The 71681-nt window shown below is 37.3% G+C and overlaps 6 protein-coding genes and 1 long non-coding RNA gene across 9 annotated transcripts in view; 2 read left to right on the forward strand and 5 right to left on the reverse strand.

Moving 5' to 3' along the window:
• Positions 1 to 10035: 10035 nt before the first annotated feature.
• On the forward strand, positions 10036 to 12907 carry LOC124387827. Its single transcript, XR_006926232.1, has 4 exons — positions 10036 to 10115; positions 10197 to 10279; positions 11747 to 11844; positions 12774 to 12907. It is a non-coding gene; the product is annotated as an uncharacterized LOC124387827 (long non-coding RNA).
• Positions 12908 to 26617: 13710 nt separating this feature from the next.
• Positions 26618 to 29118, forward strand: LOC124387822 (lactose-binding lectin l-2-like). The gene is made up of 5 exons (XM_046852425.1): positions 26618 to 26663; positions 26745 to 26827; positions 28279 to 28376; positions 28617 to 28751; positions 28856 to 29118. The coding sequence occupies exons 2-5, from the start codon at positions 26764 to 26766 to the stop codon at positions 29033 to 29035; spliced, it is 477 nt and encodes a 158-aa protein (XP_046708381.1). The 5' UTR covers positions 26618 to 26663; positions 26745 to 26763; the 3' UTR covers positions 29036 to 29118.
• Positions 29119 to 32201: 3083 nt separating this feature from the next.
• On the reverse strand, positions 32202 to 41454 carry sharpin (SHANK-associated RH domain interacting protein). The gene is given in 9 exon segments (XM_046852416.1): positions 32202 to 34135; positions 34732 to 34832; positions 36130 to 36399; positions 36402 to 36420; positions 36513 to 36603; positions 37958 to 38099; positions 38351 to 38437; positions 39307 to 39481; positions 40998 to 41454. Coding segments are annotated over 9 exon segments (1287 nt in total). The 5' UTR covers positions 41271 to 41454; the 3' UTR covers positions 32202 to 34006.
• A 4286-nt stretch (positions 41455 to 45740) lies between these two features.
• On the reverse strand, positions 45741 to 54657 carry gpaa1 (glycosylphosphatidylinositol anchor attachment 1). Of its 3 annotated transcripts, XM_046852406.1 has the most exons (14): positions 54497 to 54657; positions 54184 to 54405; positions 53906 to 54010; positions 53573 to 53752; positions 53345 to 53456; positions 52798 to 52945; positions 51909 to 52010; positions 50203 to 50399; positions 48774 to 48970; positions 48290 to 48443; positions 47691 to 47762; positions 47339 to 47535; positions 47052 to 47222; positions 45741 to 46610 (listed from the first exon to the last, which is right to left on the reverse strand). In XM_046852406.1, the coding sequence occupies exons 3-14, from the start codon at positions 53977 to 53979 to the stop codon at positions 46367 to 46369; spliced, it is 1848 nt and encodes a 615-aa protein (XP_046708362.1). In that variant the 5' UTR covers positions 53980 to 54010; positions 54184 to 54405; positions 54497 to 54657; the 3' UTR covers positions 45741 to 46366. The 3 variants fall into 3 exon arrangements, with proteins under 3 accessions (XP_046708362.1, XP_046708359.1, XP_046708361.1); XM_046852403.1 differs by lacking the exon at positions 54184 to 54405 and having other exon boundaries at positions 54497 to 54656; XM_046852405.1 differs by lacking the exon at positions 54497 to 54657 and having other exon boundaries at positions 54184 to 54490.
• Positions 54658 to 56049: 1392 nt separating this feature from the next.
• LOC124387819 (lactose-binding lectin l-2-like) lies at positions 56050 to 60063 on the reverse strand. Its single transcript, XM_046852422.1, has 8 exons — positions 60022 to 60063; positions 59871 to 59955; positions 59542 to 59559; positions 59437 to 59463; positions 58124 to 58242; positions 57701 to 57835; positions 57485 to 57593; positions 56050 to 56232 (listed from the first exon to the last, which is right to left on the reverse strand). The coding sequence occupies exons 2-8, from the start codon at positions 59950 to 59952 to the stop codon at positions 56162 to 56164; spliced, it is 561 nt and encodes a 186-aa protein (XP_046708378.1). The 5' UTR covers positions 59953 to 59955; positions 60022 to 60063; the 3' UTR covers positions 56050 to 56161.
• A 3775-nt stretch (positions 60064 to 63838) lies between these two features.
• On the reverse strand, positions 63839 to 67019 carry LOC124387820 (lactose-binding lectin l-2-like). Its single transcript, XM_046852423.1, has 8 exons — positions 66876 to 67019; positions 66710 to 66789; positions 66458 to 66481; positions 66337 to 66363; positions 66092 to 66210; positions 65454 to 65588; positions 64102 to 64210; positions 63839 to 64015 (listed from the first exon to the last, which is right to left on the reverse strand). Exons 2-8 carry the CDS (start codon positions 66768 to 66770, stop codon positions 63945 to 63947), a joined length of 546 nt encoding a protein of 181 aa, XP_046708379.1. The 5' UTR covers positions 66771 to 66789; positions 66876 to 67019; the 3' UTR covers positions 63839 to 63944.
• Positions 67020 to 69438: 2419 nt separating this feature from the next.
• Positions 69439 to 71681, reverse strand: part of LOC124387539 (lactose-binding lectin l-2-like) — a 4824-nt gene continuing 2581 nt past the window's right edge. The window contains exons 3-6 of the mRNA XM_046851951.1: positions 70635 to 70646; positions 69881 to 70015; positions 69634 to 69742; positions 69439 to 69522 (exon numbers count right to left, since the gene is read on the reverse strand). Of these exons, the coding sequence (XP_046707907.1) occupies positions 69452 to 69522; positions 69634 to 69742; positions 69881 to 70015; positions 70635 to 70646 (327 nt within the window). The 3' untranslated portion in view covers positions 69439 to 69451. The remainder of the gene's footprint in view (positions 69523 to 69633; positions 69743 to 69880; positions 70016 to 70634; positions 70647 to 71681) is intronic.

Here is a 71681-nt window from a genome sequence, read left to right on the forward strand (position 1 = left end):
AAAATGAATTGAATTGAATTGAATTGAAAGAGAGGCCTTGAACAAGAATGACAAAGAAAATAACAATCCAGTGGTCCTCAGCTAAAGATAAACTCTAGAATGCAGAGGTGAAAACAGTTTTTATTTTGTGTGTGTTTCCACATTATTAAACTGAATATTTTCTGTGTATTGCAGCTGCAATGGCCACATTTACTAACAAAGTGTTTATCAACTCTACCTTGCACAAACACATCAAACTGAAAGCAATAATATATACAGTGCCCTCCACAATTATTGGCACCCCTGATGTTAATACTTTGTACAACCTCCTTTTGCCAACAAGACAGCACTTAATCTCCTCCTATAACATTTCACAAGATTGGAGAACACAGAGAGAGGGATTTTTGACCATTCTTCTTTGCACAATCTTTCTAGATCATCCAGTGTCCTGGGTCCTCTCTTATGCACTCTTCTCTTTAGCTCGCCCCACAGGTTTTCGATTGGGTTGAGGTCTGGGGACTGAGATGGCCATGGGAGGACCTTGAGTTTGTGACTGCTGAACCACTTTTGTGTAGATTTTGCCACATGTTTTGGATCATTATCCTGCTGAAAGACCCAATGACGACCCATCTTCAGCTTTCTGGCAGAGGCCATCAGGTTTTTATTTAAAATATCCTGGTACTTCAAAGCGTTCATAATGCCATGCACCCTAACAAGGTTCCCAGGGCCTTTGAAGAGAAACAGGCCCACAGCATCACAGATCCTCCACCATACTTCACGGTGGGCATGAGGTGCTTTTCAGCATACTCATCTTTTGTTTTACGCCAGACCCACTTAGAGTGTTTGTTGCCAAAAAGCTCAATCTTAGTCTCATCTGACCAAAGCACACGATCCCAGTTGAAGTCCCAGTACCGCTTAGCAAACTCCAGACGTTTACATTTGTGAGTGTTAGTGAGAAAAGGCTTTTTCCTTGCATGCCTCCCAAACAGCTTGTTGGCATGTAGAGAGCGTCTGATGGTTGTTTTGGAGACTCTGTGACCCCAAGATGCCACTCTTTGATGCAATTCTGTGACGGTGAGCTTGGGAAATTTTTTTACTTCTCTTACCATCCTCCTCACTGTGCGTTGTGGCAAGATAAACTTGGGACCTCTTCCAGCCCTGTTTGTCACTGTTCCAGTTGTTTTAAACTTCTTAATGATTCCTCTGACTGTAGATACCGGCAAGTTAAGGCGAGTGGCTATTTTCTTGTAGCCATTGCCTGACTTATGAAGGTCGACACACATCTGCCTTACTTGAATGGTGTGTTCTCTTGTCTTTGCCATGTTGACAAATGGGTAAGAGAATTAGGCCTCTGTGTCACGTCATATTTATACCCCAGGGAAACAGAAAATCATGAATTACTAATTAAAAGTCCCTAGATACCCTGACCAACCTTAGCAACTACAGCAAAATATATAAAAAAAAAATAAAAAATTAAATTTTTCAGAGGAATTGTTAGGGGTGCCAATAATTGTGGGACACATGATTTCAAGTTTGTTTTTTTTTCTAAATGTATGATTTTTTTTTTACCACCAAAGTTATGTACTTAAATGAAAGGTTGGATTTTCTCTTTTTTTGCATTTGGGTTCTATGTTGTTTTAAAAAAAAGGAGGATTTTTAGAAGTCCACGACCACATCTTAAACAGGGGTGCCAATAATTGTGGAGGGCACTGTATAACATTGTACAATATATCTTACATCTATTATTTATACCATAGCCATTAAAAGTCACATCCAACGTAATTAAGAAAATGCAAATATTCTTTTTTTTTTTTTACTTCCTCTCCTATGTGGAGAGCAGCAAAGCTGAGACTAGAAACAAAAGTAACAATAAAGTGGTGAGAGAGAGAGTCATACAGATACAATAAAAGATGAAGTGAGAAGGTTGGAACTATATACATAACATAAATGGAATTATATACATAACAAAAAAGTGTGAAACAACTGAAAAATGTCATATTCTAGGTTCTTCAATGTAGCCACCTTTCGCTTTGATTACTGCTTTGCACACTCTTGGCATTCTCTTGATGAGCTTCAAGAGGTAGTCACCTGAAATGGTCTTCCAACAGTCTTGAAGGAGTTCCCCGAGAGATGCTTGGCACTTGTTGGCCCTTTTGCCTTCACTCTGCGGTCCAGCTCACCCCTAAACCATCTCGATTGGGTTCAGGTCCGGTGAGTGTGGAGGCCAGGTCATCTGGCGCAGCACCCCATCGCTCTCCTTCTTGGTCAAATAGCCCTTGATGCCTTTAGTGTGACTCTACAATTTTCATAATCATGAAAATAAAGAAAACTCTGAATGAGAAGGTGTATCCAAACTTTTGGTCTGTACTATATATATATATATATATATATATATATATATATATATATATATATATATATTTAATAATATATAATAATCTTCTGTTTTATTTTGTAGCACCTCATTCCTGGGGTAAGGTATATTGTTGAAATGACAAAAACCTACTACTATTAATAATGATAACAAAAATGTAACACAATGAATGCGAGAATAATTTCATCTTATCAGTTCACAACCCTATTCTTGTCATCATGCATAAGGTGATATGGAAATAACTCACAGGTGTCTGAACATAGTCTGGATAGATTTTTTACATTGCTTAAGGATTAAATGTTAAGAATTTTGTGCAGTGCAAAAGTTATTCCTCTAAGGCAATAAACAATGTGAAATTCGTATTAAAATGATAAAAAGAACCTCAAAGCTATAAAAACAAGTAGAGGGGACTGCAGAAGAGCAGAACCTGGCTGACAAATTAAATGTAAAAGTGCCCCCATTTTGATTTAATGATTTTTTTTTTTACATATTACCTTCTAATGCCAGAGCCACCAGAGGATCCAGAAGAACTTAGGAACATTGGGCATTGACCCAAAACATTTGGACAGAAACACATACAAGAACATCTTACAAAATGCTAATTTTATTATTAGGGTCCAACAGAATAATCAGGTAAATTATTATTTATAATAATATAATTATAACAATTATATTTATAATAATTATTATGAAAGCTTTTATTTGTGTGTGTGAAGGCTTCACAACCTTACATTATCTGTTATATGTACGATGTTCAAAAATACCATAATGTACTTAAAATGACCAGAAATTGTTTGCAACAAAAAAAAAAAGATGTGGATTGTTGACTGGTAAATGTTTTAAAAAATATATCAGAAACAGTTATAATGTTGGTTCTGGGTCTGTTCTCTACAATACAAATACTATTGTATACAAAAGTGTGTAATCAGGTGTGCAGGTATTCCTAATGAAGTGGAAGATTAAGTTTGTGGATGAGCACTGAACATACAAAGAATGTTCCAGAGAAACAGAGTTTTCAGATGAATGTCCATCGAATGCATTGACCCAAATAATTTTTACAGAAACACATACAAGAACAGTAAGCAAAGCAGTACACAAAATGTTTACAGAGTTAATGACAAAGAAATTTCTTTCTTCAGCTGTGTAAACAATCACATTGTGTTTCCCTACAATATTTTTTATGTATTTTCCTTCTAGGTTCCTAAGGAATAGAGTCACTTTATACAGTTTGCACATTCTCTTGGATCCAAATACTGAATATTAGCATAAGTAACAGCATGAACATGAGCCTTGTAAATTCTTCCTGTAACCTGTCTCTGATGAATAGCAGGTATTTGATACAGTTTACAATACTCCTGTATCAGTACAAATTAATTAGAACCACATGTCCTTTTCGGTACAGGTTTCTATCAAAGAATATATTTGCACCAGGTATATGTGTGGCCCTTAGACTGCACTGCATCACATACAGGAATGCTACTGTAATTGTATCTGCAGTCATAAACATTCTGTTTTTACTATGTCATGTACATAAGGTGGCGTCTTCACAATTAAATGTTTATTTATTTCTGTTATTTTTTGTTAGTTTAACTTGTTTATTTTTATAATTCAACATTTTTTTTATAATATGTATATTTGACTGATAGACTAAATCTTCTTCTTTTTTCGGCTGCTCCCATTAGGGGTCGCCACAGCGGATCATCCGTCTCCATACCACCCTGTCCTCTACATCTGCCTCTTTCACACCAACTACCTGCATGTCTTCCCTCACCACATCCATAAACCTCCTCCTTGGTCTTCCTCTTTTCCTCCTTCCTGGTGGCTCCATCCTCAGCATTCTTCTACCAATATAATTCATGTCCCTCCTCTGCACATGTCCAAACCATCTCAATCTCGCCTCCCTCAATTTGTCACTAAAACATCCTACATGCGCTGTCCCTCTAATAAACTCATTTCTAATCCTGTCCATCCTCGTCACTCCCAACGAAAACCTTAACATCTTCAGTTCTGCTACCTCCAGCTCCACCTCCTGTCTTTTACTCAATGCCACTGTCTTTAATCCATACAACATCGCAGGTCTCACCACAGTCCTATAAACTTTCCCTTTCATTCTTGCAGATACCCTACTATCACAAATCACTCCTGTCACTCTTCTCCACCCACTCCACCCTGCCTTCACTCTTTTCTTTACTTCTCTAACACACTTTGCACTGTTGACCTAGGTACCTGAACTCCTCCACCTTCTCCAGCTCTTCTCCCTGCAACCGCACCACTCCACTGCCCTCCCTCTCATTCACACACATGTACTCTGTCTTACTCCTACTGACTTTCATTCCCCTTCTCTCCAGCGCATACCTTCACCTCTCCAGGCTCTTCTCAACCTGCTCCCTACTCTCACCACAAATCACAATATCATCCGCAAACATCATAGTCCAGGGAGACTCCTGTCTGACCTCGTCCGTCAACCTGTCCATCACCACTGCAAACAGGAAAGGGCTCAGGGCCGATCCTTGATGCAGTCCAACCTTCACCCTGAACCAGTCTGTCGTACCTACTGCACACTTCACTGCTGTCACACTGTCCTCATACATGTCTTGCACCACCCTTACATACTTCTCTGACACACCTGACTTCCTCATACAATACCACAACTCCTCTCTTGGCACTTTCTTGGTACGCTTTCTCTAAATCCACAAATACACAATGCAATTCCTTCTGTCCTTCTCTATACTTCTCCATCAACATCCTCAAAGCAAATAAGGCATCTGTGGTGCTCTTCCTCGGCATGAAACCATACTGTTGCTCACAGATGGTCACCTCTTCTCTCAGCCTGGCTTCCACTACTGTTTCCCAAAACTTCATGGTGTGACTGATCAATTTAATTCCCCTGTTCAGGTCTGCACATCTCCCTTATGCTTAAAGATCGGTACCAGCACACTCCTTCTCCATTCCTCAGGCATCTTCTCAACTTCCAAAATCCTGTTAAACAGTCTGGTTAAAAACTCCACTGCCATCTCTCCTAAACATCTCCACGCTTCTACCGGTATGTCATCTGGTCCAACCGACTTTCCACTCTTCATCCTCTTAACCGCTGCTGTCACTTCCTCCTTACTAATCCTATCTACATCCTGCTTTACCAACTCCACATCATCCAACATTCATCAGCTGCTCAAAATACTCCCTCCACCTTCTTAACACACTCTCCTCACTAGTCAACACATTTCCACTTCCATCCTTTACTGCTCTAACTTGCAGCACATCCTTCCCTGCTCAGTCCCTCTGCCTGGCCAATCGGTATAAATCCTTTTCTCTTTCCTTAGTGTCCAACCTCTCATACAGCTCCTCAGATGCCTTTTTCTTGGCTTTCGCCACATCCCTCTTTACCTGCTGCTGCATCTCCTTGTACTCCTGCCTACTTTTCTCATCATTCTGTCTATCCCACTTCTGTTTTGCCAACCTCTTTCTCCTTATGCTCTCCTGCAATTCCTCATTCTACCACCATGTCTCCTTGTCTTCCTTTCTATTTCTAGATGTCACACCAAGTACTTTTTTAGCTGTCTCCCTCAACACTCCTGCAGTAGTTGCCCAATCATCCAACACCTCTTCAACACCACCGAGCCTCTGTCTGACCTCTTCCCTGAACCTCTCACTACACTGTTCCTCCTTCAGTTTCCACCATCTTATTCTTCTTTCAGTCCTCACTCTCCTCCTCTTCTTCTTCGCCTCCACAACCATTCTACAGACCACTATCCGATGCTGTCTAGCTACACTGTCCCCTGTGAACACCTTACAGTCTCCAATCTCCTTCAGGTTGCATCTCCTGCATAGCACATAGTCCACCTGTGTGCACCTTCCCCCACTCTTATACATCGCCCTATGATCCTCCTTCTTCTTAATGACTGGTAGACTTATTGTAAAGTGAGATGTGTTAAATTAAAATATGTTTGTGCAAGAAGTTACCACTCTTAGTCCACAAGCAGGCAAAGTGTTCTATGGTGTTGATGTCGGTGTTAATGTCAAGTGTAATAAACATCAGTAAAAGAACCTCGGCCTACTGATTGTGACTAAGGGTGGCATAGTAATGGAAATCACAACATGGGCTCAGGAATACTTCCAGAAAACATTGTCGGTGAACACAATCCACTGTGCCATTCGCCGTTGCCGGTTAAAACTCTTTAGGTCAAAAAAGAAGCCATGTCTAAACATGATCCAGAAGCCCAGGCGTTTTCTCTGGACCAAGGCTCATTTAAAATGGACTGTGGCAAAATGGAAAACTGTTCTGTGGTCAGATGAATCAAAATTTTAAGTTCATTTTGGAAAACTGGGACGCCATATCATCCGGACTGAAGAGAATGAGAACAACCCAAGTTATTATCAGCTCTCAGTTCAGAAGCCTGCATCTCTGCTGGTATGGGGTTGCATGAGTGCATGTGGCATGGGCAGCTTACACATCTGGAAAGGCACCATCAATGCTGAAAGGTATATCCAAGTTCTAGAACAACATGTGCTCCCATCCAGACGTCGTCTCTATCAGGAAGGACCTTGCATTTTCCAACATGACAATGACAGACCACATGCTGCATCAATTACAACATCATGGCTGCGTAGAAGAAGAAGGATCCGGGTACTGAAATGGCCAGCCTGCAGTCCAGATCTTTCACCCATACAAAACATTTGGCGCATCATAAAGAGGAAGATGCGACAAAGAAGACGTAAGACAGTTGAGCAAATAGAAGCCTGTATTAGACAAGAATGGGAAACATTCCTATTCCTAAACTTGAGCAACTTGTCTCCTCAGTCCCCAGACGTTTGCAGACTGTTATAAAAAAAAAAGAGGGGATGCCACACAGTGGTAAACATGGCCTTGTCCCAACTTTTTTGAGATGTGTTGATGCCATGAAATTCAAAATCAACTTATTTTTCAGGGAAGAATGAGGATATGTTGAATAAAGTCAACACAAATAAACTGATTAATGTGGAATATGTTTAAGGAGAGTTAATGCAGAGTGTATGTATAAATATTGCTTTACTGTCAAAGAGTCCTGTGATTTTGGCAATTTCATATATTTTTATTATACTTTTATTATGTTGTAGAACTACAACTACATGGCCTTTTGAACCTGAATGCTTTAAATCTTTTTAACTTTCACATAACTTTTCCCATCAAACACACTAAAATAGTACGTTTTTTTAAGTTTTACATTGTCTTCAATTTTGTACTCAAATGTACAACTTATTTAGCTTTTTGTTTACCAAACAATTGTTTACTAACACAGAACAATAAATATACTATAATATTTAATAAATGGAATACATAGAATTCATTCAGCAGAAGAAAACCCAGTAAGATTTAACACAAACTAATATGTGTAGCAACAATAGTGAATACTAAAAATACTAAAACATTTATAAAAAAAGAAGAAAACACTGTTAGAAAATGTACATTAATTTTAAATCTTAGAAGGATTTAAGTATTTGTTATAGTTAAATCATTCTAAGATTTAAAATTAATGTACATAAACAATTTCTAAATGGTTATCTGCTGTTATCTGATAACCATTTAGGAATTGTTTATTTGTTTGTTTTAAAGTAATTTAATCAATTGTGTGTTTAGAATTTTTAGTCTTTCGAAAAGAAATACGTTATTGAAAATTGTAAAAAAAAAAAAAAAAGAAACCTGAAATGAGCTCTTATAGAGGCCCATTGGTGATATTGATACCAAATAAATTAATTTAAGATCAATAAGGAACAAGACATAGAATCCTGGAGGTGTTTTCTATTGTTTAAATGTTTCATAGTTACACAATATCTCTATCACTAAGTCACACAGACTGCACCTAATAAATATGAACTGATGCAAAGAAATTTAAACTGAAAAATACAGTTGATTTCAAAATAAAATATTTATTCATATCACACCCAAAGAAAATAACTCACTCTAAAGTTTTACATACAATTAAATAGTTTGTTATGCAGTTAGTTACAGGGAGGCAAAGAACTTAAAGCTTATTGGATAAATGTAGATAAACATGATTCACATTAATCATCAGAAATGATTGTATAATTAACAAAAATGTAACACAATGAATACAAGAATAATTTAATCTTATCAGTTAATAACCCTATTTTTGTCTTTATGCATAAGGTGATATGGAAATAACTCACATGTGTTTGAACATAGTCCGGATGGATTTTGTACATTGCTTAAGCATTAAGATGCATGCATTAATTACGCATTACATTTTATAAGGTAAATTATTATTTATAATAATATAATTATAACAAGTATATTTATAATTATTATTATGAAAGCTTTTATTTGTGTGTGAAGGGTTCACAACCTTACATTATCTGTTATATGTACAATGTTAAATACCATAATGTACTTAAAATTAGCACTGTCTCAAATGACCAGAAATTGTTTGCAACAAAAAATTAAAGATGTGGATTGTTGACTGGTAATTGTTTAAAAAAAAATTATTATAAAATATTAGAAACAGTTGTAATGTTGGTTCTGGGTCTGTTCTCTACAGTACACATACTATTGTATACAAAAGTGTGTAATCAGGTGTGCAGGCATTCCTAATAATGTAGAAGATTAACTTTAAGTAATTGAGCACTGAACATACAAAAGATGTTCCAGAGAAACAGAGTTTTCAGATGAATGTCCATCCAATGTAAGCAAAGCAAAGCAAAAATGTTAATGCCAAAGAAATTTCTTTCTTCAGCTGTGTAAACAAAGAATCACATTTTGTATTTTCCTTCTAGGTTCCTAAGTAATAAAGTAAATAAAGCTAATGTACCCCACACTTTATACAGTTTGCACATTATTTTAAATCAAAATACTGAATATCAGCAAAAGTAACAGCATGAACATGAGCACTGTAAATGCTTCCTGTAACCTGTCTCTGATGAATAGCAGGTATTTGATACAGTTTACTTTTTGAAAACAATACTCCTGTATCAGTACAACTCAATTAGAACCACAATTCCTTTTTTGGTACAGGTTTCTATTAAAGATTAAATTTGCACCAGGTATATGTGTGATTGTACCGTGTCAACAAATATAGTCATATGAATTTAATATACATTTAAATAGAGTAGAATTAATCATTTTGTTTGTTATACCCAGGACAAGGTTTTTGGGTAGGTTCCCTTTGCACCAGGTAAATTTGTGCTGTAATTCCAGGACTATTTTTTGTAAATTATTTTGTAAACTATATAGATTTTTTGTAGTCAGTCCACTAGAAATTTCCCCACTGTGGGACGAATAAAGGTTTATCTTATCGTATCTTATCTTATCTTATTATACAGTATGTTTTTAATGTTAATTAAGAAAAACACGATTTTTTTATTCCATGTTTTAACAGCATTGTCAGTAAAAGAAAAGTTATTTAAAAAAAAGCATAACTAAGATAGTAAAGGTTGGTAAACATTAAAAGGTGGTTGATGGTTCAAAAAAATTTAACTTGAAAGTTCTTCCACGCAGTGCATCAGCTGACCTGGTTTTCTAATATAATGGAATACAGCTCACATATAGATAGATAGCTGTGATTTAACTGTATCAAGCAAAATGGTCATAATACAATTTACAATGACTTTAATTTAAAATTTTAATTAAAATTGTATTTAATAAGTATGAATAACTTTGTTTGCTTTTTTTTTTCTTGGGAAAAGGGGAGGTTTCTTTCTCCATCACAATATAAGCATTACCACTTACCTCAGTGTTTTACATCAAGCAAGAAGAGACTCCTGATTACATGTAAGTGCTTATGGGTGGTTTAACACATTTAATAACCTGTATTTAAACTGTACATTCATTTAACTTGTATTTTCCTTGCAGTGCCTGCAAAGCCAGAACTATGGTTTTTCATACTAAAGTGGTGGTTTTTCTTGTTCTTCTTGCCTGGGCAACAACAGAATTTGGTAAGAGTCTTTAAAAGTCAGTAGTGAAACTATGGTTTGTTTATGGGATTTTAATTGAATAGAAGAATTGCTCTGCTCTCCATTATTGTTGATCAGGGAAAACTGCTAACTATATGTATAAGAAATATAAATGTAAACAAGGTAAACATACTTTACACATTGGGTTATCTTTAGTTTTCTTTTATTACTTGCTGACAAAAAATAAATTAATATTTAACACAATGAGGATCAATAGCCATTATAAACTTACATTTCCCTATGTTCTGTTACTAAATTTAACCAACATCAGAGCCACTGATGTGACAGGATGGTTATGTGTGTATATATGTTAAATATACCCACTGGAGTAAACCACATCAAGGTCCTTAACTGCTGCACAAGATTAAATAAAAAGACAGTTCAGAGATACGATGTAATCAGAAAACTTACTTCTAGCTGCATGGGATCCTAGTAAAAGTTCTTCCATCCATCTTCATTCCAAAAGCTGCATTAAGGTCAAGCAAAAAAAAAAAAAAGAGAAGCAGCTTTGCTCAGAGGCTGACAGAGGTTGGAAGGAGTGATAAAATATTCTGCTCAAGTAAAAGTACTGTTACTTCAATGAAATTTTACATAAGTACAAGTAAAGTTACCAGCCTGAAAATCTACTGAAGTGAAAGTAAAAAGTAGCTCATTTTAAATTTACCCAAAATAAAAATTTACAGAGTAACTTGTTACAGCGGGGGTGGGGTGGGGGTTTCTAGTGTAGTTAAAAAAAAAATGATGAGGTGATGGAAATCTCAAACTAGTTGTGTTTGATTAAAGGAACACATTTTCAATATAAAGTGCAATAGCTGGCAGGGGTCAATTTTAAGTTTTTTTATTAGGGTTTAATAAATGCTATTCTAGATTATTTAGGTACATAACCAATGTTAAGGGAAGTATGTGGGTTTTTTCAGAAGAGGTTTGTTTGCTTCATGTGGTATATATTTAAAGAAACCAGTAGGTATGGGATCTAGTACACAAGTTAATGATTTTAATGAGGAAATGTACTGAACAAAAGGCTGGCCTTTTATTGTGGCCAGCATAAGGCACACCTGTGCAACAATCATGCTGTTTTTCATCGTTTTGACCTGCCATAACTGTGAGGAGGATGGATTATCTCTGCAAAGGAGAAGTGTTTACTAACACAGATATAGACAGATTTGTGAACAATATTTGAGAGAAATAGGCCTGTTGTATAACTTCAGACTGTGAAACTATTTCTATATTTTCTATAATCAATCTGAATGTTAGTATTAAATTGAAAGTGTTTTCACCACTAATATTGGGATCTATTACATTCCGATTAGTCTCTACTCTACATTTATTTTATAATAAAAAAAACCCCAGAGTTTATTCATTCTTTGCCACACTTTATTTAAAAAATAGCCATTAGGTTTTTTCAGAAGTGTTGTTTAGATAAAATAATGTCCTTTTTTTTTCACCAAGCCTGGCATGCAAATGCACATGATGGTCATGGCTGGGTTACATCTGGAGGCTGCAGCTACATATATATCGGAATCAAGATGGACTGGGCGTCTGCTGAGGTTCTGTAGTAACTCAATATATTTTGACATTACAAAAAAAATTATATATTTGTATATGTATTTGTATACAGTGGAACCCGGTTATCTCGCCCTCGGTTACCACGACAACCCTATTAAGTCGACGTTTTTGAAGTGGAACCGCCAAATTCTCGCTTTTTCTAAGCATTTTTTATCGGTTATGTCGACTTTTTTATGTCGCCGAACCCTAATATCTCGAGCACAAGGGGGGAAAAATTAGAAATTTTAACGTCAGTTATGTGGATCGGCACTGTGCAGCCGCAGAAGAACTCGTGAAAGTGGCGGAAAAATCGAACCTTACAGATACATGTGCATTTTTTTGTTAAATGTTATGCGATGAACGGGAGCGCGGCGCTCCCGGCTTCAACTCCTTACCGAGAGCCGTGCTCCTTACCGAGCGCGTGCGCGAGCAGGGTAAGGAGCACGGCTCTCTCAGTAAGGAGCGACGCGCGCGTGTGTTTATAATGTTGGAGAATATAATAAAGGTTTGTATGGAGAATGGACGGTGGTTTGTATTGTATACTGGTAAATCTCTGCTGTTAGTAGGTGCACTAATGCCTTTTGTTGTTAACAAACGTATGTACATTTTTATAGCATGCCTTCATCAAACAAATCGCGGCAACGCTGTTGTGTAAAAAAAACCTTCAAAAACACGTGCATGCACATTCTCATTTATTAACGCACATCATGTACATAAAGAAATTTCAAGCACAATAATATATTGCCGCCATTTTGATTTTTGTTTATCTCGATCATCGGTTACCTCGATGCTTTTTGCCTCCTACGACATCGACATAACCGGGTTCCACTGTATATTATATATATATATATATATATATATATATATATATATATATATATATATATATATATTTATATATAATGATGCCAAACCTTTTATCTTTTTTTAGCAACACTGTCTGAGTCTTGGTGCAAACTTGGTCTCAATACGCAGCGAGGCTGAATATCAGCATGTCAAGTCTGTTATCCGTACTCATGACCCCAGTGAAAGTGAAACATGGATTGGCCTTTCTTGCTGTGAGAAGGTTTGTTTGGGAAAATTATAAACCCTTTTTTGTTGATTGCCTCAAATAAATAAGCACTTAAATGTCACAACCGTAATTGAACTGTTTACTGTTTATTATTCCAGGAACGAAACTGGCTTTGGTCTGATGGCACCAAATTGACTTACACCAAATGGAATCCACAAGAACCAAATTATATGCCTAGAGAGTGCTGTGCGCATATGAACTATGGTTCCTGGAAGAACTGGAATGACATTCCATGTGATCATCTTAATGCCTTTGTTTGCGCCAAGAAAACAGTCTGAAATTCACACAGCCTCACTACGCCAACTACATTGCAATGTTGGAATTGTGTCAAATTACTATTATTTTAGCAAAATAAAAATCTAAAAAAAAAAAAATAAATCAAGAAGTTACATTTGGGTGTTTATGAAATCATTTTTTATCTTTTCACTCTTCATTTAGCAACTTGAAATATGTGAACGTGAAATTTTTGGAGACTCTGTTGCATTTTTTATGTAGAATCGCATTAATGTGAAACATAATACTTAATAACCCAGCTATTAGGGTTGCACAAGTCAGTTCACTCTTAGTGCTGGTCCCAAGCCCGGATAAATGGGAGGGTTGCATTAGGAAGGGCATCCACATGTGCCAAATCGAACGTGCGGATCACAAATAAGAATTTCATACCGGATCGGTCGAGGCCCGGGTTACCAACGACTGCCACAGTTATCGTTCGCCAACAAGGTACCGGTGGAAATTGGGCTACTGTTGGCTGAAGGAGGAAAAAAAGAAGAGGAAGACGTCTACAGAGACGGCAGGAAAAGGAGAAGTGTAGGAGAATAGAGGTTAGGGTTGGTACTTAAAATGTTGGCACTATGACTGGTAAAGGGAGAGAGGTAGCTGATATAATGGAGAGGAGAAAGGTAGATATGTTGTGTGTTTAGGAGACCAAGTGGAAAGGAAGTAAGGCCAGGAACATTGGAGGTGGGTTTAAACTGTTCTACCATGGTGTGGATGGAAAGAAAAATGGTGTAGGGGTGATTTCTGAAGGAAGAGTACAGTAGGAGTGTAGTGGAGGTGAAGAGATTTTCTGATAGGGTGATGAACGTGAAGCTGGAAGTTGAAGGTATGATGATAAATGTCATCAGTGCCTATGCTCCACAAGTCGGCTGTGAGATGGAGGAGAAGGAAAGATTCTGGAGTAAATTAGATGAAGTGGTAGATGGTGTACCTAGAAATGAACGATTGGTGATTGGTGCAGACTTTAATGGACATGTAGGTGAAGAGAACAGAGGTGATGAGGAGGTTATGGGTAGACATAGCTTAAAGGAGAGTAATGTGGAAGGGCAGATGGTGGAAGATTTTGCTAAAAGGATGGAAATGGCAGTGGTGAATACGTATTTTAAGTAGAAGGAGGATCATAGGGTGACGTATAAGAGTGGAGGAAGGTGCACACAGGTCGACTATGTTCTATGTAGGAGATGCAACCTGAAGGAGATTGGAGACTGAATGAAAAAAATAACAATCCAGTGGTCCTCAGCTAAAGATAAACTCTAGCATGCAGAGGTGAAAACAGTTTTTATTCTGTGTGTGTGTTTCCACATTATTAAACTGAATATTTTCTGTGTATTGCAGCTGCAATGGCCACATTTACTAACAAAGTGTTTATCTACTCTACCTTGCACAAACACATCAAACTGAAAGCAATAATATATATATAACATTGTACAATATATCTTACATCTATTATTTATACCATAGCTATTAAAAGTCACATCCAAAGTAATTTAAAAAATGCAAATTTTTACTTCCTCTCCTATGTGGAGAGCAGCAAAACTGAGGCTAGAAACAAAAGGAACAATAAAGTGGTGAGAGAGAGAGTCATACAGATACAATAAAAGATGAAGTGAGAAGGTTGGAACACTGTCTGTAGTTTGTACACTTGAGTATCTGTCTGAACCTGCATTTGATGTGTTGTTTTTGTGGTGAATCAACCAACTACTGAATCCTCAACTATATTGGTGAAAAAGCAAATGACTTTAAGATATAAACAATCTCACACATAAATATAGCCGACATATCACTTTAGTTATTAAAAAATGATTGTTACAGTAGCATAATCTAAAATTATTTGATAGTTCATGTACACATAGTGTTAAATAATGTTTATATTAATGTTTAGAATGGGAGGAAAGACGAATTGCATTAAATATTTTAGAAACTCCTGGGATTTTTTTTGTTTGTTTAGAATTGTATGGAATATATATATATATATATATATATATATATATATATATATATATATATATATATATATATATATATATATTTAATAATATATAATAATCTTCTGTTTTATTTTGTAGCGCCTCATTCCTGGGGTAATGTATATTGTTGAAATGACAAAAACCTACTACTATTAATAATGATATCAAAAACATGTAAAAGTGCCCCCATTTTAATTTAATGATTTTTTTTTTTTTACATATTACCTTCTAATGCCAGAGCCACCAGAGGATCCAGAAGAACTTAGGAACATTGGGCATTGACCCAAAACATTTGGACAGAAACACATACAAGAACATCTTACAAAATGCTAATTTTATTATTAGGGTCCAAGAGAATAATCAGGTAAATGATTATTTATAATAATATAATTATAACAATTATATTTATAATAATTATTATGAAAGCTTTTATTTGTGTGTGTGAAGGTTTCACAACCTTACATTATCTGTTATACGTACGATGTTCAAAAATACCATAATGTACTTAAAATGACCAGAAATTGTTTGCAACAAAAAAAAAAAAGATGTGGATTGTTGACTGGTAATTGTTTTAAAAAAATATATCAGAAACAGTTATAATGTTGGTTCTGGGTCTGTTCTCTACAATACAAATACTATTGTATACAAAAGTGTGTAATCAGGTGTGCAGGTATTCCTAATGAAGTGGAAGATTAAAGTTTGTGGATGAGCACTGAACATACAAAGAATGTTCCAGAGAAACAGAGTTTTCAGATGAATGTCCATCGAATGCATTGACCCAAATCATTTTTACAGAAACACATACAAGAACAGTAAGCAAAGCAGTACACAAAATGTCTACAGAGTTAATGACAAAGAAATTTCTTTCTTCAGCTGTGTAAACAATCACATTTTGTTTCCCTAGAATTTTTTTATGTATTTTCCTTCTAGGTTCCTAAGGAATAGAGTCAGTAAAGCTAATGGACCATATTAACACGTGCATTGACAATGTCACTACTGTCAAACACGTGAAATGCTTTCCTAACCAGAAGCCGTGGATGAACTCTGAAGTCCGTCTCCTGTTGAAAGCAAGAGATGCTGCCTTTAAATCTGGCAGTGCAGAGGACTACAACAGAGCCAGGGCCAACCTGAAAAGAGGCATCAGGAAAGCAAAGCTCACATTTAACCGCCACATAGAGGAGCACTTCCACAACTCTGACCCCAGACGCATGTGGAAAGGCATCCAGTCAATCACGGACTACAAACCCACAGCTCAACCAACCAGCAGTGCCTTCCAACCGAACGAACTTAATCACTTTTTTGCTCGTTTTGACCAAAGCACAGGACATTTTACACCAACCACGGACTCTGCTACTGCTTACAGCCCACTTTCAATCTCAACAACGGACGTCTATTCAGTGTTCAGCAGAGTGGATGCACGTAAGGCAGCTGGCCCGGACGGCATACCGGGACGTGTTCTCAGAGCATGCGCTGGACAACTGGCACAGGTTTTTACTGACATTTTCAACCTGTCACTGGCCCAAGCCACGGTACCAACATGCCTGAAGACCACTACTATCGTACCAGTGCCTAAGCACTCAGCTGCTAAATGCCTAAATGACTTTCGCCCGGTTGCACTCACCCCATTGCTATGAAGTGCTTTGAGAAACTGGTCCTGAATCACCTCACTGCGGGCCTACCACCTACACTGGACCCATACCAGTTTGCCTATCGCCCGAACAGGTCAACAGAGGATGCAGTTTCCACAGCTCTTCATTCTGCTCTCACCCACCTGGATAAAAGCAACACATACATCAGAATGCTGTTCATTGACTTTAGCTCTGCGTTCAATACAGTCCTCCCCACTGTACTGATCACTAAGCTCAGTGAACTGGGTATCTGCACCTGCACTTGCAGATGGATTCTGGACTTTCTCACCAACAGACCTCAATCTGTCAGGTTGGGAAACCAGGTATCCTCAACCCTAATTCTGAACACTGGCATACCGCAGGGCTGTGTTCTGAGCCCACTGCTCTACTCCCTGTTCACCCACGATTGTGCTCCTCTGCATAACTCCAACATCTTCATCAAGTATGCAGATGACACCACCGTGGTCGGCCAGATCGACAACAACGACGAATCGGCCTACAGGAAGGAGATCCGTAATCTGGCAGCATGGTGTGCCAATAACAACCTGACTCTCAACGCCACAAAGACCAAAGAGCTCATTGTGGACTTCCGGAAATCCAACAGCAGGAGACATCTACCAGTCAACATCAATGGAACCGAGGTAGAGCGAGTCTCCAGCTTTAAGTTCCTGGGAGTTCACATCTCTGAGGATCTGACATGGCAGCAGAACACGTCAGCTCTGGTTAAAAAAGCACAACAACGCCTGTACTTCTTGAGAAGTCTCAAGAAATCTCATCTGTCTCCGGGGATTTTAACGAGCTTCTACCGCTGCATCATTGAGAGCATCCTGACCAACTCCATCACTGTATGGTACGGAGGCTCCACTGTGTGTGAACGTAAAGCACTGCAAAGGGTGGTCAAAACCGCCCAACGCATCACTGGCACTCAACTACCTGCCATTGAACACCTTCACCACAGCAGATGTCTGCGCAGAGCTCACAGCATCATCAAGGACTCTTCACATCCCAGTCATAAACTGTTTAACCTCCTTCCATCAAGAAGGAGATACAGGAACTTACGTACCAGAACCAGCAGGTTCAGGGACAGCTTTTTTCCATCCACCATCACACTACTGAACTCAACACTACACCGCTAATCACTACACAACATCCACCATCACACTACTGAACTCTACACTACACCGCTAAATCACTACAAAACAAACATAAACAAAAGACTGTATATAACCTCTGTACAATACATGTACATACTTCATATTATATCTTTTTCACTCCTCAGTACATCTGCACTTTTATATCTGTATGTATACTTATCATCACTGTACATTCTGCCCAACATTTCACATCAATCTGTGTACATAATGTATGTGTATATATTTATATATATATATATTTTTTTATATATAGTAGACTGTTTATTCAGCTTGCTACTCCTTACTGCCATAACCCTGTGATCTGTAACCTTCATAGCCTTTATATTTATTCACTGTATATACCTCATATATATACCACTGCTGTAAATATGCCAGATAGTTATCTGCACTGTAAATATGCTAGATATTTATCTGCACTTTTTGCACAACTGCTACATTTTGCACTTCTGGTAGATGCCAAACTGCATTTCGTTGCTGTGTACCTGTACAATGCAATGACAATAAAGTTGTATCTATCTATCTATCTATCTATCTATCTATCTATCTATCTATCTATCTATCTATCTATCTATCTATCTATCTATCTATCTATCTATCTATCTATCTATCTATCTATCTATCTATCTATCTATCTAATGTACCCTGCACTTTATAAAGTTTGCACATTCTCTTGGATCAAAATACTGAATATCAGCATAAGTAACAGCATGAACATGAGCCTTGTAAATGCTTCCTGTAACCTGTCTCTGATGAATAGCAGGTATTTGATACAGTTTACAATACTCCTGTATCAGTACAAATTAATTAGAACCACATGTCCTTTTCGGTACAGGTTTCTATCAAAGATTATATCTGCACCAGGTATATGTGTGATTGTACCGTGTACAACATGATTGGCAACATGATTGGGTATAAAAAGAGCCTCTCAGAGTGGCAGTGTCTCTCAGAAGTCAATATGGTAGAGGATCACCAATTCCTCCAATGCTGTGGCGAAAAATAGTGGACCAATATCAGAAAGGAGTTTCTCAGAGAAAACTTATAATCATAATTAAAATATCATCCAAAGATATAGAGAATCTGGAACAATCTCTGTGCATAAGGGTCAAGGCTGTAAAACCATACTGGATGCCTGTGATCTTCGGGCCCTTAGACTGCACTGCATCACATACAGGAATGCTACTGTAATTGTATCTGCAGTCATAAACATTCTGTTTGTACTATGTCATGTACATAAGGTGGCGTCTTCACAATTAAATGTTCATTTATTTCTGTTATTATTTGTTAGTTTAACTTGTTTATTTTTATAATTCAACATTTTTTTATAATATGTATATTTCACTGGTAGACTAAATAAGTTTTTGATTTTCCAAGATGTATGTGATATCACAAGTTTGGGTTATATTAACATGTATCCCATCATACTCTCGGTAGTACATGTCACTTCCTGTTCACCGCATGCAAGAAAAGCCACGATGAGTAGTGAAAGCTGCAATGCTTATTGTTAAGTGAGATGTGTTCAATTAAAATATAAGTTTATGCAAGAAGTTACCACTCTTAGTCCACAAGCAGGCAAAGTGTTCTATGGTGTTGATGTCGGTGTTGATGTCAAGTGTAATAAACATCAGTAAAAGAACCTCGGCCTTCGGATTGTGACTAAGGGCGGCATAGTAATGGAAATCACAACATGGGCTCAGGAATACTTCCAGAAAACATTGTGGGTGAACACAATCCACCGTGCCATTCGCCGTTGCCGGTTAAAACTCTATAGGTCAAAAAAGAAGCCATGTCTAAACATGATCCAGAAGCCCAGGCGTTTTCTCTGGACCAAGGCTCATTTAAAATGGACTGTGGCAAAGTGGAAAACTGTTCTGTGGTCAGATGAATCAAAATTTTAAGTTCTTTTTGGAAAACTGGGACACCATATCATCCGGACTGAAGAGAATAAGAACAACCCAAGTTGTTATCAGCACTCAGTTCAGAAGCCTGCATCTCTGCTGCATGAGTGCATGTGGCATGGGCAGCTTACACATCTGGAAAGGCACCATCAATGCTGAAAGGTATATCCAAGTTTTAGAACAACATGTGCTCCCATCCAGATGTTGTCTCTATCAGTGAGGACCTTGCATTTTCCAACATGACAATGACAGACCACATGCTGCATCAATTACATCATGGCTGCGCAGAAAAAGAAGGATCCGGTACTGAAATGGCCAGCCTGCAGTCCAGATCTTTCACCCATACAAAACATTTGGTGCATCATAAAGAGGAAGATGCGACAAAGAAGACCTAAGACAGTTGAACAAATAGAAGCCTGTATTAGACAAGAATGGGAAACATTCCTATTTCTAAACTTGAGCAACTTGTCTCCTCAGTCCCCAGACGTTTGCAGACTGTTATAAAAAGAAGAGGGGATGCCACACAGTGGTAAACATGGCCTTGTCCCAACTTTTTTGAGATGTGTTGATGCCATGAAATTTAAAATCAACTTATTTTGTACCTTAAAATGATACATTTTCTCAGTTGAAACAATTGATATGTCATCTATGTGGTATTCTGAATAAAATATTGAAATGTGAAACTTCCACATCATTTTTATTCACAATTTGTTCAGTGTCCCAACTTTTTTGGCATCAGGTTTTTATATTGTTGAAATAACAAAAGCCTACTACTATTAATAATGATGTCCTAAATAGTGTTAAGTGGCTACTAATGTGTGACAAAAGTGTTTGATTAGTCTATATTTCTCAGATATAACATGCCACCAATACAAACTATTTATACCAGTAGAAACACACAGGGACAGTTACAGTTTACATACAAAAAAAACAATGTTTATTTAATATGTTTAAAATCTGAAGATTAAAAGATGGTTTTTATGTATTTTTCTACACCAGCTAACAGTTAAGAGGAATGGCCAGACATAGATAAATTCAGGGATTCATTCAGGGAAGAATGAGGATATGTTGAATAAACTCAACACAAATAAACTGATTAATGTGGAATATATTTAAGGAGAGTTAATGCAGAGTGTATGCATAAATATTGCTTTACTGTCAAAGAGTCCTGTGATTTTGGCAATTTCATATATTTTTATTATACTTTTATTATGTTGTAGAACTACAGCTACATGGCCTTTTGAACCTGAATGCTTTAAATCTTTTTAACTTTCACATAACTTTTCCCATCAAACACACTAGAATAGTAAGTTTTTTTAAGTTTTACATTGTCTTCAATTTTGTACTCAAATGTACAACTTATTTAGCTTTTTGTTTACCAAACAATTGTTTACTAACACAAAACAATAAATATACTATAATATTTATAAATGCAATACATAGAATTCATTCAGCAGAAGAAAACCCAGTAAGATTCAACACAAACTAATATGTGTAGCAACAATAGTGAATACTAAAAATACTAAAACATTTATGAAAAAAAGAAGAAAACACTGTTAGAAAATGTACATTAATTTTAAATCTTAGAAGGATTTAAGTATTTGTTATAGTTAAATCTTTTAAGATTTAAAATTAATGTACATAAACAATTCCTAAATGGTAATCAGCCCGCAGATAACCATTTAGGAATTGTTTATTTGTTTGTTCTAAAGTAATTTAATCAATTGTGTGTTTAGAATTTTTAGTCTTTCGAAAAGTAATGTGTTATTGAAAATTGTAAAAAAAAAAAAAAACCTGAAATGAGCTCTTATAGAGGCCCATTGGTGATATTGATACCAAATAAATTAATTTAAGATCAATAAGGAACAAGACATAGAATCCTGGAGGTGTTTTCTATTGTTTAAATGTTTCATAGTTACAAAATATCTCTATCACTAAGTCACACAGACTCCTCTTCTTCTTCTTTCGGCTGCTCCCATTAGGGGTCGCCACAGCGGATCATCCGTCTCCATACCACCCTGTCCTCTACATCTGCCTCTTTCACACCAACTACCTGCATGTCTTCCCTCACCACATCCATGAACCTCCTCCTTGGCCTTCCTCTTTTCCCCCTACCTGGTGGCTCCATCCTCAACATTCTTCTACCAATATAATTCATGTCCCTCCTTTGCACATGTCCAAACCATCTCAATCTCGCCTCCCTCACCTTGTCACCAAAACATCCTACATGCGCTGTCCCTCTAATAAACTCATTCCTAATCTTGTCCATTCTCGTCACGCCCAACAAAAACCTTAACATCTTCAGCTCTGCTACCTCCAGCTCCATCTCCTGTCTTTTACTCAATGCCACAGTCTCTAATCCATACAACATCGCAGGTCTCACCACAGTCCTATAAACCTTCCCTTTCATTCTTGCAGATACCCTACTATCACAAATCACTCCTGTCACTCTTCTCCACCCACTCCACCCTGCCTGCACTCTTTTCTTTACTTCTCTAACACACTCTCCATTACTTTGCACTGTTGACCCCAGGTACCTGAACTCCTCCACCTTTTCCACCTCTTCTCCCTGCAACCGCATCTCCACTGCCCCCCCTCTCATTTACACACATGTACTCTGTCTTACTCCTACTGACTCTCATTCCCCTTCTCTCCAATGCATATCTCCACCTCTCCAGACTCTTCTCAACCTGCTCCCTACTCTCACCACAAATCACAATATCATCCGCAAACATCATAGTCCAGGGAGACTCCTGTCTGACCTTGTCCGTCAACCTGTCCATCACCACTGCAAACAGGAAAGGGCTCAGGGCCGATCCTTGATGCAGTCCAACCTTCACCCTGAACCAGTCTGTCGTACCTACTGCACACTTCACTGCCATCACACTGTCCTCATACATGTCCTGCACCACCCTCACATACTTCTCTGACACACCTGACTTCCTCATACAATACCACAACTCCTCTCTTGGCACTCTGTCGTACGCTTTCTCTAAATCCACAAATACACAATGCAATTCCTTCTGTCCTTCTCTATACTTCTCCATCAACATCCTCAAAGCAAATAAGGCATCTGTGGTGCTCTTCCTCGGCATGAAACCATACTGTTGCTCACAGATGGTCACCTCTTCTCTCAGCCTGGCTTCCACTACTCTTTCCCATAACTTCATGGTGTGACTGATCAACTTAATTCCCCTGTAGTTACTGCAAGACTGCACATCTCCTTTATGCTTAAAGATCGGTACCAGCACACTTCTTCTCCATTCCTCAGGCATCTTCTCACCTTCCAAAATCCTGTGGAACAACCTGGTCAAAAACTCCACTGCCATCTCTCCTAAACATCTCCACGCTTCTACCGGTATGTCATCTGATCCAACCGACTTTCCACTCTTCATCCTCTTAATCGCTGCTCTCACTTCCTCCTTACTAATCCTATCTACATCCTGCTTCACCAACTCCACATCGTCCAACCTTCTTTCTCTCTGATTTTCCTCATTCATCAGCTGCTCAAAATACTCCCTCCACCTTCTCAACACACTCTCCTCACTAGTCAACACATTTCCCTCTCCATCCTTTACTGCTCTAACTTGCAGTACATCCTTCCCAGCTCGGTCCCTCTGCCTGGCCAATCGGTATAAATCCTTTTCTCCTTCCTTAGTGTCCAACCTCTCATACAGCTCCTCATATGCCTCCTGGATAAATACTTGGTGTGACATCTGGAAATAGAAAGCAAGACAAGGAAACATGGTGGTGGAATGAGGAAATAGAATTGCTTTCCAAGTATTTTTCCAGCTGCCTCCCTCATCACTCCTGCAGTAGTTGCCCAATCATCCAACACCTCTTCAACACCACCGAGCCTCTGTCTGACCTCTTCCTTGAACCTCACACTACACTCTTCCTCTTTAAGTTTCCACCATCTTATTCTTCTTTCAGTCCTCACTCTCCTCCTCTTCTTCTTCGCCTCCAAAACCATCCTACAGACCACCATCCGATGCTGTCTAGCTACACTGTCCCCTGCCAACACCTTACAGTCTCCAATCTCCTTCAGGTTGCATCTCCTGCATAGCACATAGTCCACCTGTGTGCACTTTCCTCCACTCTTATACGTCACCCTATGATCCTCCTTCTTCTTAAAATAAGTGTTCACCACTGCCATTTCCATCCTTTTAGCAAAATCTACCACCATTTGCCCTTCCACATTCCTCTCCTTAAAACCATACCTACCCATCACCTCCTCAGCACCTCTGTTCCCTTCACCTACATGCCCATTAAAATCTGCCCCAATCACCAATCGTTCTTTCCTAGGTACACCATCTACCACTTCATCTAATTCACTCCAGAATTTTTCCTTCTCCTCCATCTTACAGCCAACTTGTGGAGCATAAGCACTGATGACATTTATCATCATCCCTTCAACTTCCACCTTCACGATCATCACTCTATCAGAAACTCTCTTCACCTCCACTACACTCTTACTGTACTCTTCCTTCAGAATCACCCCTACACCATTTCTCTTTCCCTCCACACCATGATAAAACAGTTTAAATCCACCTCCAATGTTCCTGGCCTTACTCCCTTTCCACTTGGTCTCCTGAACACACAGCATATCTACTTTCTCCTCTACCCCTTTACCCGTCATAGTACCAACATTTAACGTACCAACCCGAACCTCCACTCTCCTACACTGCTCCTTTCCCTGCCGTCTCTGTAGACGTCTTCCTCCTCTCCTCCTCCTCCTTCGGCCAACAGTAGCCCAATTTCCACCGGTACCCTGTCGGCTAACGATACCTGTGGCGGTCGTTGTTAACCCGGGCCTCGACCGATCCGGTATGAAATTTTCATTTGTGATCCGCATATTTGATTTGGCACATGTTTTACGCTGGATGCCCTTCCTAACGCAACCCTCCCCATTTACCCGGGCTTGGGACCGGCACTAAGACTGCACTGGCTTGTGCATCCATAATGGCTGGGTTAAGTCACACAGACTGCACCTAATAAATATGTACTGATGCAAAGAAAATTAAACTTAAATATACAGTTGATTTCAAAATAAAATTTATTCCTATCACACCCAAAGAAAATAACTCACTCAAAGTTTAACATACAATTAAATAGTTTGTGCACAGAGTTTGTTATGCAGTTAGTTACAGGGAGGCAAAAAACTTAAAGCTTATTGGATAAATGTAGATAAACATGATTCACATTAATCATCAGAAATGATTGTATAATTATCAAAAATGTAACACAATGAATACGAGAATAATTTAATCTAATCAGTTAATAACCCTATTTTTGTCTTCATGCATAAGGTGATATGGAAATAACTCACATGTGTCTGAACATAGTCCGGATGGATTTTGTACATTGCTTAAGGATTAAGATGCATGCATTAATTACGCATTACATTTTATAAGGTAAATTATTATTTATAATAATATAATTATAACAAGTATATTTATAATTATTATTATGCAAGCTTTTATTTGTGTGTGAAGGGTTCACAACCTTAAATTATCTGTTATACGTACAATGTTAAATACCATAATGTACTTAAAATTAGCACTGTCTCAAATGACCAGAAATTGTTTGCAACAAAAAAATTAAAGATGTGGATTGTTGACTGGTAATTGTTTAAAAAATTATTATAAAATATTAGAAACAGTTATAATGTTGGTTCTGGGTCTGTTCTCTACAGTACACATACTATTGTATACAAAAGTGTGTAATCAGGTGTGCAGGCATTCCTAATAATGTAGAAGATTAACTTTAAGTAATTGAGCACTGAACATACAAAAGATGTTCCAGAGAAACAGAGTTTTCAGATGAATGTCCATCCAATGTAAGCAAAGCAGTACACAAAATGTTAATGCCAAAGAAATGTTTTTCTTCAGCTGTGTAAACAAAGAATCACATTTTGTATTTTCCTTCTAGGTTCCTAAGTAATAAAGTAAATAAAGCTAATGTACCCCACACTTTATACAGTTTGCACATTATTTTAAATCAAAATACTGAATATCAGCATAAGTAACAGCATGAACATGAGCACTGTAAATGCTTCCTGTAACCTGTCTCTGATGAATAGCAGGTATTTGATACAGTTTACTTTGAAAACAATACTCCTGTATCAGTACAACTCAATTAGAACCACAATTCCTTTTTTGGTACAGGTTTCTATCAAAGATTAAATTTATACCAGGTATATATGTGATTGTACCGTATCAACAAATATAGTCATATGAATTTAATATACAAGAATTAATCATTTTGTTTGTTTTGCACAGGACAAGGTTTTTGGGTAGGTTCCCTTTGCACCAGATAAATTTGTGCTGTAATTCCAGGACTATTTTTTGTAAATTATTTTGTAAACTATATAGATTTTTTGTAGTCAGTCCATTATATGGTATGTTTTTAATGTTAATTAAGAAAAACACGATTTTTTATTCCATGTTTTAACAGCATTGTCAGTAAAAAAAAGTTATTAAAAAAAAATCATAACTAAGATAGTAAAGGTTGGTAAACATTAAAAGGTGGTTAACTTGAAAGTTCTTCCACGCAGTGCATCAGCTGACCTGGTTTTCTAATATAATGGAATACAGCTCACATATAGATAGATAGCTGTGATTTAACTGTATCAAGCAAAATGGTCATAATACAATTTACAATGACTTTAATTTAAAATTTTAATTAAAATTGTATTTAATAAGTATGAATAACTTTGTTTGTTTTGTTTTTTCTTGGGAAAAGGGGAGGTTTCTTTCTCCATCACAATATAAGCATTACCACTTACCTCAGTGTTTTACATCAAGCAAGAAGAGACTCCTGATTACATGTAAGTGCTTATGGGTGGCTTAACACATTTAATAACCTGTATTTAAACTGTACATTCATTTAACTTGTATTTTCCTTGCAGTGCCTGCAAAGCCAGAACTATGGTTTTTAATACTAAAGTGGTGGTTTTTCTTGTTCTTCTTGCCTGGGCAACAACAGAATTTGGTAAGAGTCTTTAAAAGTCAGTAGTGAAACTATGGTTTGTTTATGGGATTTTAATTGAATAGAAGAATTGCTCTGCTCTCCATTATTGTTGATCAGTGAAAACTGCTAACTATATGTATAAGAAATATAAATGTATAAAAATAGAAACAACATACTTTACAAATAGGGTTATCTTTAGTTTTCCTTTATTATTTGCTGACAAAATAAATAAATTAACATGATGAGCATCAATAGCCATTATAAACTTACATTTCCCTATGTTCTGTTACTAAATTTAAAGAACATCAGAGCCACTGATGTGACAGGATGGTTATATGTGTATATATGTTAAATATACCCACTTGCGTAAACCACATCAAGGTCCTTTACTGCTGCACAAGATTAAATAAAAAGACCGTTCAGAGATACGATGTAATCAGAAAACTTACTTCTAGCTGCATGGGATCCTAGTAAAAGTTCTTCAATCCAAAAGCTGCATTAAGGTCAAGCAAAAAAAGGAAAGAGAAGCAGCTTTGCTCAGAGGCTGACAGAGGTGGAAAGAGTAATAAAATATTCTACTCAAGTAATAGTACTGTTAATTCAATGAATTTTTACTTAAGTACAAGTAAAGTTACGAGCCTGAAAATCTACTCAAGTAAAAGTAAAAAGTAGCTCATTTTAAATTTACCCAAAATAAAAAATTACAGAGTTACTTGTTACAGCGGGGGTGGGGTGGGTTTCTAGTGTAGTTAAAAAAAAAGACAAGTTGATGGAAATCTCAAACTATCTGGGTTTAATTAAAGGAACACATTTTCAATATAAAGTGCAATAGCTGGCAGGAGTCAATTTCCAATTTTTTTTTATTAGGGTTTAATAAATGCTATTCTATATTATTTAGGTACATAACCAATGTTAAGGGAAGTATGTTCTTTTTTTTTGGAAGAGGTTTGTTTGCTTCATGTGGTATATATTTAAAGAAACCAGTAGGTATGGGATCTAGTACACAAGTTAATGATTTTAATGAATTGTAATGAACAAAATGTTGACCTTTTATTGTGGCCAGCATAAGGCTCACCTGTGCAACAATCATTCTGTCTTATCATCATCTTGACCTGCCATAACTGTGAGGAGGATGGATTATCTCTGCAAAGGAGAAGTGTTTACTAACACAGATATAGACAGATTTGTGAACAATATTTGAGAGAAATAGGCCTTTTGTATAACTTCAGACTGTGAAACTGTTTCTATATTTTCTATAATTAATCTGAATGTTAGTATTAAATCGAAAGTGTTTTCACCACTAAAATTGGGATCTATTACATTCCGATTAGTCTCTACTCTACATTTATTTTATAATAAAAAAAAAGAGTTTATTAATTCTTTGCCACACTTTATTTAAAAAATAGCCATTAGGTTTTTTTTTCCCAGAAGTGTTGTTTAGACAAAATAATGTCCTTTTTTTTTTCACCAAGCCTGGCATGCAAATGCACATCATGGTCATGGCTGGGTTACATCTGGAGGCTGCAGCTACATATATATCGGAATCAAGATGGACTGGGCGTCTGCTGAGGTTCTGTAGTAATTCAATATATTTTAACATTACAAAAAAATTATACATATATATATATATATATATATATATATATATATATATATATATATATATATATATATATATATATATATATATGTGTGTGTGTGTGTGTGTGTGTGTGTGTGTGTGTGTGTGTGTGTGTGTGTGTGTGTGTGTGTGTGTGTGTGTGTGTGCTTGTGTATATAAAATGATGCCAAACCTTTTTACTTTTTTTAGCAACATTGTCTGAATCTTGGTGGAAACTTGGTCTCAATACGCAACGAGGCTGAATATCAGCATGTCAAGTCTGTTATCCGTGCTCATGACCCCAGTGAAAGTGAAACATGGATTGGCCTTTCTTGCTGTGAGAAGGTTTGTTTGTGAAAATAATAAACCCTTCTTTGTTGATTGCCTCAAATAAATAAACACTTATATGTTATAACCGTAGTTGAACTGTTCACTGTCCATTATTCCAGGAACGGAACTGGCTTTGGTCTGATGGCACCAAATTGACTTACACCAAATGGAATCCACAAGAACCAAATTATATGCCTAGAGAGTGCTGTGCGCATATGAACTATGGTTCCTGGAAGGACTGGAATGACATTCCATGTGATCATCTTTATGCCTTTGTTTGTGCCAAGAAAACAGTCTGAAATTCACACAGCCTCACTATGCTAACTGCATTGCAATGTTGGAATTGTGTCAAATTACTATTATTTTAGCAAAATAAAAATCTAAAAAATAAATAAATAAATCAAGAAGTTACATTTGGGTGTTTATGAAATCATTTTTTATCTTTTCACTCTTCATTTAGCAAATTTTTGGAGAATCTGTTGCATTTTTCATGTAGAATCGCATTAATGTGAAACATAATACTTAATAACCCAGCTATTAGGGTTGCACAAGTCAGTTCACTCTTAGTGCCGGTCCCAAGCCCGGATAAATGGGAGAGTTGCGTTAGGAAGGGCATCCACATGTGCCAAATCGAACGTGCGGATCACCAATAAGAATCTCATACCGGATCGGTCGAGTCCCGGGTTACCAACGACTGCCACAGTTATCGTTCGCCAACAAGGTACCGGTGGAAATTGGGCTACTGTTGGCTGAAGGAGGAAAAAAAGAAGAGGAAGACTTCTACAGAGACGGCAGAAGGAGAAGTGTAGGAGAATAGAGGTTAGGGTTGGTACTTAAAATGGTGTAGGGGTGATTTCTGAAGGAAGAGTACAGTAGGAGTGTCGTGGAGGTGAAGAGATTTTCTGATAGGGTGATGAACGTGAAGCTGGAAGTTGAAGGTATGATGATAAATGCCTATGCTCCACAAGTTGGCTGTGAGATGGAGGAGAAGGAAAGATTCTGGAGTAAATTAGATGAATTGGTAGATGGTGTACCTAGAAATGAACGATTGGTGATTGGTGCAGACTTTAATGGACATGTAGGTGAAGGGAACAGAGGTGATGAGGAGGTTATGGGTAGGCATAGCCTAAAGGAGAGGAATGTGGAAGGGCAGATGGTGGTAGATTTTGCTAAAAGGATGGAAATGGCAGTGGTGAATACGTATTTTAAGTAGAAGGAGGATCATAGGGTGACGTATAAGAGTGGAGGAAGGTGCACACAGGTGGACTATGTTTTATGTAGGACATGCAACCTGAAGGAGATTGGAGACTGTAAGGTGTTGGCAGGGGACAGTGTAGCTAGACAGCATCGGATGGTGGTCTGTAGGATGGTTTTGGAGGCGAAGAAGAAGAGGAAGAGAGTAAAGACTGAAAGAAGAATAAGATGGTGGAAACTGAAGGAGGAAGAATGTAGTGTGTGGTTCAGGGAAGAGGTCAGACAGAGGCTCAGTGGAGGTGAAGAGGTACTGGATGATTGGGAAATTACTGCAGGCATGATGAGGAGGCAGCTAGAAAAGTACTTGGTGTGACATCTGGAAATAGAAAGGAAGACAAAGAGACGTGGTGATGGAATGAGGAAGTGCAGGAGAGCATAAGGAGAAAGAGGTTAACAAAACAGAATTGGGAGCGACAGAGTGATGAGAAAAGTTGGCAGGAGTACAAGGAGATGCAGCAGCAGGTAAAGAGGGATGTGTTTGAAAGCCAAGGAAAAGGAATATGAGGAGCTGTATGAGAAGTTGGACACTAAGGAAAGAGAAAAGAATTTGTACCGATTGGCCAGGCAGAGGGACAGAGCTGGGAAGGATGTGAAGTAAGAGCAATAATGGATGGATATGGAAATTTGTTGACTAGTGAGGAGAGTGTGTTGAGAAAATGGAGGAAGTATTTTGAGCATCATTTTGAGGTTGGATGGTGTGGAGTTGGTGAAGCAGGAAGTGGATAGGATTAGTAAGAAGGAAGTGAGAGCAGCGATTAAGAGGATGAAGAGTGGAAAGTCGGTTGGACCAGATGACATACCGGTAGAAGCATGGAGATGTTTAGGAGGAGTTTTTAACCAGATTGTTTAACAAGATTCTGGAAGGATGCCTGAGGAATGGAGAAGGAGTGTGCTGTACCAATCTTTAAGAATAAGGGAGATGTGCAGACCTGCAGTAACTACAGGGGAATTAAGTTGATCAGTCACACCATGAAGTTATGGGAAAGAGTAGTGGAAGCCTAGCTGAGAGAAGAGGTGACCATCTTTGAGCAGCAGTATGGTTTCATGCTGAGGAAGAGCACCACAGATGTTTTATTTGCCAAGAGAGGAGTTGTGGTATTGTATGAGGAAGTCAGGGGTGTCAGAGAAGTATGTGAGGGTGGTTCAGGACATGTATGAGGACAGTGTGACAGCAGTGAAGTGTGCAGTGGGAACAACAGACTGGTTCAAGGTGAAGGTTGGACTGCATCAAGGATCGGCCCTGAGCCCTTTTCTGTTTGCAGTGGTGATAGACAGGTTGACAGATGAGGTCAGACAGGAGTCTCCATAGACTATGATGTTTGCGGATGATATTGTGATTTTTGGTGAAAGTAGGGAGCAGGTTAAGAAGAGCCTGGAGAGGTGGAGGTGCAGCTGGAGAGAAGGGAATGAAAGTCAGTAGGAGTAAGACAGAGTACATGTGTGTGAATGAGAGGGAAGGCAGTGGAGTGGTGCGGTTGCAGGGAGAAGAGGTGGAGAAGGTGGAGGAGTTCAGGTACCTGGGGTCAACAGTGCAGAGTAATGGAGAGTGTGTTAGAGAAGTGAAGAAAAGAGTGCAGGCAGGGTGGAGTGGGTGGAGAAGGGTGATAGCAGGAGTGATTTGTAATAGAAGAGTATCTGCAAGAGTGAAAGGGAAAGTTTATAGGACTGTGGTGAGACCTGCGATGTTGTATGGTTTAGAGACAGTGGCAGTGAGTAAAAGACAGGAGGTGGAGCTGGAGGTAGCAGAGCTGAAGATGTTGAGGTTTTCGTTGAGAGTGACGACGATGGACAGGATTAGAAACAAGTTTATTTGAGGGACATCGCATGTAGGACGTTTTGGATACAAAGCAAGGGAGGCGAGATTGAGATGGTTTGGACATGTACAGAGGAGGGACACGGGGTATATCGGGAGAAGAATACTGAGGATGGAGCCAGGAAGAAGGAAAAGAGAAGGACCAAGGAGGAGGTTTATGGATGTGGTGAGGGAAGACATGCAGGTAGATCGGTTGAAAGATGTAGAGGACAGGGGTGTATGGAGACGGATGATCCGCTGTGGCGACCCCTAATGGGAGAAGCCGAAGAAGAAGAAGACATCGCGTTTCAATTCCATCTTGCTCTTCTACTTATTATTAGTAGTAATATTTTTTATTATCTATTATTATTATATTTTATTTAGTATATTATATTATATACAAACGAAAACACCATCCATGTTTTCATCTCATAGTTTTATTGTCCATAAACTGAACACCAAATATAATTTACTCAACAATAATAATAAATCATTTACAATCATGAGCTTGTGTAGCACAAGTAAAATGCTGACACTATATTTTGTCAGATGTGTTTTGGTTTTGTAAGAAACATTTATCTTTTTTTTTTCCACACCATTTAAGGCTGGTGAAGAGCATTTTACAGCTGCTACATCAAGCTCCTTATCGTTTCTTTTTCACAACAAACTGAAATGAGGGCAGACTGAGTTCCAGTAACTACAAGTATCTGAAAAAAAAAGGGTGGAAGAAAAAAAAAAACATTATTAAAAAACTAAAAAAAAAAAAAAGCACAATCCAAGTCATTAAGAGTTTCATAGGATTTCTGTTTCATTAAAATTCAAATTAGAAACTGCAGAAATCTTGTAAACTTTTTGCTAAATATGTATTAATGAGCTTTTATAAACCTTTAGGTGTTGTTACCATTAACTGTGAATTCCAAGGGTTTTCTAAATCCTACTACAATCTTAATTAGTGTGAAAATTTAAATAAAACAAACAAACAAAAGATTTCATTGGCAAAAACTAAATCTGAATGCATATATGACTCCAGTCTGTGGTGAAAATGAGCATGTTTTTAGAAATGATGATCGATATGATTTACAAGTGAAAAAATGACCCCCTTTAGCCTCTCATTTAAAGTATCCCTGAACATTTGTGCAATGTACAGATTTACAAATAATTCAAAAACAAAAAAAACAAAAAAAGCACAAAGATCTCCAAAGGAAAAGGATCATCTCTACATTTGCTTGAATCTTCACAAAATTAGGAACGCAACTTTTCCCAGTCAGTAATTTTCAAATTTTTGTGAACAACCCTGTGGTTCAGGTTTAATATTCACAAACAGTAATATTTTCTCATAACCATTTGCATATCTACAATTTCTCTGGCATATTTTGTAAAAGCACTGCTGAATTTTCAATTCTGATCGTCCGGAAGATTTTTAAGGTTAATTTTTAGTATGTTTCTATAAACAGCTTGTGCCTGGACTTGAATATGGGATGTAACACAAAAAAATCTTAATGTACAGTTGAAAAATGTGTTTTGATGACAAGGACAAATTGCTGATGGGGAGGACTTTATACTTTGTGGTGTCACTTCCGTTCTATTATCTTCAAGAAAGATGGAGAGGTTGGTTAGAGAACGAGTGTCTATAGGTGCTCCAATGTGTGTGCGATAGCGTGGACTCACAATGTTAAAAAAAAATCTCTAAACGACAGATATATTTTGTGTTAAACGAAGTTCCCAAGAGGAATAAATCACATGGTATTACTTGAAAATGATCAATAGGATGGCTGTAACAGTAACTCTTCTTCGTCACGTTCACCCTTCCATTAATTATTTTCTCATAACAGCATGCTACATGTGGTTTTATTGCTTACCGAAAGAAAAAGAAAAAATAACGTGCATGAGTTCAGGAGTAGTACAAAGAAAAGATGGTTGTCTGTAGAAACACTGCACTTTAATAACAGTAAAGGAGCTGATGTTCGGTTTTGATCTCCAGTGTGAGGTTTTATCCATGAAATGAATATCATCGCCCGGCTGATCTCCGGTTTGAACAAAACCAATGCTAATTCCTAGAGAAGTCAGGGAGATCCTAGAGTTCAGGGATGCGTCTTCTCACCTTGGATCACTCTGCACATTGAATCCTTTGCCAGGTAGATATCTGTACATGCTTATGTCTTTTCCATGTCCATACTGGCCTCCTTGGGGCTGAAAAAGTTCACAGTGTGGTTCCGGAGAGCTCTTATAAAAGCAGAGCCGCTTCCTCGGACGCGCCGAGCTCGGGCCGAGTGGGTCTCTCTGTACTGCAGATTTCACAGCCAGGCCTTGTCGACTTGTTTATAAACGTACATGAAGGACATGACCAACCCGCCTAGAGTGGAGGAGAAGAAAGGCATTGATTGAATCGGTTTAAACTAGTAGTTGTATCAGAGTATATTGGAAGTTTATTTGCTATTGTGACAGCCACATTCAGTGTAAAATAAATAGAAATCATCCCGAGATAATGTGTAATGTTGTAGAAAGAATGTGAGCAATCGGTAAGATCAGTTAGGACACAATAATTAAAGTATCAAGTGCAAAAGAAATCCTCAGAGTCTTTACCATGAGGTTCCAGTGGTCAGTATGAGAGAATTGTACTCAAAGCACCAGATTTTAACTGCTCTAATACAAGATACACACGTGTATGGTGTACTCACTTTTGTTGCCAGTCATTTACACAATAATGGCTGTATGTCGAATTATTTTCAGAGGACAGTAAACCTGTACTGCTGTACAAACTGCACACTGATACTCTAAGTTTCATTTCTATTGTATTGTTCCTGGAGAAGATATAATAAAATAGTTACTGAAATGTGAGGGGTGTACTCACTTTTGCGAGATACTGTTTATATATATGTGTATGTGTGTGTGTGTGTGTGTGTGTGTGTGTGTGTGTGTGTGTGTGTGTGTGTGTGTGCGCTTGTGTACCTGCGGGTTTGTTGGTCTCACCCCAGGTACACCTAGCTGCAGTCTCTCCAGGTTCATGATGTCACTGATGCTGTGCTTTCCAGCTCCGCCCCCACCGCTTCCTGTTCATTGGAAATAGGCAACAAAAAAAAAGCATTGATCCTTTTTATTTCAACCTAGTAAACTCTAAATTCTCCAGCTGCCTTGAAAAGCTGTGCTTGTCCCCTCCTTTTACTAGCATATAAAAAAAAACAAACATGTAAAATGTAAATTGCGTGCACGTGCGCATGTGTGATATTTGTGCCATATGGCAATTATACAGCCCCAGAAAGAGTTTTGTTTGAATGCCATGTAGGTTTTGACCTCATGGCCTTCTGAACAGCAGCAGAGAACCTGAACCACTGATCCACCGCCGCCACCGCCCCACAAACCGATCAGACAGAACACACAATTTTAACTTCATTATTTCACTTCATCTCTACATATAAAATTCCCTACACGTTACCCTGCACTAGGAAAATAACAGAAATGTTTACCACTACCCAGTGTCAGCACAAAAACTTCAGGAAAGAGTGACCTTCAGCAAATACTCTTTTTTTTTTTTAAGAACTACTTTATTATTATCATTTTAATGCAGTTGGAAATTTGATCAAACATTTATTAGGACGGCTTTTGTCATGCTTTTATGGTCATAATCAGGTTTGTTGATAGTGGAGTGGTGAGACGTTTTATCTCTCACTCCATATTTTACCTTCTGCTTCTTAATTGTTTTCATCACTAGTTACACCAGACCCTTTAAAACCTTGGTACGGTTCCTAAAAGTTGAGCCTGGAGCTCTAAATGGGCATACATTAATCATCATTTTCCTCATTCACACTTGTAGACTTACTTTTTCCCTATCATAAACGGTCCTAACATGGATCCTAAAATCTCAAATCCTGCTCCTTAAATCTCAAATATTATGCAGTGGATATCATCATTTGGATGGTATTAAAATAATTAATTTACACCACAGAGCTGGTGTTATGATAATGAAAACTCATCCCAGGGCTATTATTACTATCTGTAAACATACTCAATACTGTTGATTTATACTCTTCTTAATCTAAACTCTGTAATGATTTATATTCATTATCCCGTGTAAACAAAAAGATTGGGTTGCATTTTTCAGGTTCAAGGTTTCTTCCTCAGGGAGTTTTTGCTTGCTTCTCTGGTTTATTCATTAGAACTCATAAGAATAAATCTATAAGCTGATTTTAGTCAATCTAAAATACAAGTGAACTTTACATTTGGGTTTACCAAAATAGTAATATAGTATATAATAATAGTATATAAATATGCAGTAAATGATTGCCCATGGTACAGACACTTTATGATGCACTATGGATTATGTGTGAAAGCACTTCTTTAAAGCTATACCTGTGTTGGAATGATGGAGTCTTGGTGGCAGTGTGCTGTATCCTCTCCAGTCGTGACTGGCTGGTGCCGGGGTCGGGGTCAGTTTAGGCACGGGTGCGAGGAGGGCGCTCTCCTGGTCCTGCTGGCACTGCAGTCGGCTGAGGCGGGCGTGGCGTGCTGAGAGGAGGTAGAGAAACGCAGTGTCTCCGTCTCGGCAGACGCCGTATGACACCAGGGAGCGCTGTTCGGAGCACAAACACTGACCTATGACCCAGCGCTGCACTCGGGGTGAAAACCGTATTCTCCAAACATCTGGGACAGAGACAGAAGTTAGAAATAAAAAGAGTGAGAGGAATAACTATGTTTTAATGCACGACAGAACTAATACTTTCTCAATTCCTTACCTGCTGCTTAAGAGACGCCACAGTCATGTGGGGGACCACTTTTACCGTGACGCAACAGGACGACGTGGCATCTTCAACTGCAACTGCTAAGCTGCAAAAACACAACACAAAGGCATTTAATTAGTACTTCAAATGTTTTGTGTTTACGAATCCAGCGACATTAGCGTAGAACACGTGTCAAACTCAAGGCCCCACATCTGGCCCGACGTACATTTATATCCGTCCCGTGAGATGATTTTATAAAGATCTATTATTATTGTTATTAACGTATTAACACAAACTACAGATCCCATAATGCAGCGCTTCAGCTGCCTTACAGAACTCTAGACTACCTGAGAACATTCCAGCGTCGATCAAGTCGAGCTTCTGTCTGTGATGTTTTTAACCCTATTGTACAGTTATTGTGAAACAGCGCCTCACAGTGGTGAAGAGAAAAGCTGATTCAGAAAACAGAGCCTTTCAAAAACGATGGGATTCTGAGTAGATGTTTACTGACACTGCCGATAAACACGTGTGTCTTATTAGTGGAGTTAATGTGGCTGTAATTAAGGAATTGAATCTCAGACGGAACTACGAGACAAAACATCAGGAGAAGCTGAAAAACCTGAATGCAGAGCAGAAGATACAGAAAGGAGAAGAGTTAAAGAAGAATCTGACATTTCAGCAGATGTTTTTCACCAGAGCAAAATCACAAAGTGAAGCTGGTGTGAAAACAGAGGAGAAATCAGAGTCTCATCAGCAGGTTATTTACTGAGGGAGAGTTTCTGAAGAGCTGCATGATGAAGCTGTGAGACGTCTGGTGTTTGACTGGAGATATTTTTATGGAGAGCAAAAAATTTTAAGTTATTTAAAGTTTAGGATTATTTTTAATAAAATGGCATAAGAGCAAAGAAATCAGATTGTTTTGATTTGTTATCATTTGTCTTTTTACTTAAAAGCAAAATTTTTATTTCTTTTTTCAGGATTTCTTTGCAGCATGTTCATATTTCTAACTTGTATAATTTTGACTGTAAATATTTTTATGGAGAGCAAAATATTTTAAGTTATTTAAAGTTTGACACCGATGGCGTAGACCATAAAACTGTGCATGTAACAAAATGCATGTTAAAACTGCATGACATTTTTTTTTTGTGTGTGTGTGTTTAACGTTTCATTTGTTTCATTTCATGACATTAAATGGAATGAAAAATGAAAAGGATAAAAACAAAAATCAGAATAGAGGGAGGAAATCCAATCTACAATACAATAAAACAGAAGATGTTTGCAGTGAAATGAAATAGGAATTAACAGTGAAAATGTAAATCCAGTATATTAGATATTACTCTTAGAAATAAGTTTCTTGAAAATATCATCTCATCTCCATTAAAAATAATGATTGAGCAAAAATAGAATGAATGTCCAGTGTAAAAGATGTAAATGTTTTTTTTTAAATAAAATAAACTCACCTGATCTCTTCATCTTCAGATTCCTTTGGAGCCGGTTGGATGGTGAGCGCCATCTGCTGGTGCGCCAGTGATGTAGCGTGCTGCTTTGCTGCTTGTGCATCTCCGGCCTCGATGGCTCTGGCCAGCTCTGCACATAGTTCCTCTACAATAATGCAGTAATCAGAAAAACAACAAACCAAAGCAATTCAAATTACACAATTTAACACAATTTTTGCACTTTTTTTTAATTTTTTAATTTATTTTTTTTATATCTAAGTTTTTCGATTCAGACATCATGAGACGTCCCATACAAACGAAAAAAACTCATTCACTACAAAAGAACGTCTGTTTATGTGGTGTAAAGCGCAGTGTATCACGATGATAACCACAAAGCGGGTTCCTCATCTCACTCACCTTTTGCTGATAAGCACAATGCTGCGCTCTGCTCGACAGGTTTTAGATGTTCCGTGTCATCAGTGGGATGAGAGGCGATGCCTGCGACTGAGAAACAGACTTGTGAATATGTCTGAAGTGGCAGAAATTGCAGCTTTGCATTTAATGTACAGCATGTGTCAATTGTCTTCCAGCTAACATCGGTGTCAGTTGGCTGTCTGCATATCTCTGTGCACATCTGCACCTGCCCACGTGAGTACCTGTGCATCTGCAGGTTTTTCTGCATCCGTACGTGTCTTTGTGCCTGTCTGCACATCTGCATGATTCTATCTGCCTGACTGTGCATCTGCACTTGTTTATGTGTTGGTCTGTCAATCCACAGGATATCCGTGTGTCTTTTTGTCCATCTTGGCATGCACCTGTCCGTTTGCACATGTGCCTGCACATACAGTATCTGTGTACCTTTTGTCTGAAGGTTTTTGGTCCGTCTGCACCTGCACGTGTATCCGCCTGCATGAATGTCTGCGTTTACATTAATGCCATTTGGCAGATGCTTTTATCCAGAGGGATTTACAAAAACGCTTTGAAGTCTCCATCGATAAATTATTTCTAATACTGGTTCATTAGGACACAGTCAAGTGATATTATTCCACATCTGTCTGTTTGACCTTCCCCCTCCTCGTTCCCCATAACGACAGGGAACAGAAGAAGATGATGATCTTATTGGAGGTACACAAATGAACAGCGCTTTTTTTTTTTAAACTGGACTGATATTCTGGTGAGGTACATTTTCGCAGAGATTCGCAGAATTTAGCAGAGAAAAGGAACTGGAGGTGTCAGAATAAAAGATAGCAATCCAGTGAGGGTATTACAAGCCGTGTTGAAATGGGGCAAAATAAAGAAATCAGAAGAGGAGAAATATAAAAAAAAAAAAAAAGAGAAAATGCACACTTCTGAAAGTGAACATGACTTCTGACCTCTGTGGGCTTCCCTCAGTGATGATATCATGACGGTGGCCCACTCCTGGGCCTCCTGCTCGCTGCGAAAGGTGAAGGTCAGCGTGTCGTGCGGCGGCTTGATGACGCACAGCTCGTGGCAGCGAGGCGACTTGATCTCGTACCTCACTGCACACAGCTCAAACTCTGCCAGTGACTGAGGGAGAGAGCAGACAGCAGGTTACAGGCTGCATGTAAAACACACGTTTTTTTATATCACTCTAAAATCCTGCAGCTCTCTTTTTCACACGTGGATTCCTGGGACCATAACGCTGGATTTATTAAGTTTTATATGAGCTATAAAATCACCATGTGTTTATAGAAACAGATAGAAACAGATTTTCCAACAAAGAGTTACAAGATGTTAATCATATCGTCAATGCAACTTATGTCATTATGGTAAAATAAGTGCTGCATGTATATAACTGAGCTATGTTTAATTCATGCAAATGAAGCAAGCAAATAAAATTACTTCATATTGGCCCAGAATCCTGTAGCCTCCATAACCGAATTATATGTAAAATATACAACAAAGAATAAAACCCGCTGTTCATGTTCTCATGCTGCAGTTAGTTAGTAACCTTTATTTAATTAGTACAAGACTCATGAGATCAAATCTGACCCGGACAAGAAGGCAGCAAAAGACACATTGCAACTACTAAAATTAAAAAAACGACTCTACTCAGTTATTTACACGTGCCAATGGTACAGTGTAATCGACTGTAATGTAAGGTAATGTCACAAGTCCAGAGGTCGCAGTTCAGCCCTAGTATCAAGAGAACAATGATTTATTTTATAATCATGATTAGCAAACACTGGTGTGTCTAAACTCTAATGTCAAATAAGACGTAAAGAAAATAGCAGCGAATAATAATAAGAAGAAGAAGAAGAAGAAGAAGAAATGTTATGTGCTGGGTTTGCAGATTAAAAAAATGTGTCTACCTAATTTTAAAGTCTCTATACACACATAGACATATGTCACATATGTGTATATGGGAGGAACTATTTGCAGGAAGGAACTAAAGTAAGGACAGTGAGGAACTGAATAAGCATCAGATCGATATGATTGGCTCGAGGAATCGTTGAAGTTTACCGTCTGTTACAATTGATTTGTTTAGATCTCAGACTGAATGTCATTAATTAGTACAGCTGTGGAATAAATCACCTACTGCACATTTGTTCAAAAGATGTGATAATCCATCACTGGACTTTGTTATAAACAACACCTTCCCTTCTTGTAAATTCATTCAATGCAGACACTTTGGGAACTTCCCTATGAAGAGAAAAAGTGGGCGGGGCTGTGCAGCTCTGATTCTGAGGATATATTCAAACCTGAAAAAATGTAAACAAACGCCTTTATTCAATAAATAACTGGATTCACTGGATGGAAAATGATTTTTGTTCACTATATCTTTGGACTTGGAAGACGTTTACAGGTCGAGACAGTCTTCTGTAAATTACAGAGCACACCTGTAATTTAATTTGCTGTAGAAAGTGTGATTATATGTTTTATACACGCTACAGGTTTTACTTGGCAGTTGTGAAGACATTAGTAGGAGTTTGATCTTTAGTAACTTATTCAGTTTATATTATATAAAGTTAAATCCCAATTTAAATGTAATAGACACTTATCTATATGTGAGGTCTCTCTCCTTAAAGGCCAGGAGACTTACCATGATCCTGCCGTTACTGCCGGAGTCTCTGAGGGTGAGCCGGAAGTCTCCTGGCCGGTTCGGGTCCATGCTGAGCTGCAGGCGGAGAGCCGAGTCATCCTCCACGGTGCCGGAAGAGCGGAGCGGCCGCAGAGCTCGCAGCGTCGCCCACGACACCGACACACGAACCGACATCAAGACCGTGCCGCAGCCGGACCCCGAGCTCGCGTTCGAGCCTTGCTGGAGTGCCGGAGACGGAAAAACCGGAGCCCAAACCCCCGAACTCAGAGCCATGATAAGCTGCTGTGTGTTCGGCGCCCGGGATATCGAGGAAGCAAAACGACACGAAATGAAAGATGGAGTTATTGAAGGAGAAACGCGCACCGCGCTGTCTTCATCGCTCCTTCTGACACAGGAGGGAAATAAATCAAAACAGGAACTTGGTCCGTCTCATTTTTAATTCCTCCGGAAACTCTGGCGGCGGAAATATGTAACCGTTCCTCCTCTTATATCCTCGAATGAACGATAGCAGCAGAATGAATTCTCTGTATATATATTTTTTAGAGAAATGTATGGAAGCCCGTTTCCGACACACACACACACACACACACACACACACACACACACAAAATGGTTATTGCTTTTACTCAGAATTGCAAAAAAAGGGGAAGAATTGTGAGTTATAAAGTCACAATTGTGAGATATATATGCTTTACAGTCTCGAAAATCATCCAAAAGAACAATAGAATGAAGTATTATTGTTCCAAAACACAGCATAGCAACATGAATATAGAGTAACTTTGAAAATGATTGAAGGTACGTAATTAACGTAGTCAAATTAAGTACAATATATTCGTTACTGTACCTAAGTAGTTTTTTTTCACGTATCTGTACTTTACTCATTTATTTCTGTTTGGGGAGACTTTTACTTTAACTTCACTACATTTCAAAGTCAATATCTTACTTTTTACTCAACTACATTTTGCAAAATCAAGTGTTTTTATGTATAAGCGGATAAAACATAGCAACAAGCAGAAGGTGTATGATGTCACGTCAGTAAGGAGCGCTTAATCCAAATGAAAATTATGGATGACAAAAAGGTCTAGACCAGGGGTCACCAACTTTTTTTAAACTGAGAGCTTCTTCTTGGGTACCGATTAATGTGAAGGGCTACCAGTTTGATACACACAGTTTTCAGTTTGATCTGAAATAACACATTTGCTCAATTTACCTTTTATTATATGTTATTATTAATAATTAATGATATTCATCTATGTGAAGACACTGATCGTGTTAATGATTTCTCATAATAATTATCAACAATGATTTAAAAGGTAGGAAACAGCTATTTTTAGAAAAGGCCCACGGGCACCAGGTTGGTGACCCCTGGTCTAAACCATCAGGATCCAAATTCAGAACAAAACAAAGTAGGAAAGATATAGGGAAGAAACGTGTAAAGGTGTGTATGCAGCTTTATCACTCATCTCGTTATGAGGATAATAAAAGCTAATGAATTTAATAAAATTGACTAATAACTGTATAGCATTTAGGTTATGTTGTGTTGCCTGCTATGCTTTTATGCATAAGGCAACAATATTTATTTTAGTTTGCATAAAATTATAATTTATAGTATGTAGTTTATCATAATGTGTGTGGCAAAAAAACAATTAGAACCAAACTTGTCTAGTTGGATGGTAGTTAAAATAGCACTTGTTGATTTGTTAACTTTAATTGAGGTGATGTCAAACACAGCCATTAGGATTGCACAGCCAGTGCGCTCTTAATTGCCGGTCCCAAGTCCAGATAAATGGGGAGGGTTGCGTTATGAAGGACATCCAGCGTAAAACGTCCCAATTTAAATATGCAGATCACGAATCACACTTTCATAGCGGTTCGGTCGAGGCCCGGGTTACCAACGACTGCCACAGGTATCGTTAGCCAACAGGGTACCCGTGGAAATTGGGCTACTGTTGGCCGAAGGAGGAGAAGAAGAGGAGGAAGACGTCTACAGAGACAGCAGGGAAAGGAAAAGTAAAGAAGAGTGGATGTTTGGGTGGGCACTGAAAATGTTGGTACTATGAGGAAGAGAGGTAGCTGATATGATGGAGAGGAGAAAGGTAGATATGTTGTGTGTTAAGGAGACCAAGTGGAAAGGGAGTAAGACCAGGAACATTGGAGGTTGAGGTTTAAACTGTTCTATCATGGTGCGGATGGAAAGAGAAATGGTGTAGGTGTGATTCTGAAGGAAGAGTACAGTAAGAGTGCAGTGAAGGTAAGAAGAGTTAAGGAAAGCATAAAGAAAAAGAGGTTTTCGAAACAGGATTGGGATCGGCAGAGAGATGGGAAAAGTAGGCAGGAATGGAGGAGTGTGCTGGTACCGATCTTTAAGAATAAGGGAGATGTGCAGACCTGCAGTTACTACAGGTGACTGATAGGTACCAGTCACACCATGAAGTTACTGGAAAGAGTAGTGAAAGCCAGGCTTAGAGAAGAGGTGACCATCTGTGAGCAACAGTATGGTTTTATGCCGAGGAAGAGCATCACAGACGCAATATTTGCTTTGAGAATGTTGATGGAGAAATATAAAGAAGGTCAGAAAGAGTTGCATTGTGTGTTTGTGGATTTAGAGAAAGCGTACAACAGGGTGGAGAGAGGAGTTGTGGTATTGTATGAGGAAGTCAGGTGTGTCAGAGAAGTATGTGAGGGTGGTGCAGGACATGTATGAGGACAGTGTGACAGCAGTGAAGTGTGCAGTAGGAACAACAGACTGGTTTAAGGTGGAGGTTGGACTGCATCAAGGATCGGCTCTGAACCCTTTCCTGTTTGCAGTGGTGATGGACAGGTTGACAGACGAGGTCAGACAGGAGTCTCAGTGGAATATGATGTTTGCGGCTGATATTGTGATTTGTGGTGAGAGTAGGAAGCAGGTTGATTGACAGGATTAAAAATGAGTTTATTAGAGGAACAGCGCATGTAGGACATTTTGGAGACAAGGTGAGGGAGGTGAGATTGAGATGGTTTGGACATGGGGTATTTGGGTAGAAGAATGCTGAGGATGGAGCCACCAGGAAGGAGGAAAAGAGGAAGACCAAAGAGGAGGATTATGGATGTGGTGAGGGAAGACATACAGGTAGTTGAGTTCAAAGAGGCAGATGTAGAGGACAGGGGGGTATGGAGACGGATGATCTGCTGTGGCGACCCCTAATGGGAGAAGCCGAAAGAAGAAGAATTAGGGTGATGTCATTAAGGTTTGAGATTGTACTGAAAAGGTCCTGAACTGAGTTCAGAGTCCAGTGCAGCTTAAAAGGCTCATTTAAAAGACATAAGTAGGGCTGCAACAATTAATCGACAATGCAATTGGTTGACAATGAATGCTGTTATCGATCAGTTGAGTTGCTTAAGTTATAGCTTAGCGTGACGTAACAGCCGCTTGAAAACTGAGAATTCAGGGTCACCTGGCAGGAAAAGAAAACACACTGGTGTCACGGATGAAGGCAAAACTGTGTAATCCTCATCATGTGAAATGGTGTAGTTTAATGAAGTGCTATTGTGTAAACTTTTTGTTTGTAACTTTGAGACAGTCGCAGCTTCAGGTTGCGCGATCATCTCGCTCGCAACATAGTGATGGATTCAATTAAAAACGGTGCGAACAAACACTAAACCTACATGCAGCAAATAACAGCAGCAGTAAACAATTACATTTTTAGTCATTGTTGTGGTTTTCAGCAAATGATTATGCATCATCATATTCTTCCATTCTCTTTTTATAGCATTCGTCTACTACAACAGAAACGTATCTGTTTTCAAACGTGATTTACTGCTGATCTCCCCTATTGATTAGACATTGGGTCATGGTGTGGTTCACCCTGGGGGCGTCATTCAAGCTAAAACCGCCATTGCCGGTTGGTGGTATCATCAAGCAGAGCATTTAAAGAGGAATAAATGATGTAGAAACTCCTGACTCGAACTTGCCACAACACCCGTGGCCTTATTTGTGCGATTTTTTGAAGTCGTTAAAAAGGTTTTGGGCTCATTACATTTTTTTTGTTCAATATCAATTAATGTTTGACTCATTCTATTATTAAATCATAGTACTTGCTACTTAAATACATTTAAAGGCAAATACTTTTGCTCAAGTGTAAGTTTAAAGGGACACTTTTACTGAAGTAATATTTCACCTACTTTAATGCTAGTACATGCTTTGTGTACTTCGTCCACCACTGATGGGTGGACACAAAAAAAATTACAATAGTTAATAAAATAAAACAAATATACAAATAAATAAATACTAATACAAAGAAACTGTTACTCCAGTACATATAGGCAAAACATTATTGTACGCATTTAAATAATTAATTCTGCGCATGTTTTGGCTGTGATTTAAACGTTTTTATGTTGTTTTTTTTTTTTTGCAACAGTTAAATTCCCTGTTCTTAAAGGGTTTAAGAAATCCTGCCATGTATCAGGTTTTTTTTTATACTACAAAGTTTAAATTACAAAGTTTAACAATTAAGTAAACTAAATCCTTTAGCTTTAATAAACATTTCTCTGTTCAGTGGCAATTGAACTCTTCTCGATTTTACAACTTACAATGAGAAATGTTGAAAAACTTACAATGACTATAGTGTTTAATGTGAATAAAGAAAAATCACATTATCAGTAAGTTGCACAGAGTAAAAGACTGTGAAATAAATTACTAGATTTAGTTTTCAAGGAAATGCTGAAGAATCCTTATATAGAGTGTGACTTGTAAAAGAAGCATTCTTTCAGTTTTTTGGCATTTTATTAACAAAAAAAAAAAGTACATTTTAAATCAAGTAAGAAAAAAATGTTTCAGCAACTTTGAAAACAAAATTGCCATGAAGGAAAACCAATATAGTAAATTTGGTTAGTAGTCCTTTGTTCAGAAAAAGCTCGTCACATTAATTAAAGGAAAGTACCCAATTTATCAGATAGCTTCAGCCAGTAAGACTTAAAATGTTCTCATTCTTGCTCCATTTTAACACAATGTATAGTATAAGCTCAGTGATTCCTGCTAGCTTACCAGAAAAACACTGATGCATACTTTCATTTGAGAAAAAAAAAATCCTATTCATGTTTCCTTCCAGTGTTAAACAAATGGCTTTCCTGTCCAGTCTCCTAAAACAAATATACACATACAAAAAAGAAAAAAGCTTTTGGGAGAAAATGTCCTCCTCAACGTTTTTTTTTTTCTCCTATATCGTTTAAAGTTTTAGTAGCTCCTCCCATATTCTTGACCACTCCCCAATTGACTTTCATTAAGCCCTGACATGTTTCTCCCAAATTGCCTCTCAGGTGCACCCGAAGGAAGGCTGAATGCTTCTGAGCGGTTTCCCTGATAGGCACTTTACAGGCCCAGTTCGTTCTTGTTATTTCCAAAACAGGACATTCCAGAGCAGCAGCCAACATGGATACACAAACAGTGCCAAGAGCGGGTAGATCAGCGAGCCATAGAGGGTGTGGTCCAGGATGCCCTGAGAGATGACGGACAGGAAGAGCACACAACACTCGGGCAACGTAACCGGAGCTTCCTGAAGGTCCTGGAAGAGGAAGATACAGTAGAAGATTGTGCAACCTGGACTAAGCAGCACCATCGCCAAGGCACCCAAAGATCTGAGAGGCAGGAAAAAACAGTGACAGATGATTAATTTCAACAATTTTCATTTAATTCTAGCATTTACATTTAAAAATGTATAAAATTCTAAGGTGGAAAAAAAATATATATATATATATTTTTATATATATTTTTATATTTTATATATATATTTTTTGTTGCACCATCCATAACTCACATTTGCACTACTGTACATTCCACCCATATTTATACTGTATATACTGTATCATACATACATTCATACTTGTACATAACTATATCATATAGTATATTATCTCCTGACATGTCTCTCTATGCATAAACTTTGCACATTATATTGTATATTACTATATACACACTATGTAATATTACCTACTGCACCGTCTGTACATTAAACACCCTCATCCCTGTATATATGGACCTCATACACTTTTTATCTTACTGTTACTGTGTTTTCGTACTTGGGCATGTGCGGTGTGACGCAGGCAGCAGCAGGCACCAGTGTGACAGCCAGGATGAAGCCCAGGGAGAAGTTGATGAGAGCTGTGCAGCCGAGAAGCACAGCCAGGTAGAGGAGAGCCGCCAGTTTGAGCACACGCCAGCCCTGCTCTGTGGCCTCACCTGAGATCAATCTGACACACAAACACACACACTATATTTAAAAATCACATTTGATATGCAGTAGCATATTTCAGGGAACTTATTAAAGTTTTGAAATTTGAGAGGATTGTGTGTGTGTGTATGGTACCTGTGTGTGTTGTGGGGCAGTGCCAAGCCTGCAGTGTAGATGGCGATGGCAGTGAGAACCACGGCCTCGGTCTCAGACACAGGGAAGTGCTCTACTGCAGTGTCCTGAGACAGGATGGGAAGAGTGTACAGAGCCACGCCTGTCAGGTGACTGATCACTATAGGTGTCAGTATGGACAGAACACCTGGATTTGATGGCTGGAGAGAAGGGAGAGTATTTGGGAAAAGTTTGTAATCATACAATATGTATTAAATGCATCCTTCCCATTTATATGTAGAACATGTTTTCTGACCACAGGGTAAATTCTCCACTAAAATTGAGTGACTTCTGTAAATGAACTCTCCATACTGACCGGTTCTGTTTCACCGACTCCGTCCTGGGATACTGGAGCTGGACTTCCAATCTGGACCCAGAGATCCAATGCCTACAGTAAAGTCAAGGATCCTGAAGACATTTTCACTACACGCTTCAATTGCATTCGCTTCAGGATGTGGTTTAGTTTAGTAAAATAAAAACCAAACAATTATTTGCTGCTCCTCACACTTTCTCTCACTGGTAGGAAAGCATTATTTATCCTCTTTCCCATAAATGAGCTCAGAGACACAATTGACCAGTGATGAAAGAGTGCATGCCATCCCTTAGATACCAACTTTGCTCTCCCGGATCACACCATAAACTTCTCGGTGATATGCTTTTAAAATGTACAAAAGTAATGTAGCATGAAAAGTTAAACACACAATTCACTCCGATGCTCTGCTACACAACACCTGCTGCTACTTGGTGTATTGATGGATTTTATACAGATATTGTAAAATCACAGTGACAACAAAAAATTTCTGAGTGTCCAAATATTTTGACATCTTACTAAAACACAGAAATTGTTGAGGTCTTACAGTAAGTGCACATGAAGGTGTATTTGACAGTTTCAGAGACTCATCGCTGAAAGGATACTCGCAGGAGCAGGATGGCAGCCAGCAGGCCAAAAGCAGGCATGTAATATCCAATGGACACAAAGCGAGACAACGAAGGCATTAGGTAGAAGAAGTAGGACTGGTGAAGTCTCTCCAGTAGATTATTCAGCTTCCTGAACATTCCCTCCAACAGCCTGAAAAGATTACAGCAAAAGACAGAAAAAAAAATATTATTCTTTAATTTTTTTGTTTTGCTTTTTACTTCACATTAATATTGAGTTAAAAATTTCCCTTGATCTCCTGAAAGGCCACAGAATGAAATATTTGAAGCGACACTACATCAAGCTTCTGATCTCAGATCAGGATTTAACAGTGCAAGTAACCAAAGCTCATGTCGAGAACAATGTGCAATTTTTTGCCACACCACACTGCCCTGAATTTAGGAGCAGACATTTCAAATACAGCGTGGGTTATATTCTGCTGAAAAGATAAACAAGGCTCCCGATGTCTTAAACATGGCAGACCTGCCGAGAGTGGTGGCGTCAGTCTTGTAGTGTCTGAAGCTGTTGATGCCGCGGAGGGTCACAGCCTCGATGTGATAGCGCAGGAAGAGCCCGTGGTCACCCCAGGGCCGACCGCTCGCCTGCTTCAGCACCATCAGCATCATAGTCTGTGCTGAATGCGTGTATCCCTCTGAACTGTCCCAGTCGTTCCTCTGGAGCTGAGACACAATGTGAAGCCATACTGTAAATTCTTCTTCATATAAAAAAACACAACAGGAACATGAAGGACTTTACAGTGTACAATTCTGAGATATAATCGCTGAAATTCCTGAACGATTCCACTGTGACCGATGTCAATTTCCTCTCTAACTGTTGCTAGATTATGCACGCATGATTACAGATATGAACATTTTTACTGAGGCTAAAAAATTGCATCATTAACTGTCATGGTGAATGCAATAGAAACAGTTTAAACAAAAAAACAACAACTATTTGTCAGTAAAAAATATCTGTAAAATACAACTTTCTCAAAACAATGATTTTATTATTTTTTTTTTTTTAAGATATAGCCTTATTAAATTCCTTATGTATTCTCAATATAAATATACACTGACCAGGCATAACATTATAACATTATCTCCTCATCATGGCACCTGTCGGTGAGTGGAATATATTTATCAGGAATCAAGTGAACATTTTGTCCTCAAAGATGATGTTAGAAGCAGGACAAATGGGCGAGCGTAAGGATTTGAGCGATTTTGACAAATTGTGACGTCTAGACGTCTCGGTCAGAGAATCTCCAAAACTGCAGCTCTTGTGTGCTATCACAGCCAGCTGAGGCTCATTGATGTATGAAGGGAGTGAAGGTGAAGGCTTTTCCGTGTGGTCCGATCCAACAGACGAGCTCCTGTAGCTCAAATTGCTGAAGATGTTTATGCTGTTAATGCTCGACTGGTCAGGACTGTTTTGGCGTCAAAAAGGGGGACCAACAATTGAATTCAATTTCAATTGAATTCATTTGTACATGTATAGCGCTTTTAACAATGAACATTGTCTCAAATTAGCTTTACACAGATAAAGTGGTGATAAAAATGAATAGGACATTCTTTTTAAGTGTAAGTTTGTCCCTGATGAGTGAGCCGGTGGCGACTGCGGCGAGGAAAAACTCCCCGAGATGGCATAAGGAAGAAACCTTCAGAGGAACCAGACTCGAGAGAAATCCCATCCTCATCTTGGTTGCACCGAATCCCTTTATAGCACAATATTAGGCTGATCGTTTGCCATAAAATGATGCCTGGTCGGTGTATATCAACCACATTTCTCTATAAAAGCTACAATGCTAGGACATAAAATGACAAATAGCTTTTGTAGTATTAAAAAATAAAAGGTTTTCCACACACAGTGTGCATCATAATTTAACGGCATCTATACGTCTTGAAGTTTCTCTTACCTTCCCCTGAATGGTGCAGAGGATGCCGAGCTTCTGGCAGAAGGCATGGAAGAGGTTGGCCAGGTCCAGGTTGGGCAGCTGTCCATTTAGACCCTCCAGTACCAGGTCCAAACTGGTGATGACATCACTGCTGAGCTCCATCGAGAGAGCAGCCTGGATGGAGCCTGCTCGGCCCTGTAGCGGCGTAAAGTCCATCCCTGATTGATCAACAGCAGAATTGTTTTATTTAGATATATAGATATATACTAGTAATTTTATATTTTTTAATGTAGATGTTGTATACCTTTGGGTTGCAACTAACGATTATTTTGATAATCAATTATTTGAATTTTTTTTTTCTTTTTCAGATTATTCGATTAATCAGATAAAAATTTAAACCTAAAAAAAAGATTTATTGGATGTTTTGCTCATTATAACTATATAAAAACCCTAATTCAGTGTATTGATGTATAAAAGTGTACTTAAAAAATGCAAACGCCTATTGACTATGAACAGTTGCATTTGAGAATCTGTCAGTGAACAGTTTATAACCTTAACAATAATGAATGGACGTTCAGTGTCACCCAGACGAGGATGTTTCCTTTTGAGTCTGGTTCCTCTCAAGGTTTCTTCATCAACCCATCTCAGAGAACAAAGAAATCTGAATAATCTGAATATAAATACCTCAACACGCTCAATAAAATGTCCACATGGCATTTACAATAATATAACCTCACAGCTCTCTTTTCACTTCAGCTCCACTTTACATTCTTTTAAATGACTGAAAGCTCTTCGGAGTGTAGGGATAGGAGGCATTTCCTATTTATCTTTAAAAAAAATTAAAATGGAACATGCATTAACAAGGACATTGTAGAAAAATATACACCAGGGTTTCTCAATACAGATTCCTAGAATCCATATTTCTCTCACTGTCTGGCCATCTCACTTCCTTCCTCTTTTTCTAAAGTTACATATGCTCCTGAGATACCAGTGATTTATCTCAATGCCCTACTTCTGGACAGTGTTCTCTTCAAATGGAAAACACTTTCTGTTTCCTAGTTTCCTACAATAGTTTAAAGCTACGGGTTTGGCCACAAACAGTCGTTTCCATTAGTGAACAATTGATGACCTCAGCAATAATAGAACAATAATGATTAGACCTTTGGTGTCACACCGATGAGGATTTGTTTCCTTGTCTGGTTCCTCTCAAGGTTTCTTCCTTTTACCTTCTCAGTGGGTTGTTTTCTTGACACCGTCAGAACAGGTTATGGATAAACATATAAGGACTAATTTATGATAATAACATTTATATTCGCAATCTATTGATTTTTGTAAAGCTGATTTGGAGTCCATTGTTAAAAGTATAATACAAATTGAATGATACTGAATTTATTTCATTTGTCTGTTTGTATATACAGGCAGACCCCAACTTATGACGTAGATAGGGACCGAAAAAAACGGTCGTAAGTCCAATCAGGTCGTACGTGACTACTCCATGATGCGTTCCGACGCAGACATAAAGAGGCACTGTAAACACTTTTACATTTTTTTTTTTTTTACATAGTACAAATAAAGTAAATAAAATCTGAGGTGAACGTCGTATCTCTGAAATGTCGTAAGTATTTATTTAAACATTTAATCGAGGTTAGAAATCATCTGAAATGTTCTGTATTTGATGAAGCTTGCAGTCTGGTTGAATGAAATTAAGTAAGTAACATGTGACTCACCAGTGATGTTGGTATGATGGTAGCCCTCTAACCAAGCCTGCATGCCGATGAGATCGTGCTCGTTCACCAGGAATATGATGTCTTTGGCCCAGTAAATCTGACCTGAGATTACAACATTTGGAATGTTATATTACACGTCTATTTTTTGCGTCTGTGTTTAAATTTTACGGTTTTAGATCTCTTTTCCCCCTAAATAACTTTGAGAAAATTGCACTAAGGTACGTAATTTCTTTGATATGGTGAGCATTCAGCTCATACAGTGTGTTAATGTACAGTCAGTCTTTTTCCATCACTAGTGATAATTTTATCTTTTAGAAGTGTAACCCTAGGTCTTATCTCACTGATTGCTATCAGTTTGTTGGTGTAAATGGTGAGTTTTCCACACTCTCTGAGGTAAAGTTTGGTGTTCCACAAGGATCTGTCTTAGGCCCACTGCTTTTCTCTTTTTCTCTGCTGCCTTTGGGTGAAATTATACAATAACAAAGTAAAACCGACATAATCGTGCTTGTTCATTCTTTTAATAATCTGCCTGGAAGAAAAGGTTTGTCACATGTGTAATTTCTTCCTTTCCTGGTACATGCACATCACATCATATGGTCGTTAAATTTTTTCACAAGGCAGCGCATTCATTTAGAACAATGACTAAACTGACAGCAGACTGCCTATCAAGATTTTCAAAACGGACCACGGTATAAATAATAGTCATGTACAATAGGGTGCTGTCACTTTTTCTGTCCATGAATCTTACTGTAGATTAGCCTGAATTCTCTACTATTAAAGCACAAAATAATAAATCTGAATACATCTTCCAAAACTGCACCCCATAAAACCCCTAAGAACATGAAGTGAATCATGAAGTGTGTGTAAATCAAGTTTATAAGCCTCTCACTTCTGAAATACTGTGCGAGACCCAGCAGAAGGCCAACTGCCTGGTTGTTGCTGTTGCCAGGACTGCAGGGGGCGCTGAGCACCAGGGCTTCTGTTCGGGGAGCTCGAGGTGCTCGCAGGATCCCGTACACATTAGTGCCTCGAACCATCTGAAAGAGGGGGAGAAAAGGGGGAGGAATTAATGATTAACTTTATGACTAAAGTAATATTTTTCCCACTTATAAACAAATTTTATATTTAAATCCTTCAAGCCATAACCCTTGAGGGTCTAAGTTCTTCTTCAGGTTTAGAATTTAACATTATTCTGTGCACACACACATGTACCAAAATAATATATGCATATTTACTCAGCAAATGTTTTATAAAACCATCATTTCTTCATACTTATTTTATCTTTGTGATGTTTCTTTTATGGCTTTCCCGAACAACTGACGTTTGTAACAAAACCTCGGACAGAAAAAAACAAACAAACAAACAAAAAACAAAACAAAGCTTCCTAAACCTTTTACGATATTCTGTCATGCCGATAAAGGTTTATACAAACTCACAAATCTCTCCTTGTTCTCATCAGGGAAAGGCAGAGTGCGTGAGAAGCTCTGGGTGAAAACCTCCAGCCCTCTGGCCTGCATCGTCTTCACCAGCCAGTCCACCGGCATTCCCCTTCAGTGACCGAGAGCGAGACATGAACACCAATAAAGATGAAAGGACGTGCAGACATTTTCTCTCGAAATGTCCTCGGTTTTCATTTCCACTTTGGGAAAGTCTCTTCCACTCACCCAACCTTCTTCTTCTGAGCTGCAAACTCCCGCCCTGTAGCCAAGGCTCTTTCTCCTGAGGGGAACCTCTCCTCCACCATGGTGGAACCCATGGCGTTCTCAGACATGTACGTCCGTAGAGTGAACGGCTCAAACGCCAGGCCCATGAACCAGGCGATGCCCGCCAGGTAGCACACCACACTGGGAAAAACAACGAAGGCTTTCATTCTCCATCTTTAACCCGATCTGAATGATGGTTTTTAAACACTGAAGCCTGTGTTGATGTTTTTATATGAATCCATCAAAACTTTGAACACCACAAAGGCAAATGTAATGCAGTGAGTGAGTGTTTACCATAGAGGAGTGTTGAGGCGGGTGAGGAGACTGGTCAACGCCTTCCTTCGGTTCGGGTCGGATAACAGACCCATTCTGTTTCTCTGGTACTGGACTCACTGTGACCTGGAACACCACCATGATATCCAGAAGAAGGGATCAGTGATGTTAGCAAATACAAGCAGGGATGCAACAGTAACACGGTATTTTTTTTATCCTATTTTAGTTATAATATCCGAGTTCTGCGTATCAGCCAACACCCAAATACATCATCTTCACCATACTTCTGTTCATGATACCTGAATGTTACAGTAGGAGGTGGATTTTCTGAACCAAGGAGCAACATGATCGACAGCTGGACCACATTATATCAATACACGCTTTTAGAAGATCTCAGACACAGGAATGAAGGTGATGATCCTCGTTCCTCTCGTGTTGACTGCTAACTGGTTTAGCGCTTTGCTAGCTGCACGAGAGCTGTCACAGCTCAACCGTTGGGTCAGCTGCTACGCTTTTTGTTCCTTTTTACCAAATAAATGCACTGTTTATACCATTTATATATCAAAGCACACACGCACAATGTTAAGGGTTGGGTTTTTTCCAAATTCCTACCTTGAAAAAGAAAATTAGATTCCTAAAGAACGCAAAAACGCATTCATTTTTCTCCGGCTTCCCATCGGAAGTGAAATGCCACCGGAACTTCCGGTGATCTATCAAAACTACAAATAATTCCTAAAGTGCATTTCCGGAAAATAATGCGATTTAGGTCAGCAAATTTTTGGGGTCCGCCTTGAAAATCCGTCCCAGCAAACGGAGAGAATCGCAAATGGTTCCTACCGCCCCCCCTCGTTTACAAATAAATGACGTAATGTTTACTTAGTTTATTAAATTACTGTACATTATTACTACACTTGTTCAATAAACATTTCATTCAATGTACTTTTATTTGTGTAGCGATTCTAACAATTGACAGTGTCCCAAAGCAGCTTTAAAGAGATGAAGAAGTGAGATGGTATAAGGAAGAAAGCTTGAGAGGGATAATTTAAGGATCCTTATTGTTACATAAAAGTTAAAGACACTCATCAGAAACAGTCCAAGAAACAGTCCAACTACCACTTAAACAACGCTTACATTATTTTCAGTTATATACAATTTTGTTTTATTTGTATAGCAATTTTAATCATGGACATGGACATCTCAAAGCAGCTTTACAGAATTTAATTACAAACAAAACAAATTGTAGCATCATAAAGCAATTTAATTAAATCCATTAAAAAAGCCTGAATTAGTGTACAAGATTGTAAATTATTATTTGAATGTTAACAGTTTTCTGTAGCTAATCTGACCCATTTTTATTCGTTCACAAAACATTTTATTATCAAAATGCTGGATGCATAATCTGCCATTTTAAGATGCCTGGATTGTATTTGGTCCACATCTAAACTTTTTATGCTCTTAATCAAATAAAATACAGTAAAAAAACTTAAAACATTGTGCACTATTTAGCATAATAATGTCGCTAATGTATCTATAATTAAGATAAGTGTCTGTGCTTGTATGGATTTAATCATGAGCATGATGATGACTTATCTGGTATGAGATTTAGGATTGGGAGGTTTTGAGATTTGGGATTGGACAAGCTTCAATCCTATGTCAGCTAATGTGCCACTGATTAATTTTAAACAACTTTTGGTTTAGAAAAAAGAAAAAAAAACCCTGCAAAAACAAAATGTTTAATGTTGACGGGCAGGTAAGGGTTTAGTGTTAGGGGTTAGAGCTAGGGGTAAATTGTGACATGGAAGGCCACTGTAAAAGAAAAAAGTCCAATTACTTTATACTGATGTTATATTCACAGCCATGGACTAATCAGCACGATTTTAATTGAAGTTAATTAAGGTTAAGTGTTGTCATAATTCATTTACTGTAAAGTGTACCCGAAATATACTCATATGTAATTTAAATGGAAATGAAATACTTTGTCAAATACTTTTATTGTCAAATAAAGGACACATTTCTTTCACTTTTTATTTATTTTTGTGTTGTTTTCTATTTTGTTATGTTAGTGTGATTGTTTATATTTTATGGTGAAGCTAAAAGGTAGGCAGATGAGAGTGAGAGTGTATTTCAAAATGATAAAATCTTTGAAATAATTTCATAAACATCAATGTATTCGGATTTTTTTATTGCTTAAATTCTATACAATTGACACAGTGAGGTTTTTGTAAATCCATCAGTGACAAGTGTCTAAAAGGTGGTAAAAGTGAAGGTGTCAGCTTTTCAGTAAAAGCTTTTAGCACACACGAAAGGAAATTTCTTTTTACAGCCAACATCATTCCAGTCCTTCATTTCTGCAGAAAAAGGAAGAAAGATATAATTATTATATAAAAAATCTACTTCTTCTTTCTACTGCTCTCATTAGGGGGCGCCACAGCGGATCATCCGTCTCCATACCCCCCTGTCCTTTACATCTGCCTCTTTCACACCAACCACCTGCATGTCTTTCCTCACCACATCCATAAACCTCCTCCTTGGCCTTCCTCTTTCCTCCTTCCTGGTGGTCTATCCTCAGTATTCTCCTACTGAGATACCCCATGTCCCTCCTCTGCACATGTCCAAACCATCTCAATCTCGCCTCCCTCACGTTGTCTTCAAAGCGTCCTACAATAAACTTGTTTCTAATCCTGTCCATCGTCATCACTCCCAATGAAAACCTCAACATCTTTAGCTCTGCTACCTCCAGCTCCACCTCCTGTCTTTTACTCAATGCCACTGTCTCTAAACCAAAACATTGCAGGTCTCACCACAGTCCTATAAACTTTCCCTTTCACTCTTGCAGATACTCTTTTATCACAAATCACTCCTGCTCTCACTTTTCTCCACCCACTCCACCCTGCCTGCACACTTTTCTTTACTTCTCTAACATACTCTCAATTACTTTGCACTGTTGAACCCAGGTACCTGAACTCCTCCACCTTCTCCACCTTTTCTCCCTGCAACCACACCACTCCACTGCCCTCCCTCTCATTCACACACATGTACCCTGTCTTACTCCTACTGACTTTCATTCCCCTTCTCTCCAGCACATACCTCCACCAGTCTCTTTTCACCATGCTCCCTACTCTCACCACAAATCACAATATCATCCGCAAACATCATAGTCCATGGAGGCTCCTGTCTGACCTCATCTGTCAACCTGTCAATCACCACTGCAAACAGGAAAGGGCTTAGAGCCAATCCTTGATGCAATGCAACCTTAACCTTAAAACAGTCTGTTGTTCCTACTGCACACTTCACCACTGTCACACTGTCCTCATAAATGTCCTGCACAACCCTTACATACTTCACACACCAGACTTCCTCATACAATACCACAACTCCTCTCTCGGCACCCCATCTTACACTTTCTCTAAATCCACAAACCACAGTGCAACTCCTTCTGACCTTCTCTATACTTCTCCATCAACATTCTCAAAGCAAATAATGCGTAGTAGTGAATTATTATATAAATATAAGTAAAATAAAAATGTCACATAAACTTACATACCTAAATATAAGATAGATGGAGAGATAAATAGAATAAATGTTTTCAGATATGCTTACTGCCATGGTTCATTTGGACACAGCACTCTCCTAAGATATGATTGGGTTCCCTTGGGTTCCATTTGGTGTAAGTCATTTTGCTGCCATCAGTCCAAAACCAGTGATTTCTCTGTAAAGATAAACAGTGAATAGTCTATTACAGGCTGTAATATTTGATCAAATTTCAGATTTGTTTGTTCCTTTATCTGAATAATTATAATTTGCCATTTAGCAAACCTTCTGACAGTCAGAAAGGCCGATCCATGTTGGATTCTCTCCAGGGTCATGAATACGGATAACGGACTTGGCCAGTCGATAATCGTTGTCATTTTGAATTGAGATCAAGTGTCCACCCAAATTCTGACAGTGTTTCTAGAAAAAAAACCCAACAACTTTAGTATCATTGCACATTGCTTAATTGTGATTATTATTGTGCAAAACTTTGGAAGGGAAAAAAATTCTCTTCACTATATACTGTTCATAATTTACTGATTGCTAATCTACAGATAATTGGAAATTGAATATTACATCACACCTGTATAGCTCATATACAGTGCACCACTGCTGTGCTAATAGGTAAGCATGTAATCACACTGCACTTCTTTTTAAAAAAATAATGTGAAACTAATGTGAATAAAGATTAAATGAATTGAATTGAACCTCAGCAGAAGCCCAGATCATCCTAGTGGCCTGATATATATAACAGCGTTTATCAGATATCACCCAGCCATTTGAACAGCATTTGCCGCATTTTTCATTGACTTGACGGTGTGCTGCTTCTGATTAATTGAGCATGAAAACAAACAAGCAAAAAAAAACAACAACAACAAAAAAAAGAAACTGGTTAGTTCATGAGAACAAACAAACTAAAACCATAAACAAGCAAGCAAACAGAAATGATAGACATGTAGGTCATTTAAACAGTGTTACTTAGGTGACATGGTTGTTCATTTTTGATAAGGAATGGACTGAAAGGAATAGAGATCTATATATTAGTTGTTTACTAATAACTTTGTCCGTACAGCGGAGTCCCTGGCTATCTTCAAGCGGCGGTTGAAGACCTACTCCACTGCCCTCCCTCTCATTCATACACTCTGTCTTACTCCTTCTGACTTTCATTTCCCTTCTCTCCAACACGCTCACACCGCAAATCACAATATCATCTGCAAACATCATAGTCCATGGATACTCCTGTCTGACATCGTCTGTCAACCTGTCAATCACCACTGCAAACAGGAAAGGGCTCAAAACCGATCCTTGATGTAATGCAACCCTCACCTTAAACCTGTCTGTTGATCCTACTGCACACTTCACTGCTGTTATTCTGTCCTCTTACATGTCCTGCACCACCCTCACATACTTCTCTGACACACCTAACTTCCTCATACTATACTACAACTCCTCTCTCCACCCTGTCGTATGCTTTCTCTAAATCCACAAACACACATTGCAACTCCTTCTGACCATCTCTTAAACATTTAACACTTAAATTAGCACTTTCCAGGTTTGCTTTGTAGAATTCAAGAGTTATATTTATATTAAGTTTGTAATCTAGCGTACCAGTGTAGATTTATTCATTGCTAGAGACTCAACGCACTTTTGTACGTCGCTCTGAACAAGTGCGTCTGCTAAATGCCGCAAATGTAAATGTAAATGTAAACTTACATTTATAAGGAACATTCCTATTAATTCTTTATTACCAAATTATCTGTGTAAAGCTGCTTTGAGACAGTGTCCATTGTTAAAAGCACAATACAACTGGGGGCAGTATATTAACTTGTAGTATCGTATGAACTGTGGTTGTATATTATTAACAATTACCACCATGTAACCTAAGTGGCTTTGTGTTTATGTTTCCTAAGAATCTAGATTTTTAAACAGTCAATAAATACAGTACTTATATAATATAATAATAAATAAATAAAGGACTTATTCATTAAGATCATGTTCATTATTTGTGCAGTTTTATTTACCTTGTACGAGCTTATCAAAATAAGCATCTAGAAAACAGAAGAAAAGATATATTAGTGGTTACAATAGCTACATTGATGCTATTGTATTGTTTAGTTTTATTTTACCTGACAGCTCTGCAGTAGCTTTAAAGGAGGAAAGAAATGGTAAAGATCAGTATATGTCGTAAATCATTTTCTATCATTGTCACTGTTTTAAAAATACAAAAGCAGATTTTGATTCAGATCACAGTAATCTGGCTACAATCACGAGATATCACAACCAAGTCATGTTTTCAGTAACAGCTTTTCAAAAGTGCAAAAACACTACAACAGTGGAGTATTGAAACAGATTCTGCATTATAACTTTAATAGTGCTTTTGAAGTACACCTGCTTCTGTAAGGGTGCAGTTGTTTTGAGTTAAAGGTATCCTGTTCAATAATATTAAAACTCTTACCCAAAGCTGTTGCTGATGCGGCCAGAATAAGAAGCAACACTGCTTCAGTTTGACGTGCCATACTGTAATTCTGGCTTTTCATGCACTGCAAGAAATGAAGACATTAATGCATAATTATTGAAAACAATGTTAAAAGAATCCATCCACTTACATCTAATCAGGAGTCTCTTTTTGCTTGATGTAAAACACTGAGGTAAGTGGTGGTGCTTATATAGTGATGCTGAAGGAAACCTTCTCTATTCCAAAATTGCTAAAAAAAAAAAAAAATCTAAACTTGAGTTAATGATTATATCATATATACTAACTGACAGATGGCATGTTGAGTTGGAAATGTTTGGATATGTAAATGATTTATATGAAATAACCAGTATTATTTGTGCTGTGCATTCACAGTGTATGAATGAAAGAGGAAAAGAACAGAAAAACTATAGATATTATTCTTAAATTCTTTGTTTTTTGGTTCAAATATCTGCAGCATCCTAATTCAGTATTCAGTAGTTATTATTTGATAGGCAAGTGATCCCTGGGTTTTGTACAAACAACAACCTGAGAAATATAAAAGAATGTAATGAAATTTAGGTTGTAATGCAACGAACTATTACTCATTTTATTGTAATATTTAAATAAGCTTCAAGTAATTGAGCCATACATTTTCTCAAGTATGCCATAATACATATTTATAAATTTATATGAACATGTGTTATAAATTTTACTTCTGTGTAAACAGTTTATAGACTACTTTTATTAATTATTAGTTGTAAAAGCTTTTTTTGTTGGCAGTTTGGTTTTCTCCTGTTTATGGTTGATTAGGGAGTTTTGTTTTTCTGTCACATTAAGATTTTTTTTTACTCCCTCTGATAATTGGGAACCTTTTGTTTAATATTTTGGCCTTTTTTTTTTAAGGTATTGCTGTAAACCTTCAAACTTTTGCATAGTCTAATTTATTTAAGGTATTGCTGTAAACCTTCAAACTTTTGCATAGTCTAATGGTGGTGACACTTTATTTTTTGTTTTTTTTATTTTCCTTAAGATTTCTTTGTTGTTTCTCCGTTAAAACCCTGAATGAGGAGGTATAACTCATATCATCAAACTTGTAGAAATAAAAAAAATCATTAACAAGAAAATCCTTATACTGTATTATATGAAAAACGTTTTTATTTTTAGCAACAACATTCCAATCGTTATTCATACCATGTCACTGTATTTATCTGATGAGATGCACACAGTATACAGTCCTATGATCATCGTTTCTGATAGCTGATTAGCAAACTTGCCTTTTGGAATCACCAACCATTTATTACATTTACAACTTCCATCTGTATTTGCACAAACTTTGAGCCATAACCCTGGATAACATTGTCCAGTTTCCATCTGTATTTGATTTAATGTTGACTTTAATGTCAATACTGTATGTATCTCAATGTACACAATAATTTAAATTAATTCTGACGTTCAATGTAGATTTTTTTCCCAGCTCCAGCTCATGAGCTCTGCAGGATAGTGGAGGTGCATCATCAAATATTAGGCATAATGTAAGACTGTACCCCTTTTCCTGTATATATATATATATATATATATATGTCTCAGATCATAAACACTTTAGACAATAAAACGCAGCTCAGAAAAATGCTTAGAATTGCCATGGCTTTAGACTGAATTAATGTTTAAGTTCAAGTTTATTTCTATAGCACTATTCACAATGGACATTGTCTCAAAGCAGCTTTACAGAACTTAAGAATTAAAGTTCATTACGTGTATTAATCCCCGATGCGCAGCCTGGGGTCACTGTGGATGTGGACTCCGAGGATGTTATGAGAAAAAAACCTTGAGAGGAACCAGACTCAAAAGGGGAACCCATCCTCATTTGGGTGATCTCAAGTGTGTAATTATAAATCTTAAAAAACAATACAAAAGTGTGAGAACCACCTTTCTTTCTTGTCTTTTACAGTCAGTTGACATTGTGGAACCGGAAGCTACTGAGCAACTCATAAAATAGCTCAACATTTGAGATCATCATAGATCCAATACCAACTCCTTCATGCCAGAGCCTTTAAAAACTCAAAGAGGTCCAATGTTCAAACTCTTCATGAAGTGGGCCATGATTAAAGAATGGAGAGTGAGTACCAGGGATCATTCTAGAAGTCAGCAATGCAACATTTGTTGACCCCCGTCGGACAATTAACAATGTAGAAAATTGAAATATATATAATATTTATGTATTTTGATTTCTTTAATACTAGTTTCTCCATTGTTGTGTTCTGTTTGCCTTTAAAACCTGAACTATTCTATTCTAATAATATCATTCCATTTTAATCTAATTTAATTTATAATGTTTTCTAAATATAATCATTGATTTGATTTTAATGGAATTTTCTTTGTTTCAATAGGCAGCAGAAATCATATGACACATCTAATCATCATCAGTGATAAATTAAATAACTGGGCACCACCCAATAGAACTTATCTAACATGTCCATTGTCAGATGGAAAGCAAATATTATGAGACAGCACTACAGTCATGTCCTCTATCAATAATTTCAGGTAGGATCTTGCTAATAAAATTTTGTTGCTCAAGACAAACATCCAGACTGCTCATCTAATCAAAAAGGCAATCTACAATCTAGCTGACTTCTCATTTTAGACTTATTTATTTATTTTACAATATGCATTTCTATCTATTTTAATCTATCTATTAATCTATTTTAACACATGCATTTATTTTCATTTGTAAATTAGGTTCCGGACTGTATTGAACATCCGAGGGAACTGTTTACTGTATGTACAAGTGTTGTTAAAATGCAAAGAATCATGTGACATGCAATTAAATGTGCATTGATGCTATCATATAGACTATGACAAAGCTTTATTGTGGTACACAGCAAATGTTTTTTTTATAAACTGTTTAGAAAGAGCATATTGGAGGATTGTTGTTAACTTACTGTAAAGTTATAGTTAATTATTGAAGGGACGTTGTGTTTCTTAATGCATCATTATTTATTGTTGACTGTATTGGAATGTTTCAGTGGCTTTTACCAGCACTCGGTAGATTACAATCCACAAACACATTCACTGGACCACCAGAAGTCACTCATTTTTGTTAATGTATTATAGATGAAGAAAACTTTTCCACCTTTTGCTTGATAATCCTGAATAACATAAGTATTTGCAACCTTGAGTGTAGAATAGTTGTGACTTCAGATATCTTACTGAACAAGTAGTTCTCCTGTCATAGACATATCAAATTTAATAACATAATAATTACATATTTTTTATTTACTTTTTATCAAAGAAAAACAGACATTGCATTTCTATCAGGCATACTGTATATCAGACGTTATGTAACTGAATACACTCACATATAGACACACATATATCTACATATGTACATTCATAAAAAAAATAAAGATATTGTATATTTTGATTAAAAGATAAAATCAGGTATATATGTTGCATACGGTATTTGGTTTATTTTTCCCAGTACAAAGCAAATTGTTCCAGTTTATGGTTTACAAATGCTGTTATTGGCTCCATTTTATAAATGTTTATTGTATTTTCCATCTATGCATTCACTTTGAAAACCTGTTTTTTTTATTACTGGGGTATTTACCCAAAAAATAGACCTTTACTGTCAAAATATATCACACTTTCTAAAATATCCTTAATAACATAGCATTTCAATGGCTACATTTAAATATGTGTGCATTGAAATGTATATTTATTGATAAAGTGTCTTATATTACATGTATTTCTCTTATTTAAGAATCCGAAATAAACAATCCATAACCACCAACATTTCAAACTTGTATATTATGGTAGATTTTTGATAATGCATTAGAATATATTAGTTACAGTACTAATACACAAACATGGTGATCCTCCTTGTTCTATGATGATTCAATCATTGCTTAAGGTACATTTTGGGATTCTTGAAAACAATGGTGAACCAGAAATAACTGCACATAAAATAATTCCATTCAAGATTTTATTGTTTTTAATGATTTTATTAGTATAGCTCAGGTTTTATTAAGATTTCAGTGTCTTTTTACAAATGTATGACATTATACTCTGTGAATTTCAGTTGATTCTCTTAGCACACACGAAAGGATAGCTATTATCACATGGAATGTCATTCCAGTCCTTCTGCCCTGAATACAGAATTAAATAATAACAGATGAGAGAATGTAAAGAAAATACAATATTTGAACACAAGGTTTGATCCTGTCAAACTTACTTTCCCAGTTCATGTGTGCACAACACTCTCTATTGTTAAAATTTGGTTCATTTTGGTTCCACTTGGTAAAAGACAATTTGGTACCATCATTCCAAAACCAGCTGTTCCTCTGAAAGAGCAAAAGTTAGTTAGATAGTTAATTTGGAGGAAATAAAAATCGAAAACCCTTCTTATTCTCACAAAAAGACATGGCACAGATCTAATACCCAGACTTGATTATTAGATTTATTATGTTGTTATACCTTAAAGGCTTTCTGATCAGAAGTCTAAAATCTTAAACAGTGATCAATTATTTACCTGCAAACCTCATAAGACAAGTATTTGATAAGAATCACAGTCAGAATCAGAATCATCTTTATTGCCAAGCTTGTAGGGCTGCAACAACTAATCGATAAACTCAATAATAATCGATAATGAAATGTTGGCAATGAATGCGGATTAGCGTGACAGCAAGATACGTAACACAGCCGCTTGAAAATGGACACATTTCAGGCTCAACTAGCAGGAATAGAAAACACACTGGTGTCACGGATGAAGGGTGAAACTTCAGAACGGTAAGCAAAAAACTGTACAAATCTCATCATGAGAAATGTTGTAGTTTAACGAAGTGCTATTGTGTAAACTGTTTGTTCGTAACTTTGAGACAGTCACACTGGATCTGTTCTGTCGTGACTCGAGAGCGCGAGGTTGCGCGATCACCTCACTCGTGACATAGTGAGGGATTCAATTAAAACGGTGCAAACTAACACTCAATCTAAAAGCAGCAAATATCAGCAGTAAACAATTCAATTTTTAGTCACTGTTGTGGTTTTCAGCGAATGATTATGCATTTGCACACCAAAGTATATTTTTTCCTTTTTTTTTTTTATCCTGTTATCTTGCTGTGTTTCTCAGTTTCATTCTCATTTTATAGCACTTGCCTTCTACAACAGTAACTTATCTGTTTTTAAACGTGATTTACTACGTTCAAATGCTTGATTTCAAAGTTTTATATGTAATTCATGCATATAATAATTTAATTATTACACAAAATTAAATGATATTGTAGATGCTTATATCTTCACAACTAAACAAAATGTCTGTATATTTTTTTAAGCATGGTTGTCAACGCCATTTGCATTTATCATTAAAAACAATACAAATGTTGAATTTGTCATGGTGTGCTTGTGCTATAAAAAATGAAAAACTATATATAAAAAGGAAAATCAAATAAAGTGATAAATAAAGAAAACTTATATATAATTTGTGCAGGGTATGTAGTGAAGCAGTGAAAAAGGGTTCCAGTGTAGTAGACCATGTTGGTTGCGTTAATGTAATGCACCATGTTTAAGATATGATCAATGTTGTTTTACCTTCTGACAGTTAGAGAGGCCAAGCCAAGTTGGGTTCTGCACGGGGTCATAAGCACGGATAAGGGCCTTAGCCAGCTGATAGTCATTTTCGCTGTGTACTGACAGCAAGTTTGCACCCAATTTCAGACATTGATTCTAGAGAGTAAGAAAGAGCAACGTCATCCAAGTATAAACAAATTACACATATATTTTGCAAATGTTTTAATACACTGTATTTCAATATTCCAATGCCAACATGAAACTGCATATTTTATTTCAGAGATAAATCCCGAACACTGTATTTACGTTTATAATACAATTGCAATGGATTGTTTTTAAATATCTTTTTGTGAAGAACATATATATGAACATGCTTAATGTGAGTTGACATATAACTATGAATAAACACTATGTTTTGTAGTTTGGGAACATTTTGGAACAGTGCTGCCTGTATATTATGAAATTGGATACCAGATAATAGACATAGGAGAACCTAATGCAAGTATTGGAAATATATTCTGTTTATGCAGGGTTAATAATTTGAAAGCAGATTTTTAAATATAAAAAACATATTGCTATTCTAATTAAATACATGTTTTACCACACTGAATAACATTAAATATAAATTATACTGTAGTTTAATGAAAAATAAATTGAACCTCAGCAGATGCCCAGTCCATGCTGACTCCATGGTAACTGTAGCAACGTGTATTAAATTTCACCCAGCCCAATGGACAGCATCCCAGGCATTCCCCCCGTTCTTTACGGTTTATGGCTTCTGAATGAAAAATAGATGAAAACGGTCGTTTCATTATAACTTCCATTATATGGAATAATAATGTAAGACTTTTGAATACTGAGAGTTTCTTCCACTAATGTTGCTGAATTGTGCACGTTTTTTTACCTTGTACAAGCTGATCAAAATATTCCTCTAGAAAACCAAAAAGAGGAGGAAAAGAGATGTTAGTCCTGGTGGCTATAATGACTATTTCTTTTAACTTTAAAGGTGTTCATTTTACTCTTACCTGAAAGATGTTTCTCCACATCAGCTTACAAGGAGAAAATATATACACACCATATATGAATATAATATATCTATCTCTATTAAGTTGAATGCAATGACAATATTAGGTTGCAAAAACTGTTACTGCTTGTTATATATAAAAATTTCAATCTAATAAAATCCCATGGCTGTACAAGTATATTAAAATTAATCATTATCATTACTTATAGAAAGGTTTAAAAAGCTTTAACTGTACAGTATTTATCTTAGTTACCAAAAGCTATAACTGTGAAGGCGAGAAGAAGAAGTAACACCACTTTAGTATGACGAGCCATAGTTCTGCTTATTAATGCACTGCAAAAACAAAGGTTAGGAAGCATTATTATCGAAAGAAATATACATAATCTTGAGAAACAAAACAAATCAAAACAACCACTTACATAATGAGTCTCTCCTTGCTTGATGTAACAGCTTGAGGTAAGTAGTGAGGCTTATATAGTGATGCTGGAAAAATCTTCTATAAACAAATTGGATAAAAAAATTATTAATCTGAGCTGTATAAATAATTACTGCATAGCTATAAAAACCTCCTTTAGAGATGTAGGACAAGAACAAGGATGACAGATGGCATGCGAAATTGAAATGTTTGCACTTGTAAATGATTGAACAGGTTTTAGAGAGCCAAAACTAACAGCTGTACTGTGTAGAAATGAATGAAGACACAACAAACACACTTTACCAAGCAAACAAATTGACCACAAAACAACTTGCAGAATCTGTAAAAAATAATAGAGACTGGCTGTAAAAAGGTGCTGATGCTTCTGGAAAGGATTGTTAAAGTGGTATTGCGTTTTTCTTTATGCTGTATTATTTAGTGTTGCCTGTATTGTATACAAATAACATTGCAGTTCTTCAACAATCTCCACCAAGACTCAGATTACTATCCACATGTCACTAGACCTTACTGATGTCTTGGTGGCTGAATGAGCACTGAGCACTGATTTATGAATTTCAATAGTTACTTGAAGGAGCTGTAGCTAAATATTGTAATATCTATAATAATTGCTCACCATTACAACAGTGAAACAGTTAAATATAGTAGGTAATCAGAGTATATCACCAAAGTGTATCATTTATATGAGGGAAATACTGCTGAATCCTGCAGCTGAACATGACTTTCTGTCTTCCTATTGCCATCCAGCTTTACTGCACTGAAACTCAAACATGGTTTTAGAACTAGTGTATAGTAACATTTCTGCCAGAACTGTAACTATTAAATCAGTGGATCTGATAATCAAGCCATCGGTAGTATAGACCTCAACAGGTATGCAGCACTCAGCACAATATATATAACTATATAAATGTTATAAATATTTCTCAGGCCCCTAATCTTCCCCTAACCCACTTGTATAACTGCCTTAAGTGTTCTTTAATTAAATTGAATACAATTTTATGGACACTGTCCAAAAGCTGTTTTTCAGATAGATTATGAAAATACATTTTAGCATCATACATTAGCCCCCTATAATAATGGCAAGAAAAAAACTCCCTAAAATGGTATAAGGAAAAAAACGTGAGTGGAACCAGATTCAGAAGGGAACCAGTCTTAATCAGGGTGACACCAAATGTTCATTCATTATAGTTTCATCATGGTTAGACTAATCAACAAGACGATTTTTCAGAGGTAATTAAACCTGTTTTAAAATTAAAAAACTTTTCCATAGCACTGGTTATGTACCTAAATCCTTATTTCAACTGTACCTCAACTCCCTAATTAAGAAACCGGACCTTGACCCATGTCAGCTGTCCAACTATAGGCCAATATCAAATCTCTGCAAGATTTTAGAAATTGTTGTAGCACAGCATTTATGCTCACATATACTTAGGAATAACATTTTTTAAATGTATCCGTCAGGATTTAGGCCTCATCATAGCACAGAGACGGTGCTAGTTAAGATGGTAAATGACCTGTTACTGGCCTCTGATCAAGGTTTTTGTAAGTTTACAGTGTTCAAGTCAAGGCTAAAACATATTTATTTAGTCAAATCTTTTATCAGTAAGTTTTTTTTAGGTAAAGGCTCAGATCTGGAGGGATCATGGATATCGAGTGTTTGGTGAACTGGGATATTTGTATGCTGTAGCCCCCTCACTCTCACACGTTCACTCAGGTTTGTTGACGGTGGTGTGGTGGGTCGTCTCTTATCCCAGAGATCCCTCATGTCTGTGTTACCTTCTGGTTCTCCCTTTTAATTATACTGCCAGTTTTGCCGGAGTCCCCAACTGCACAGTGTCCTTAACTTTCATACAATAAGGATAATTAATAATCCATATCCTTTTCTTCCTGTTACCCCTCTTCTCTCTCTCTCTCTCTCTCTCTCTCTCTCTCTCTCTCTCTCTCTCTCTGTCTCTCTTACTCACTCCCTCTCTCAGTCCAGTTAAAAATGCTCCTGAGGTTCCAGTAACCACTGTTCCTGCCCCTCTTCTTTCCTCAGAACTTTTCACTTCATCCAGGCCTGCCAATGCATAGTATTCTCTTCAATTGGAGGCCAATTAGCTGGGGATGGTTTCTCATCAATGCCCTAGGGTTTAATGAAATTACAGAGTAAGAATGGGAGCTTTGAGGATGGAATTGGACTATAGTTAATGTCAACAGTCTGCTACACTGACTCAGGATTACAGTTTGCTTCTGATCACCATCACTGTCACCAAGCAACTATCACCAAGCAACATAGTTTATCTGTAATAAATGGACATTGGTGCAACCAGATGAGGATGGGTTCCCTCTTGAGTCTGGTTCCTCTCAAGGTTTCTTCCCCCTATCTCGGGGAGTTTTTCCTTGCCACAACAATGAATTACTTTTTTAACTTTTCATGAAATAAATTCAATAACAAATACATATTTAAACGATTTTTAATGGAAGAAAATTATAGTTAGCCAACATAGTGTGATATTATAAATTTGCAATGAAATTGATTATAAGATCATTTATAGTTGCTAAGTTTAGGATCAGAGAATTTCAGGCACTGCTCTTGGCACAAACAAAGGGTTGGATCCTGTCACACGGATAGTCATTCCATCCCTTTCTGTCTGCAGACAAAGAAAAAATGTATACATAGATTTAAATGTTATAGCATTTAATCAAAGACAAAGCATTAAACCCTGAAGTTAGATACATCTACATAGTTTTATTTTACATACCACCGTAGTTCATATGCACGCAGCACTCATCCCATTGAAAATTGGGTTCATTTGGAGCCCATGGGGCGTAATCATATTTAGTGCCATCAGACCAAAAGAAGCTCCTTTTCTAAAAGAGAAAGAACAATAGGCAGTCCATTACAAGCTCTAATATTATTTAAGATATTGTATTTTTTTTTTCATCTGATTATGTTTAAGGATTTCCTTGCTCTGACTGAGCTTTGGAGGGGTTTAATACTTAGCTAACCTTCTCACAGTTAGAGAGACCGATCCATGACAGATTCTCACTATAGTCATGAGCACGAATAAGGGCCCTGACCAGTTCTTGTTCATTTCTGTTGTGTATTGAGACCAAGTGTCCACCGAGCTTCAGACAGTGTTTCTTGAAAAAGAAAATGAGATTTCTAGAATCATTAGATGTTTTTATTAAAGGCTGCTTTTATGCACAATTACATAAATACACATAGTGTAAGAAAGCCTCCCTGGCACTGTCTGAATCTCATACATAATTATAATGTTATTATCATGCATATGTGTGATGAAAGCATGCACAAATGGCAATAACAAGGCAGGAAGAGCAACAAGACATGACTGAAAACAAAGACGCACATGGCTACGTAAACATGGACGTGAAGGTGCACGCTGGTGGGAATGATTATATTTGTTTTAAGTGCTTTTTGTCTATTCGGAAAAGTGGAAGAAATGAAGGAATTAAGGAAGAAAGGAAGAAAGGAAGGAGGATATCGGCTCTCCAAAATAAAGTTTGCCTAGGGCCTGAGAATGTATAAAACCAGCCCTGCCTGTGCTATAACTGTTAACAGCCTTTTGCTAAAATCACACAGACATATATATATATATATATATATATATATATATATATATATATATATATATATGTTCAACACCCATTTCACCACTAATAAAAAAAGAATTTCGGAAATAATTTCTTACTCTTGTATCAAATCAGTAAATGCAAATGCTTTGAAAAAATATAAATGAACCTCAGCAGAAGCCTAGTCCATATGGTTGGCCTGATATGTGAAGCAACGTCTGCCATAGTGCACCCAGCCAAATGGACAAATGCCGTTTGCTTGACGTTCTTCAGCTTCAGGAATTATAAAAATATTTTCATTTATTAAATTACTATGATACACTATTATATATAAATGCAATATATACAAGGCATTAAATTGGAATATATTTTATAGTTATATGGAATATATATATATATATATATATATATATATATATATATATATATATATATATATATATATATATATATATATATATTAAAGATCATTAATTACCTTTCACAATTATATCAAAACGATCTCCTGGAAAGAGAAAAAGACAGAGAAATGTTAGTGTCGGTGGTCACAGTGTCAAATAAACTGATTTTTTCAAGTATTTAGGTTTCACCTTACCTGCTTGTATCTGTTTCGTCCCAAAAGCTTAAAGGGAAGAGGGCAAAGGTCATCGTTTTTGGTCAAATTATTTATTTACCTTAATAACATGCTATAGGTATTACGTATTTTATTATATTTCGATGACGCTTACGATATCACAGCAATTTGGACACAGCAATCACAGGATTATATTTTCTAAAATTTGCATTTCTGGAGTTCAACAGATGCCCTTATTCAGAGTGACGTAGAATAGAAAAATTATTGTATATATTGAGCTGTTGAGGATTGAGGGCCTTTCTGAAGAGCCCAGCAGTGGCAACTTTGTGGGATTTAAACTCATGACATTTCGTTCCAAAAATAAAACCAAACAGCTGTATTAAAACTATAAAAAAAACCTATTCTTACCATAATCTGTTGCAGCTGTGGCAATAATAATAAGAAAAAGCACTTCAGTCTGATGAGCCATACTTCTAAATTTTTATGCACTTGAAAAAAGAAAAAAAAAAACGTCTATTAATGTAATAACACTTTCTAAAAAAATCTGTTAGACCTTACAAAAATCTTACTTACATCTAATTAGGAGTCTCCTCTTACTTGATGTAACATACTCAGGTAAGTGAAGAGGCTTATATAGCGATG

Source organism: Silurus meridionalis, chromosome 6, assembly GCF_014805685.1.
Source record: "Silurus meridionalis isolate SWU-2019-XX chromosome 6, ASM1480568v1, whole genome shotgun sequence".
In the NCBI taxonomy this organism is placed as follows: domain Eukaryota; kingdom Metazoa; phylum Chordata; class Actinopteri; order Siluriformes; family Siluridae; genus Silurus; species Silurus meridionalis.

Excerpts from the sequence above, each read along its gene's own strand:
- LOC124387819 (XM_046852422.1), bottom strand. The coding sequence starts at position 59,952 with ATGAAAAGCCAGAATTACAGTATGGCACGTCAAACTGAAGCAGTGTTG. Across the intron at positions 57,836-58,123 it reads TGATCTGGGCTTCTGCTGAG|AAACACTGTCAGAATTTGGG; the intron begins GTTCAATTCAAT and ends TTTTTTTTCTAG. Across the intron at positions 56,233-57,484 it reads TGTCCAAATGAACCATGGCA|AAATGAAGGACTGGAATGAT; the intron begins GTAAGCATATCT and ends CTTTTTCTGCAG.
- LOC124387822 (XM_046852425.1), top strand. The coding sequence starts at position 26,764 with ATGGTTTTTAATACTAAAGTGGTGGTTTTTCTTGTTCTTCTTGCCTGG. Across the intron at positions 26,828-28,278 it reads CTGGGCAACAACAGAATTTG|CCTGGCATGCAAATGCACAT; the intron begins GTAAGAGTCTTT and ends TTTTTCACCAAG. Across the intron at positions 28,752-28,855 it reads GCCTTTCTTGCTGTGAGAAG|GAACGGAACTGGCTTTGGTC; the intron begins GTTTGTTTGTGA and ends CCATTATTCCAG.
- LOC124387820 (XM_046852423.1), bottom strand. The coding sequence starts at position 66,770 with ATGGCTCGTCATACTAAAGTGGTGTTACTTCTTCTTCTCGCCTTCACA. Across the intron at positions 66,482-66,709 it reads CTTCACAGTTATAGCTTTTG|CTGATGTGGAGAAACATCTT; the intron begins GTAACTAAGATA and ends TCTCCTTGTAAG. Across the intron at positions 66,364-66,457 it reads TGTGGAGAAACATCTTTCAG|AGGAATATTTTGATCAGCTT; the intron begins GTAAGAGTAAAA and ends TTGGTTTTCTAG.
- gpaa1 (XM_046852406.1), bottom strand. The coding sequence starts at position 53,979 with ATGGGTCTGTTATCCGACCCGAACCGAAGGAAGGCGTTGACCAGTCTC. Across the intron at positions 52,011-52,797 it reads TCTCGCACAGTATTTCAGAA|GTCAGATTTACTGGGCCAAA; the intron begins GTGAGAGGCTTA and ends TTGTAATCTCAG. Across the intron at positions 47,536-47,690 it reads GAGTCGGTGAAACAGAACCG|CCATCAAATCCAGGTGTTCT; the intron begins GTCAGTATGGAG and ends CCTTCTCTCCAG.